This window comes from Schistocerca gregaria, chromosome 1 (assembly GCF_023897955.1).
Source record: "Schistocerca gregaria isolate iqSchGreg1 chromosome 1, iqSchGreg1.2, whole genome shotgun sequence".
Taxonomy (NCBI): domain Eukaryota; kingdom Metazoa; phylum Arthropoda; class Insecta; order Orthoptera; family Acrididae; genus Schistocerca; species Schistocerca gregaria.
Genome location: NC_064920.1, coordinates 879,784,307 through 879,856,395, shown reverse-complemented (window position 1 = coordinate 879,856,395; position 72,089 = coordinate 879,784,307). Strand labels below are relative to the sequence as shown.

Genomic DNA, 72,089 nt, shown 5'->3' with positions numbered 1-72,089 from the left:
CGCAAATTCTTTTACATCCAGTGCAGCATCGGAGGTCACCGACAAACGAAGATGAATATTTCGTATTGTTCAACTCTGTTGCATTTCCCACTAACCTGCAGAGACATATTATACGAACGTGACTGAAATACAACACAGCAGGCACACTACAAGCAGTACCTGTGCTAATTTTTTTTAAGTGGCGTAGTGTGGGATAATTGCAACGTGTTTCGTAATCGTCATCACACACCAGATTCTCATTTTTATTCACTTCAAGTGATTTCGTGGCAGAATTGATTAGCACGATATGAACACAAACAACAAAAGATACACTATGCGATCAAAAGTATCCGGACACATGGCTCAAAATGACTTAAAAGTTCGTGGTGCCCTCCATCGGTAATGCTGGAATTCAATATGGTTTTGACTCACCATTAGCCTTGATGACAGCTTCCACTCTCGCAGACATATGTTCAGTCAGGTGCTGGAAGGTTTCTTGGGGAATGGCAGCCCAGTATTCGTGGAGTGCCGCTCTCAGGAGAGGTATCAATGTCGGACGTTGAGGTGTGGCACGAAGTCAGCGTTCCAGAACATCACAAAGGTGTTCTATACCATTCAGGTCAGGGCTGTGTGCAGGCCAGTCCATTCCACGAATGTTGTCATGTAACCACTCCTCCCTAGGCTGTGCTTTATGAACATGTGCTTGATGTGTTGAAAGATGCAGTCGCCATCCACGAATTGCTCTTCAACAGTGGGAAATAAGAAGGTGCTTAAAACAGCAATTTAGGCCTGTGCTGTGAATGTGCCACGCAAAACAACAAGGGGTGCAAGTCCCCTCTATGAAAAACACGACCACACCATAACACCAACGCCTCCGAATTTTACTGTTGGCACTACACACGCTGGCAGATAACGTTCATCGGGCATTCGCCATACCCACACCCAGCCATCGGATCGCCACATTGTGTACAGTGATTCACCACTCCACACAAGGTTTTTCCACTGTTCAATCGCCTAATGTCTACGCTCCTTTCACCAAGCGAGGCGTCGTTTGGCATTTACCGGGTTGTATTACACATTACGACCTCCTTCAACTGTCGCCGGTCTCTATCAGTCAACAAATGAGGCGGCTTGTACGTTTTTGTGCTGCACGTGTTCCTTCACGTTTCCACTTTACTATCACATCGGGAACAGTTGGAATGTTCATAATGACGAGACATTATTTATGTGTTATAATGTATGTTGATTTTATCTTTACCTGTCTGTATATATTTAAACATGAAACCATTTGTACTTGAAAACCACATACGCTAAATAATAATAATCGGGAACAGTGAACGTGGGATGTTAATGAGTGTGGAACTCTCACGTACGGACGTATGACACGAGTGACACCGTATCACCTGACGACGTTCGAAGTCCGTGAGTTCCGCGGAGTGCTCCATTCTGCTCTCACAATGTCTGACGGCTGCTGAGGTTGCTGATATGTAGTTCCTGGCAGTAGATGGCAGCACAATGCTCCTAATATGAAAAACGTATGTTTGTGGGGATGTCCGGATACTTTTGAGCACATAGTGTATATCTATACAAGAAGCCAAATTACAGTATCACGAAGCAAACTGTGTTGGTTAGCTCGGCTGGCAGTGTTTCCCAAATGTTTACATAGTATTGCAAGTCACCGTAGGATACATAAAATTGATAAAGAGACAAAGGCAAAATATTTAATTTTCTAATTACTGTAATTGGACCTAAAAAAGAGTGATAAGTTATATTGTACAGTGCAAAACTTTCAAATGTATACACTAGAAATTAAAACGTCAACTCAGCAATATTTGATAAAGTACGGAGAAATGTCTTCGTAAAATGAGACAAAATAAAACCTTACATTAAGAACTTTTCACATTTGTCAGGCTCGAATAGTTGTCCTCGGCAAATAAATCTCATTTCAGTGGTAATTTCTGGCGTTTTTTGGTGTAAGTGATGTAAAACAACGGGAAACAGAGTCCTTGACAACGAGGTATATTTGTTTTTCCTTTTATCTTTATATTTTCTGTCGCACTTTAAATATCTCCACGAAAGCGAACCATGTAATGCGTGATCCCAAATTGAAGTCGGCTTTTGCAGTGGCAAATATGAAAACTGGCAGACCGATTTGAAGGGTATGGTTAAATAATGGCGTCGTCTTGGGTAAAATATTCCGGAGGTAAAATAGTTCCCCATTCGGATATCCGGGCGGGGACTATACAGGAGGACGTCGTTATCAGGAGAAAGAAAACTGGCGTTCTACGGATCGGAGCGTGGAATGTCAGATCCCTTAATCGGGCAGGTAGGTTAGAAAATTTAAAAAGGGAAATGGGTAGGTTATAGTTAGATATAGTGGGAATTAGTGAAGTTTGGTGGCAGGAGGAACAAGACTTATTGTGTAGTGAATCTATAGTTACAATTACAAAATCAAATAGGGGTAATGCAGGAGTAGTTCTATAACGAATAAAAAAATAGTGTGGGTAAGCTACTACGAAAAGCATAGTGATCGCATTATTGTAGCCAAGATAGACATGAAGCCCACCACAGTAGAACAAGTTTATAGCCAACTAGCTCCGCAGATGAAGAAGAGATTGATGAAATGTATGATGCGATAAAAGAAATTATTCAGATAGTGAAGGGAGACGAAAATTTAATAATAATGAGTGACTGGAATTCGATAGTAGGAAAAGGGAGAGAAGGAAAAGTAGGTGAATATGGCTTGGGGGTAAGAAATGAAAGAGGAAGCCGCCTAGTAGAACTTTGCACAGAGTATAACTTAATCATAGCTAACACATGGTTAAAGAATCATGAAAGAAGGTTGGATACATAGAAGAGGCGTGGAGACACTGGAAGGTTTCAGACAGATTATATAATGGTAAGACAGATTTGGGAACCAGGTTTTAAATTGTAAGACATTTCCAGGGGCAGATGTGGACGCTGACCCTAAGCTATTGGTTATGAACTATAGATTAAAACTGAAGAAACTGCAAAAAGTTGGGAATCTAAGGAGATGGGATCTGGATAAACTGAAAGAACCAGAGGTTGTAGAGTGTTTCAGAAAGAGCATTAGGGAACGATTGACAAGAATGGGAGAAAGAAATACAGTAGAAGAAGAATGGGTATTTTTGTGAGATGAAATATTGAAGGCAGCAGAGGATAAAGTAGTTAAAAATAAGATGGCAACTAGAGGTCCTTGGGTAACAAGAGAAATATTGAATTTAATTGGTGGAAGGAGAAAATATAAAAATGCAGTTGTGGTGCTACAAAAGAATGCTGAAGATTAGATGGGTAGATCACATAACTAATGAGGATGTACTGAACATAATTGGAGAGAAGAGAAATTTTTGGCACAGCTTGACTAGAAGAATGATCGGTTGGTAGGACACATTCTGAAGCATCAAGGTATCACCAACTTAGTACTGGAGGGCAATATGAAGGGAAAAAATCGTAGAGATGAATGCACTAAGCAGATTCAGAAGGATGTAGGTTGCAGTAGGTACCGGGAGATGAAGCTTGCACAGGATAGAGTAGCATAGAGAGCTGCATCAAACCAGTCTCTGGACTGAAGATCACAACAGCAGCATCAGAGGCAACAACTAAACTGAACAAAGCATGTGTATTTCACAACTCCTTATCGATGAACTCCGTAATATGTGTAATTTCTTAGTTTTCCTTATGACAAAGAAAGAAGAAGTATCACACACCTATTCAAAAATGTAGGGTTCGTTTCTGACAACTAGTAGCGCAAATATGGCACGTTGTGGATTCAAGTAGTTTAGCTGTGACACTTTATTATTCACTAAATTTCTCACTCTCATTTCTTGGTCATTCCCTGACACGTTTTCTGCGTCTGTCTTTGGCGCTTATTTTCGCCTTTATTATTGGATGGCACAATTTTATCCACTTTTCCACAATTTCAAGGTTTTTTTAACGAACTTGGACTAGAATAAATTTAATCTCCAATATAAACTGAAAAAGGCATTTCATTTTCACATTTATTTCTAAAATTTTTATTTGTTAAACCTCTATGTAAGTAAAGTTTTATCACGTATTTGACGTAATATAGTCAGAGCAAGTTGGCACTTCAGTAATGGGCTGCTGCCAGAGATCGGTCTGGTTATTTTTATTAGGTCTATGAGTCATATACTGAACGACTTTTTGTTAATAAATAGTGCAGCAGATTACTCAAAAGTCGTAACAACACATACATGTATTAATACACAACACATCGTGAATTGAGTGCCAACAGTGAACTAGTTTAATTCGGTACCGGGAACAGTCACAGTAAAACCTAGACAAAATATCGTTTCATGTCCTGTAAACTTATAGCGAGACTCGGACAACCTTAGCATATGCTGTTGCGCCTGGCTTTTGTGTTTTGTAAGAGAGACCTTAGTGAATCTTGCGGTTCTTTCGGACGGACCAATCAGAACTTCTTTTAATAACCGGGTGCAGTTTGTTGGCGAAATTTTCACAACATAGCGAAGGGACTGTTTTAAAGAGTGTGACATTCGAAACAAATGAGGTAAAAAATTGAAACTTCCTGGCAGATTAAAACTGTGTGCCCGACCGAGACTCGAACTCGGGACCTTTGCCTTTCGGGGGCAAGTGCTCTACCAACTGAGCTACCGAAGCACGACTCAGGACCGGTACTCACAGCTTTACTTCTGCCAGTACCTCGTCTCCTACCTTCCAAACTTTACAGAAGCTCTCCTGCGGTTCGCAGGCAGGATTCGAACCTGCGATCGTAGCGGTCGCGCGGTTCCAGACTGTAGCGCCTAGAATCGCTCGGCCAGCTTTAATTTACAATTAGAACCAAACATCGCTAATGCTACAGAAGTAGAAATAGGCATCAGAATTTGAATGGATGTAAAACCACATGAGATGTCACGATTGACAACCCGATATTTGTAAAGTTTTGAAGGAATATTGACTTTCAAATACAAGTAATTGATCACGAACTCGACAAATGATTCCAGACGGTAGTTTCTTTTTACGATAGCTTTGGGACAACTGGTACATCGGTTTTTTCTGTGACCGTTTTTATAATTAGGATTTGAAATTCAATCTTCTATTTGTTGATATTAACGCCCAGACGAATTTCAACGGCACATTGCCCTCGTATCGGGGCATACTAGTTAAATTCCCAGATACGTTAAGTAGATGTTGGCATGAGAATTCGAGCACACTAACCACGAAAGGAAAGGGCAAAAGTCGAAACCCCTGTGTGCCTAAAACTGACACTGTTAGTTTTGTTATGACCAAATGTTCTATTTTGAATTTGACGCATTTCATGTGTAAATTACAGCATCCAGAATTTGCGGCGCGCGTTTCAACAAGTACCGAAGCAGAATACTTGTTATGCACACCTGCTCGGGTAGCCGCGCGTGTTTTAACGCCATCGCTTCGGGACAGGAAGATATAGCGACCCGGATCTAACCGTGATCTAACACGGCCGGGCAATTAACGACGAAGGGTCAGTGTATTTCCCACATCGCACTAGGTGAATATCGGACTGGTTCCCATGTTTCACCTCAGATACAGGCTACAATAATAATAATAATAATAATAATAATAATAATAATACCCGTGGAGGCCCGGGAAAAGAATAGGCCTCCGGTATGTTCTGCCAGTCGTAAAATGCGACGAAAAGAACAAACCACTAATAGGGCTAACACCCCTTTTAGTGTTATTAGTTGGTTCAGGACAGAACTAATGAATCCTCTGACAAGCTCTGTCATGGTCGGGGACGGCGCTTGAACCCTATGCCCGTCCACAATGGTAACGACACTGCTAGCCACACGGAAAATGATTTAAATCCAAATAGAGGTGTTTTGCTGGATATGCTTCCTGCAACCACTCTAGAAGGAAAACAGACAGAGGGTGAGATGGTCAGATGAAGTTAACCGACACCTCATGTTCAACAAACAGGAACCAACACAACTGGATATACACTCCTGGAAATTGAAATAAGAACACCGTGAATTCATTGTCCCAGGAAGGGGAAACTTTACTGACACATTCCTGGGGTCAGATACATCACATGATCACACTGACAGAACCACAGGCACATAGACACAGGCGACAGAGCATGCACAGTGTCGGCACTAGTACAGTGTATATCCACCTTTCACAGCAATGCAGGCTGCTATTCTCCCATGGAGACGATCGTAGAGATGCTGGATGTAGTCCTGTGGAACGGCTTACCTTGCCATTTCCACCTGACGCCTCAGTTAGACCAGCATTCGCGCTGGACGTGCAGACCGCGTGAGACGACGCTTCATCCAGTCCCAAACATGCTCAATGGGGGACAGATCCGGAGATCTTGCTGGCCAGGGTAGTTGACTTACACCTTCTAGAGCACGTTGGGTGGCACGGGATACATGCGGACTTGCATTGTCCTGTTGGAACAGCAAGTTCCCTTGCCGGTCTAGGAATGGTAGAACGATGGGTTCGATGACGGTTTGGATGTACCGTGCACTATTCAGTGTCCCCTCGACGATCACCAGAGGTGTACGGCCAGTGTAGGAGATCGCTCCCCACACCATGATGCCGGGTGTTGGCCCTGTGTGCCTCGGTCGTATGCAGTCCTGATTGTGGCTCTCACCTGCACGGCGCCAAACACGCATACGACCATCATTGGCACCAAGGCAGAAGCGACTCTCATCGCTGAAGACGACACGTCTCCATTCGTCCCTCCATTCACGCCTGTCGCGACACCACTGGAGGCGGGCTGCACGATGTTGGGGCGTGAGCGGAATACGGCCTAACGGTGTGCGGGACCGTAGCCCAGCTTCATGGAGACGGTTGCGAATGGTCCTCGCCGATACCCCAGGAGCAACAGTGTCCCTAATTTGCTGGGAAGTGGCGGTGCGGTCCCCTACGGCACTGCGTAGGATCCTACGGTCTTGGCGTGCATCCGTGCGTCGCTGCGGTCCGGTCCCAGGTCGACGGGCACGTGCACCTTCCGCCGATCACTGGCGACAACATCGATGTACTGTGGAGACCTCACGCCCCACGTGTTGAGCAATTCGGCGGTAGGTCCACCCGGCCTCCCGCGTGCCCACTATACGCCCTCGCGCAAAGTCCGTCAACTGCACATACGGTTCACGTCCACGCTGTCGCGGCATGCTATCAGTGTTAAAGACTGCGATGGAGCTCCGTATGCTACGGCAAACTGGCTGACACTGAAGGCGGCGGTGCACAAATGCTGCGCAGCTAGCGCCATTCGACGGCCAACACCGCGGTTCCTGGTGTGTCCGCTGTGCCGTGCGTGTGATCATTGCTTGTACAGCCCTCTCGCAGTGTCCGGAGCAAGTATGGTGGGTCTGACACACCGGTGTCAATGTGTTCTTTTTTCCGTTTCCAGGAGTGTATATCGATGTTTCCGAATACAATTACATGTTCGTACGATTGACTGCTTGAGTGCAGATTCAAAGCTAGAAAGCTGTCCAATTTTAGGTGCATTGTAGGATTGTACATTACACAGATGAAACACTTTATATAGAGATGTTTAATATCAATGTATGTGTATTCGGGTTGTTTGTCCTCGTTTCAGGGTGTGAGCACGACCTTGGGTAACAAATTTGCATGTAAATGTGCTGATAATGTCCCGCTCGTCTGCTGCATCTACGTAGACCGATTGGGTACACTGCTTCTACCCTGGGGAATGAATACAAGACCGACCCTAGCTGTTTGGTTTCCCTACACACTCAGAAGGGACATCTGTCGACTCGAAAAGTAATTTGTTATAAACATTCGTACGCAGACCCATCTCACATTTCTAACCACGCCTTAGATGGCGTGCGATTTTGTTTCTCTTGGTTTGGACATAACGGCGCTTGCAGCCTTGTAGGGGTGGGGGTGTTAACACTTCAGTCAGCTACCTCAGCAAATAGTTGATGTAGTGTACCTGTGTCAGTATTGTCTTACATACACAGCAAAAATTAAAGAAGCCTTTTTCTGCAACTTCCATGCAGATTAAAACTGTGTACCGGACCGAAGGCTCGAACTCGGGACCTTTGCCTTTCGCGGGCAAGTGCTCTACCGACTGAGCTACCCAAGTACGACTGACGCCCCCTCCTCACAGCTTTACTTCTGCCAGTACCTCGTCCCCTACCTTCCAAACATCACAACAGCTCTCCTGCGAACCTTGCAGAACTAGCACTCCTGGAAGAAACTATATTGCGGAGACATGGCTTACCCACAGTCTCGTTCCGGCATACAGTTTTAATCTGCCAGGAAGTTTCATATCAGCGCACACTCCGCTGCAGAGTGATAATCTCATTCTGGAAGCCTTTTCTGTTTGAAATGTTTTAAATATTGTGGCATCCAAACTAAGAAGAGGATATCAAACTGGAGATAGAGTAGGACAGTACGATGACACTTTCGCAGATTTGGTGGATTTGATTAGTGAGAAACATGAATATTCATTTGACTGCTCAACTGAAGTTAATTGGATAGCATACTGGATGAGATGAAAAAAAAACCGACTTTATAGCCCATAACGCGAATAGTAGTTTTCAAAATTGTAGTGCTAGTGGCAGTGTCAGTGGCGGAAACACTATTCCTCAAACATGGGCTAACAAGTATGGTGATACGAACCTACACCAGAAAGGTTCTCTGTGTAAGTTCAATACCCTATGTTAGTCCTCTTTGGTAGGGGTCACACACAGTTAATATATTGGGATGCGCCGCAGCTCTTAGTAGAACTGCATTTCTCCAGTGTTCTAACAATATAACAAAGTTTATCACCTGCGATAACCACGACTGAGCCTGCGCTCATGCCATTTCATATGCCTTGCACAAAGAGTTATTCTCAGGTATGAGCTGGCCAATTCCAGCTGTGGCTCACTAACAGTACATTCATAGGATGCTACGTTTTCTTTTTTGTTCGTTTGACATTCTTACGTTTCTGAACATTTAAAGCAAGTTACCTATCTTTGTACCACTTCGAAATCTTATGAAGGTTTGACTTAATATTTATGCAGCTTCTTTCAGACAGTGCGTCGTTATAGACGACAATCATCTAAAAAAAATTATGATTACGGTCGGCAAGGTCATTATTTCCTTTACGAAATTGGGATGAACTTTTAAATTTCCTGCGCATTTCTTTGTGGAACGCTTCTTGGGAAGGTACTGTGATGTTCCTTTTCCAGGACGTCTTGCACCATCTAGTTTTCAAACGAGAGATCCTGTTCTACTGAAATTTCTCCAATTTTTCCTTAGTCCGATTCATTAGCAGATTGTAGGATCCATTCTCAAAGGGCAGGGATGACCTTATTTACTATTGTCTTTGTAGGTGTTCATCTTGCTTGTTCCAACGAAGGGGGGGGGGGGGGGGGAGGGAAGAGATCTTTCCTATGACCTCGTGGAATTTGGTTTTACTGTTGCAAATAAATGTGTTCCTGTGTTATTATTAAGCGTGCGAGTCAGAGCCTTAGTGGTCCATCCAATAAGGCAGTCTACGTGCTGTTCGTCGTTGCTCCCTCTGCCCCCCAAACAACACTACCTTCTACATCTACATCCATACTCCGCAAGCCACCTGACGGTGTGTGGCGGAGGGTACCCTGAGTACCTCTATCGGTTCTCCCTTCTATTGCAGTCTCGTATTGTTCGTGGAAAAAAGGATTGTCGGTATGCTTCTGTGTGGGCTCTGATCTCTCTGATTTTATCCTCATGGTCTCTTCGCGAGATATACGTACAAGGAAGCAATATACTGCTTGACTACTCGGTGAAGGTATGTTCTCGAAACTTTTAACAAAAGCCCGTACCGAGCTTCTGAGCGTCTCTCCTGCAGAGTCTTCCACTGCAGTTTATCTATCTTCTCCGTAACGCTTTCGCGATTACTAAATGATCCTGTAACGAAGCGCGCTGCTCTCCGTTGGATCTTCTCTCTCTCTTCTATCAACCCTATCTGGTACGGATCCCACACTGCTGAGCAGTATTCGAGCAGTGGGCGAACAAGCGTACTATAACCTACTTCCTTTGTTTTCGGTTTGCATTTCCTTAGGATTCTTCCAATGAATCTCAGTTGGCATGTGCTTTACCGACGATCAATTTTATATGATCATTCCATTTTAAAACACTCCTAATGCATACTCCCAGATATTTTATGGAATTAACTGCTTCCAGTTGCTGACCTGCTATTGTGTAGCTAAATGATAGATCCCTTATCTTTCTAAGTATTCGCAGCACATTACACTTGTCTACATTGAGATTCAATTGCCATTCCCTGCACCATGCGTCAATTCGCTGCAGATCCTCCTGCATTTCAGTACGATTTTCCATTGTTTCAACCTCTCGATACACCACAGCATCATCTGCAAAAAGCCTCAGTGAACTACCGATGTCATTCACAAGGTCATTTATGTATATTGTGAATAGCAACGGTCCTATGACACTCCCCTGCGGCACACCTGAAATCACTCTTACTTCGGATGACTTCTCTCCATTGAGAATGACATGCTGCGTTCTGTTATCTAGGAACTCTTCAATCCAATCACACAATTGGTTTGATAGTCCCTATGCTCTTATTTTGTTCATTAAACGACTGTGGGGAACTGTATCGAACGCCTTGCGGAAGTCAAGAAACACGACATCTACCTGTGAACCCGTGTCTATGGCCCTCTGAGTCTCGTGGACGAATAGCGCGAGCTGGGTTTGACACGACCGTCTTTTTCGAAACCCATGCTGATTCCTGCAGAGTAGATTTCTAGTCTCCAGAAAAGTCATTATACTCGAACATAATACGTGTTCCAAAATTCTACAACTGATCGACATTAGAGATATAGGTCTATAGTTCTGCACATCTGTTCGACGTCCCTTCTTGAAAACGGGGATGACCTGTGCCCTTTTCCAATCCTTTCGAACGCTTCGCTCTTCTAGAGACCTACGGTACACCGCTGCAAAAAGGGGGGCAAGTTCCTTCGCGTACTCTGTGTAAAATCGAACTGGTATCCCATTAGGTCCAGCGGCCTTTCCGCTTTTGAGCGATTTTAATTGTTTCTCTATCCCTCTGTAGTCTATTTCGATATCTACCATTCTGTCATCTGTGCGACAATCTAGAGAAGGAACTACAGTGCAGTCTTCCTCTGTGAAACAGCTTTGGAAAAAGACATTTAGTATTTCGGCCTTTAGTCTGTCATCCTCTGTTTCAGTACCATTTTGGTCACAGAGAGTCTGCACATTTTGTTTTGATCCACCCACCGCTTTGACATAAGGCCAAAATTTCTTAGGATTTTCTGCCAAGTCAGTACACAGAAGTTTACTTTCGAATTCATTGAACGCCTCTCGCATAGCCCTCCTCACACTACATCTCGCTTCGCGTAGTTTTTGTTTGTCTGCAAGGCTTTGGCTATGTTTATGTTTGCTGTGAAGTTCCCTTTGCTTCCGCAGCAGTTTTCTAACTCGGTTGTTGTACCACGGTGGCCCTTTTCCATCTCTTACGATCTTGCTTGGCACATAGTCATCTAACGCATATTGTACGATGGTTTTGAACTTTGTCCACTGATCCTCAACACTATCTGTACTTGAGACAAAACTGTTGTGTTGATCCGTCAGGTACTCTGTAATGTGCTTTTTGTCACTTTTGCTAAACGGGAAAGTCTTCCTACCTTTTTTTTAATATTTATATTTACGGCTGAAATCATCGATGCCGTAACCGCTTTATGATCGCTGATTTCCTGTTCTGCGTTAACTGTTTCAAATAGTTCGGGTGTGTTTGTCACTAGAAGGTCTAATATGTTATCGCCACGAGTCGGTTCTCTGTTTAACTGCTTAAGGTAGTTTTCAGATAAAGCACTTAAAAAAATTTCACTGGATTCTTTGTCCCTGCCACCCGTTATGAACGTTTGAGTCTGCCAGTCTATATCCACCCAGAACTATAACATGGTGGGGAAATCTACTAGAAAAATTTTCTAAATTATCCTTCAGGTGCTCAGCCACAACAGCCGCTGAGCCCGGGGGCCTATAGAGACATCCAATTACCATGTTTGAGCCCGCTTTAACCGTGACCTTCACCCAAATTATTTCCCATTTCGGATCTCCGTGAATTTCCATCGATACTATTGCACTTCTTATCGCTATAAACACGCGTCCCCCTTCGCTTTCCAGCCTGTCTCTGCGGAATACATTCCAATCTGAGTTTAGGATGTCATTACTGTTTACGTCTGGTTTCAGCCAACTTTCTGTCCCTAGTACTATATGGGCGTTGTGACCGTTTATTAATGAGAGCAGTTCTAGGACCTTGCAGGAGCGTCTGCAGAAGTTTACTATTAGCACATTAATATTGTTATTCCCTGTTGCATTTTGCCTACTCCTACCTTGCCGCGTCTCAGGAGGCACCTTGCGGGCCTAGGGAGGGAATTCTCTAACCTAAAGAACCCCCATGTGCACTCCACACGTACTCCGCTACCCTTGTAGCCGTTTCCGTCGTGTAGTGTACGCCTGACCTATTCAGGGGGACCCTACATTTCTCCACCCGATAGCGGAGGTCGAGAAATTTGCACCCCAGCTCTCCGCTGAATCGTCTGAGCCTCTGGTTTAAGCCTTCCACTCGGCTCCAAACCAGAGGACCGCGATCGGTTCTGGGAACGATACTACAAATAGTTAGCTCTGATTCCACCCCGCGAGCGAGGCATTCCGCCTTCACCAATTCCGCCAATCGCCTGTACGAACTGAGGATGACCTCTGAACCCAGACGGCAGGAGTCATTGGTGCCGACATGAGCAACAATTTGCAGTCGGGTGCACCCAGTGCGTTCTACCGCCGCCGGTAGGGCCTCTTCCACATCTCGGATGAGACACCCCCCCCCCCCCCCCCCCCCCCCCGGCAAGCAGACAGAGTGAACACTGGCCTTCTTCCCCGACCTTTCCGCTATTTTCCTAAGGGGCTCCATCACCCGCCTAACGTTGGAGCTCCCAATAACTAATAAATCCTTCCCCCCGTGTGCCTGCTCGGACCTTGCTGAAGGAGCGGCCACATGTCCACTCACAGGCAGAGCGGGCGATGCCACACGGCCAGCCTCCACATTGACCCTCCGGCTCGTGCGCCGCGAACGCCGCTGAACCCGCCACTCCCCTTGGGGAGAGGGTGGCCCAACCGCGCCCCGTACCCGCGAAGATGTCTCGACAGCAGGGACAGTGGGTGAAGCATGTAACACCTGGGGTGTACCTTGCGACGCACCAGACTCCCCACTGCCGCTACACTCCGAGGCAGCAACCTGAAGACGGCTGACCTTGGCCATCAACACGCTCAGCTGTTCGCGAACAGTGGTCAGCTGCTCCTGCGTCCGTACACAGCAGTCACCCATCCTACCTATCCTAAGAAATCAATTTACTGTAGAGAGTTAATCAACTTTTAACTAGACTGCTGATTGACTAAAGCCGACTGATTGTTGACTAAACTGTGATTGCTAGCCACTTCTTGTAGAAAACAATGAAAATAGCACTACCTGTCTCTGGACTGTATTGAAAACAAACACTAGCACTACTGGCACTATGGTTGACTAAAGAGACTCTCTTACTGTATTCAAAACAAACACGAAATCTATGGAACACTATTAATAGCACTCGACAATTAAAGCTTCCTAAAAGCAAAAACACACGGAAGAAGAAGTGACAAGTAAGAAAAATACAGTTAATACTTAAATTAAGGTAGCTCGTTGCACAGCAGACGTGAAGCAGACGGCCGTTAGGACGACACTGACACTTCTGCAACGTTTCAGTTGAAACACCCACAAGTAATGCTTACTGTTAGCCTTGTTTCGGCTAAGTAGATATAGTTAGAAAATATTTATGGCAGGATAATGTCAATGAAGTGAAACAATTTTATTCAAACGGTAAACTACATTCTGCTTGTAGCTGAAGGTTATCCAAAGCTAAATTTGACTTTTTTTAGTGGCACTTTGAAGCAGAAGTTTCTTGTATCACAGATGAAGCTGAAAGTTTCAAGAGTTCTCACGCTGCTGTACCCGTCCATTGGGGTTTTCACACGCGTTAAAGTATTTTGAACAAATCTGTTTCCCGACGTGATGCTTTCCTATTTGACATTCAGATTTAAATTAAACTGCGTAGTCTAAGTTTTTTTTTAATTTTAGCTGGAGTATTAGAAACTAATACAGCCACTTTATCGAATGTTTCAAGAGCAACTGTTTTAACATTGACAGCCTAGACAAAACGTGCAAAGAAATTGTGTAAACGTAGTAGGCGCAAATCTAAACCAAATGTCAGATCGTCGTACGCTAACAAATTGTGTCAACAGAAAATTACTGTCTAAAGTGACAGCTTAACAGCCATCTTCGAGACCCCGTATCTATCGACACTGTCCGCCGAGAACTCCATAGAGCGAGTATTCGTGGACGAGCTGCTATACCGAAACCATAAGCGATGACAACCAACGCAAAGAAGCGTTAAACATGGTGTCCGGAGCATAAATCCTCGGCGGCTGATAAAGAAAATGTTGACCATTTCCAAACATCGAAGCGGGTTTACGTCTGGGGACCGCTAAACGACTCTTACAATACTTATTGTGCTGATACCATTGTCTAAGGCCGTGTTAGAGTCAATGGCTACAGACGTTTTACGTTATGTGCGCCCATATGATGGAACTGTTTCACCAACAATGGTGCCATATTTCAGGACGAGTATGCACCTATTTACACAGCCAGGACAGTACAATCGTATGACGGGCATGCAACTGAATTGCCATTTTCTTTCTTTGCCCAGTACAGTCTCTCGTTTAACATTATTGAATGCTCGTGGGCGGTATTCCAGCGCAAACTCTAGAGATTTCCGCCTCCCTTGTCACTACAGGAGTTAGGGTGACTTGATTGAAGAGTGGCATAACGTTCCATTCGAGGCTGGAATGTTTACACCCGAGTATCTAAGAAGAATCGCAGGTGTAATACTGCGAAATTGAGGATAAATTCTTTAGTAATTAATTATTTCCAAGTACAGGTGTCCATATTTGGCGTAACCTCTGTTGCTTGAAAGTTTCACATAGATTGTCACAACCTCTAACTGCATACTGATGTTTTAGTTCAACACATCTACATTGTTAAGACAAGCTTACAGTATAAAGTACTATCATTAAGCCAATGATAACTTACTGTGCATTTTTAATACGCAAGACTGGTTTGAACAAAACATTTTAAATTATATGGGGTTAAAGTAATGTAAACCCAGATGCGAATGATTTCGTTTATTTCACGAATAAATAAATAGCAGGTATGTAAACTATATACATGTAACAAAAGTTTCGAATTACGGAAAGCAGTCTTGCTGTCAGTGCTCCCGGTGCAGCGAGTCCGTGGACAGTGGGGGCTGCTCCGCCTCCGAGACCGTTAGCTCGGTGACCTCGGCGAGTGGCGCTCCGCTGGAGGACGAAGCGTCCGAAGAGGCAGGCCCTGGCGCGTCGCTGAAGAAGCTGCCCACGAGCGGCGCCCGCGACAGCAGCCAGAAGGCAGCTCCCACCTGGAAGGCTGCCAGCGCCGTGGCGGCGCGAGCGCCCAGCCGCAGAGCCTGCCGCACGCGGCCCGCAGGGGGCGTCGGCGTCGCGCTGGCCGCGGGGGTGGGTGTGGGTGTGGGTGTCTCTGCTGGCGCCTCGGCCGCCGGCTCTGCCACAGCCGTCTGCGCACCTGAACAAGTGGACAGGTCAAGTCACATGATGGCCCACATGCAGCGTTCAACTGCCAGGACGGCTGCCATTTCAATAACTTTGAAAGCCGACATACTGAACGTGAACATGTTCGTTGTGACAAGCTGCAAATTAATGTTAGATCTGAAATTAGATTTTCACTCTGCAGCGGAGTGTACGCTGATATGAAACTTCCTGGCAGATTAAAACTGTGCTCCCGACCGAGACTCGAACTCGGGACCTTTGCCTTTCGCGGGCAAGTGCTCTAGGAGAAGGAGACGAGGTACTGGCAGAAGTAAAGCTGTGAGTACCGGACGTGAGTCGTGCTTCGGTAGCTCAGTTGGTAGAGCACTTGCCCGCTAAAGGCAAAGGTCCCGAGTTCGAGTCTCGGTCGGGCACACAGTTTTAATCTGCCAGAAGTTTCAATGTTAGATCTAGTTACCAGAACATACAACTTACCGTATTCATTACGGTAAGTATACTTTAATTGTAAATTTAGTATGTGGGCAAGACGTTAGGCACTGTTTAACAAAACCTAGTCGCTGACGTCTGATTTGAACAGGGTGACTAATATACGCAAATATTCGAGCATGTTATGCTGGAAGTGAAATTAAAGACAGTTTATATTAACATAGGGTTCACAAATGCTTAGTTACGGTGTTAATAATAGATTTTACCTGAAATCTATCAACTTTGTTCCTATGAAGCCATCGCAAAACTGTAAGAGGTTGAAGTGAAGCACGATTTCTATGTCTTGTCTGGTGAATCTAACGAAATATGTCACAGACATCTTAGATAACTTGTCTTCCGTATCATTCGCAATACTCCAACAATGGTTCATGCATTCGGAATGCGAGTTGCAGAACTTAAGTTACCTTCGTTCACTTAAGTTATCATTAACCTATTTATACAAATAACCTCTGCATTTTGTGTCTTAAATTTGAGAGGCCTCTATTTCGTAAATCAGGACAGATACCATGTTTCACTTACGTACATTTTTGTTCTTATTGAATACAATTAACTGGTTTCAATGTTAGGAAACTGAAACGACTCATGGTTGTTAACAACGACAAACTTCATTGCACTATGTAAAATGAAGAGTTACACGTGCAATGTACTTTCTCTGGATGTTCTGGAAAACTGTGGATACACGTTTGGTATGTGTTAAGTTCGTCTAATCAATAAAAGCAAATTGCGTTACTTTAATCTCAGTTTTGCAATGGCTACATACTAGCCGAGTTGCTAAATTTCAGGCACAATTTATTAGCTGTAACTGAACACTTGCTGATCTATGTTCATATGAACTTTATGAAATTTTATTTCCATAGTAACAAGGAATTTGCTTATCTTCGTTAGTAAGAAAACGTAATGCATGCGTAAATTATGTCGCTAAGGGACGGCATGAGGGCTTCAACTTGATAATTACTGCTCTAACACTTTGTGCGTCAGTCATTTGTTTTAGGAGTGGCTGCACACGCGTGTGTGTATTTGTCATGGAATCCAGTGTAAATGAAATGTCAAGTAACTTGACATTCAACAGATGTTTAGATGAAGTTTTCATAAGTAGCGTTTCCAAGACAATGTCTATTGTTTGCGACTAAAAGACGTCTTGTACAAACTAAAATGAAATTATTTTTCCACCTTTTAACGTGGATGCGAGGTATCTCAACCTCTAGTGGGTTTAGATAAAAAGTTACCCAGGTAAAAAAGTTTCTAATGAATTTCCGCAAAATTAATCCAATGAGTATACGTAAAATCCTCTACAACCTTCTTGAAAGAGAAAGTTTAAATTCTTTTTTTATACATGAAAACTGGGTAAAAATTAGGAAATAACAATGTTGACTTATGTATTTCGGTGACTTACTAATTTAATGTCGATTGAGGAATATTTGTTACTACCTATGCATGATTTACTTACCAGGTGCTACCTGGAAATCTGCCCCATTCAGCTCTTTGTCTAATTTATCCATCCAGCCGTCCACCCTCTTAATTAAATTGTGGTATTTCGTCATCATCGTCTTAGCTACCCTGTCGAGTTTACTCCTGCCAATTTCACTTATACGTTCGGTTGTATCTATTACAGGACGCACAATCTTCGTTAACTGCTGCATTATGGCATCATAGATCTGAAAACAAGTATTTGTTAAACTTGTCTCACGTTACAGCTTAGCTGTCTACGTTTACTAGTAACTACCTTTTCCGGCGACTCCTTAACTGCAGGAAATTTCTTCTCTATTACTACCACACCTTCGCTGACAGCCTTGTCTGCGTACTGAATAACCGGGCGCAAGCTTCTCGCTTTGTTTTCTGCGAATTTGAAAACCGAACAGACAGATTTTTCTGTCCAGTTAAGCGACCAGCTGATGATACTAGACTTCTGCTTCACCGAGCAATAGGCGTCTCTGCTTTTCTGGATGGCGAATACTACTGCTGGCCAGTGTTTCAACAACTCAACTGTCCTGGAGATCTGCTCTGGCGGCTCCACAGTTGCAGAAGGCTGGACTGTAACACTAGCAGGGACTGCCTGCGCAGGGCTGTCAGCTGAGGTTGAATTACTTTCTTCACGTTTGACAACAATTGGTTCCGGCATATTGTCTGCTACAGCTGTTAATTGAAACACAAATCACACTCAGACATTAGAGAATTCAATTGCCAACACTGAAAACTACCTAATCATTCTTCCAGAACTACCTACTTATAATCGCAGAAATATCGAGGAGAAACACAAGACTACCTTCAGGTTTGGCTTAGGCGGGTATTTATAGAATTCAGGCGCACGTCATTGTGCATTCAACGGTAGAGGGCGCGACTTTCTGACGCACCCACCTGCTATTAACTTTACCCGTAGCAGTTTTATCCGCTAATATATATTCAAAGTAATTACCAGCAAAATTTGTTGAACATCTAGATGTATAGAGGTGGATTCATCTACACACAGTACGTACTTTAATAATATGAGTAAACGGGGGTGCTACGGTACAGCTGATTGCTACACCAGCGCCACATTTGTGTGGTTTCCACCGGGAAACATTTACACTAATCAGTCAGTCGAAAAGGGTTAACTCGTATGCATGTACTTTCTTGCCCCTATTCTTCTTGATTAGGGACTTCGTTTTTTCTTTGCTTCTAGGAAGAAATAAGCTATGGAATACATTTCCTTCAATTACATCTCCATATATAAATTGTAGCTTTCGCATTTTTATTCCCTATGCAACAATTTCTTGGAAATAACTTAGCATTTATAGTAATGGTTGTTACTTTAGCAAATTATTGAATGTTGGTGGAGTTATACTTAAAATGAGAGTATATCAAACCTAGATGATTGTTGAAGTTCGTTACTTAAACGACGTTGTGCTTATGTAATAGGGACAGGTCATCATAAAAATGACGGTAGTTTTACTTCTCGTTTCTGACTAACGGTAGTCTACATGGCCGCTTACTACACTTTGTACATTTCTTTCGAATAATGTTTCGTGTAATGTCCGGATGAGGCACTAAATTCTTAATTTTCTCCGTAGACTAGCAGGTTCCTCGAAAATGTTGCGATAAATCAGATACCCACCTGTTTTGTCATGGTTATAGCCGACATTTTCCCTTTTAAGTCTTGCAGATATAATAGTTAAATGCATTCAGGGCGTGTGAGAGAATTGTGGTTCCACACAAAATTCAAAGGCATCGTCACCGACATATTAGCATCTGACAGATGGTGTGTTGGTACGTTCCTATTTTTCTATCTGCTTTTCCTGGCATTACTAACAGCCGCAGACACTGAAAATTAGGCGTCATACACATGAGATTTCATGGACAGTGCTTATGATACTAAAAACTTTCAGCATTGCAGCGCGTCAGCAATCGTAAATATCGAAATAATTATGAAAAATCCGCCTCGATTGCACAAACTACCTGGTGTTTGTGCAATCGAGGCGGATTTTTCATAATTTTCTTATGATACTATATGGTTGTTACAGGCCTTCTCGTGCAACGTGAAATGACGGAGATATTGGGAAACTTTTTTTTTCATGATTGCATAGTTCTAGTGCACGATAGCCACTGCTTCAGGTACGCGTAGGTAGTTATTTTGAAAAACTGGAACGGAATAAGTTTCAACCTGTGGGGAGTCGAATGCAGGTATTTAGTCCTTAGTTTACAGGCGGTATGTCTACAAATTTCTATCGCACAGCATCAATTGACTCTTGTTAAATGGTGGCTGCTGTCTAACAAAAGGGAGAATAGGTTAACTTGAAGAACTGAAATCCGTAAGTACGTAGTGATTTGACCTGGAATTTGAAAATTTTGAATTCCATCATTGCCAGACTTTCGTGTACGGTCGCTTTCATTTCAAAGAGAAATTTGAAATCAATGCACACTGTTCCAAGGACAGTTGCTGACCCTGTGTAGCTTTAGGATTCGCCACTCTAGAACAGTTTTACAAAGGTACTAAGCAGTTCATTCTCAATGTAGTTATCGTATCAGTAGATCGAATGTCTGTAACTAGAATTTAATGGGAGCTAATTTTGATTTGACAAACTTAAATTGAATGGAAACTTGTACACACGTCTTAATAGAATTTGAGAAGCTGTCTTGTTCGAACAAGTATGTTAGATTATCCTAATCGCAGATTTGCTGTATTACCAAAGTTCCCCAGAAAAACAGGTTTTAGGATTAGAAACAGTACACGATCAAATCGCATTATTTGTCTCGCTTGGTTGCTTCTTAAATTACACGTAGAATATCCAGAGAAGGAAGACTTTGCAGATGAAATCTTAAGGTACCTGTAGACCAACAATCTTAAATTCACAATATTCTCGTAAGGGGAAAACAATTCTCACTTTCCTTGTTCTATCCATTTTAGGTACTCATACGTAGTCCAGATTTTCTGACGTTACTCTTCGGAAATTCCGTCTGAGAATGACAGGAAACCTTCCACTGCCGATAAGTTTGCGGTACTTTAATTACAAAATAAGTTTTTCTGTATTTAGATAATCTGTGCGAAAACGAGTTACTGGTGACTGAAATATACATATATGATCGTGCATCTACAGGTCTTGGTTTTGTCATCTGAAAATCGTATAAATAATTAACTATTGGCAAGGAGACTGATTTCAAATCAGTAATGCAAATAACTAAATAATTAATGAAATGTAGTGTGTCCCAGGAGGACTGGTCACCATTCAGGGATGTAACAGGAACGAACATTCGAAGAAAAAATTGTGGTAAACATGAGCTCCAAAATGCATAGCTCACGAGCTATGAGCAATTGTTCATCTTCACTATTCAAATATACGGTTCTATTTAATAAGTGCTCGTATCAGGTATGCACATTAGAGGCCACGTGTAACGCTTTTTTGCTTCTAATGATAGCTTCTGTCATCTCTGAATACTGACCATCCCACGTGGGACATCAGGATATCACACAGATTTTTCATGCCAAGATACTGAGTGTTGATCTGTATCTACATCCTCACTTTACAGTTCACTGAAGCGCATAGGAGAGGGTACTTTCCACTGTCCCAGTTATTAGGGCTTTCTTCCGTCCCATCCACGTATGGCGCGCAGGAAGCCTTAAGTGGCTCTTCTCTGCAATTAAGCTAAGCTTGTCCTCAAGATCCCTACGGGAGCGATGTGTAGAGAGTTGTCGCATCTCCCTAGTATCATTGAAAGCCTATTTTTGAAACTTTATAAGTAGGCATTCTCGGTGTAGTGTGTGTCTATCTTTGTCTATCAGTTTAGTTATATAGCGTAGCGGTAGCATTACCGCCTACTACGCAAGGGGTCCGGGTTCGATTCCCGGCAGGGGACTGGTTGTTGTGTCCATTTTCGTCATCATTGACTCGCAAGTCGCCGAAGTGGCGTCAACTAAAAAGGACTTGGAATACGGGGACGAATTCCCCGAATGGGGCCTCCCGGCCAACAATACCATACGATCATTTCCTATTTACTGGTAACAAGGGATCGATGACCTCTCGGATTGCCCCCCCCCCCTCCTCTTTTAAACAAACCAACCAACCAACCAACCAACCACTTCACTTGGCTAGTGTTCTTATTTTTGTCCTTTTGTCTTTGAAATGCTGAAATGTCTTCCGGATTGAATCAGTTTTAGAACCGTTTCGTAAACTTTCTTCCTGTACTGTAGTTGAAATTTCCATCTATGTTTGGTCGACGTGTCTGTTTAATATTGTTTCACAATCAAAGTGGCAATTCAACTGCAGTTATCTATTACACGAGCGTGCCTGAAAGACGACACAAAAACAGCAGGTACACTCCACCCAATACCAGTAATAATAGTAATTAGCATAGTATGGGATAGCAGTCACTGACAGAGGCCGATTTTTATGTTTATAATTACGGTACGTGAAGTTCAGAACTCAAATATCAGTCGCTAAAAGCATTTCGATGCAACTCTCAATAATTCTTGAGAAATTCATTGTTCTCCTAGAGTGTATAACTTGTTAAAGCTAGAACTGCTTTCTGATATGCCGTATTGCTCAGTGGCAGAATGCTCGGTTGCCAAGTGGGCGGGCCATACTAACATACAATTTTCATTTCTTGCAATAATTACATATTGCAAATAAAAGTTCTTAATTGCCCTATATTACTAAACCCTCGTAAAATTTGGGATTGAAGTTGGTACCAACACGCAGTTCCCGCCAGTTTGGTATCGAAAGTCTAGGGTGTAAAACAGGGCATTTTGTACTTACGTTGAGTGTGACATACCACTGATCTTATAATTGTATTTAACTACCGCATAAACTATAAATTATGACGTCCTTGAATAAAATATAAAGTATTAAAATTTACTATGGTTTAGAATAATGTAACGCATTCCTCCTTTAGTGTCCTAGAGTTAAACTTTGTTTGAAATCAACAGTTTGTAAAGATTTCGTCTTTAAGAAGTTCACAGTCCACGGATATGCTCGAAGAACATGTATCCGGGTTTAAAAATGTCAGCCAGGAGTCGTACGTACCTGGGTCACCCTTGCGGCAGGCGAGCATTCTGACACGGGGCCGAGTGGGCTACGGAAAATCGTTCTAGCTTCAGTGAATTAGACACACTCGGCCGACTTAGAGAATGATTTTCTCTAGCATATTAGAGTGTTGCGGGGAAATGCATTAAGAGTTGATATTTGAGTTCTGAATTAACGAACAATAAATATAAAAAAAATTGCAAAAGTGGATTGCCGTGTGGTCACCAAGAAGTTAATTTAGCTCAGTGTTTCTGAGAATTAACTGTAAAAGTTTAATTCTGTTGTAGCTTCTATGTCTTTGTACGCTGGATACTTCTCGTCGTGGTAGTTTGTAAATAAGTGCCTGTCAACACGCAACTTTGAAATACCGTGTACTGTATTGCTACCGTAACCATGCTGAACTTCTTGAACGTTTGTAATGTGCCCGTAAAGGCCTGTGAAGTGTATCTACCGACTTTATTATAATCTGTCTTTAACGATGGATAATTTTTCAAGAGAATCTCAGTGAAAGTTTCATTTGATGGTCTTTCCTGCATTCTTTCGACCTGTTTTGTAGTCTCCACCGCTCATTATATTTACTCATTGTCGTTCACTGGACGTGATTTCGTGTCAGCATGAAAGAGACATGATCACCGTAAAGTAGTTCTAAGAGACATGAAGCCAAATTTTTTGCATAAATTGAAACAAAATGGGTTGGTTGGCTCCACTGATGATTCCTTCATATTTTTCCGAGTGCTCAAATGTTGTTACAAGCTGACCATCGTAGAACGTATGGAATTGCTAAAGGGACAAAACACATGTGGAGATAAATATAAATATTTAAGTTTACTATCGTGATACAAACTTTTTGCGTCGTTATTATTTATATTGCATTTTGTCACTACTGTGATTGGATAAAAAAAGCTGATGTATTCTACAGTGTGCAAAGTCCAAATTAGCAATCTTTCATAAAGCGTGAATAAATTTATTTCTGAAATAAGACAAAAGAAAAGCGTACATTCAGAACACTTCCCATTTGTCAGGCTTGACCAGTTCAGTACTCGGCAAATTAGTCTTTCTATTCAGCAGTCATTTCTGATATCAATAATTGCAAAATATGATGGTGTATGTGATGTAACAACAGAACATGGAGCCCTCCACCACAACAGGAAATTTTATTTTTCTCTTACCTGTGTATTTTAATTTCAATACCTCCACAAAGCTGAGCCATTTTCAGCCCCTAGGGGTGGGCAAAAACAGTATTTTTCAGTTTATCGATGAATACCACTGATTTATGAACTGCCAATATAAAATATATACCAAAAGTTTCTTTAGTTTTTCTTTAGTTTCTTTCTTTTAACTCGGGACTACAGTTCTTAACGGCAGATGTCATCCCTTTTCCAGCTACTACCGATCTTTGCAATCTAACAGTAAATGTATTCCAATGAGCTTAACTTCATATTCATTACTACCAGATTTGTACACAAAATGTGCACTGCATGTTCATGACAGATTTTTTTTTTTACTTCCATGTCATTTTACCATCCAAAACGAACATATTTGGTGACATCCTGCATGAGAAACGCAAATTAGCACTGCCTGTTCCCAAGCATGATGCAGAATGTGCGCTCTCCTTTACGCTAAATCAAGAAAAGATATACGCACTGTGAAAGTAACACAAAATTGGCGCAAAATCGCATGACTGCACGGTTGGTTAATGGAAAATGGACTCTGGCCTGAATTGTTTGATAAGTACAGTATTTCATGCTCAAAACACACATCAGAAGTGTTTCACTCTCGAGAATTTCTCTCACGCACACGTGGTACAATATCGATAGTTTTGTTTAGGTAATCCTTCCGATATTTTTAGAACTTGTCCGGCATCCTCTACCATCCTATTAGCGGACTGGGTAGGCAACTATTCCCAACACTGGCCTAGTGATTTGGAGGAGACTGAAAAATTAAAATGGGTACTTCAGAACTCCTTAGCGTCGAAATCTCTCTTGAATGTAGTTTCCTAGATATCTGTATGAGCTCTACATCAAAAGACGAAGTTTCAGTTATCTACTCATGAACATAGGTTCGTTTCTGGCAAGTAAAAATGAATTCAAGTTATCGCCACAAGGTAAGTTAGGGCATGAAATTTTTGAAGTAGCAATGAAACTATTTTTCACTAAGTTTCTCACACGTTGTTTCTTCCGATCCGTTCTTTACGCCTTTCTTCGCCGATTTGTTTGTCTCTTGTAACATGTTTATCTACCTTCCTTCCCACAGCTTTAGTCTATTTTTCCTTCAGCTAACTTGGACTTGAATAACTGCAATCTCGTTTATAACTAAGTAGCCATTTTATTTTTACATGTGTTTCTACGTTTTTTGCTTCTGTTAAGTCATAGCAAAAATTTATCGGGTGTTTGACAAAGTTTAATAAATGCAAAATGGCGGCTTCGGTATGTAACACTACACGAGCACCAGTCAGCGGTCTATCAGCCATGTGTGTTCGCAGCTCGTGGTCTAGTGGCTAGTGTTGCTGTCTCTGGATCACGGGGGCCGTGTTCGATTCCCGGCCAGGTTGGTTTTCTGTGCTCTGGGACTGGGTGTTTGTGTTACCATTTCTTCATCATTCATGAAAGTGGCGAGACGCTGTACAGATTAGGAATTTGTAAGGGCGCTGATAATCGCCCCCACAAACTAAATCTTACGTTAGCTACGTACTGATTGTCTACACCAAACAGTACCGCACGTTATCCACAGAGTCGTTACACGTAGATGTATCTACTGACGATGGTTTAAACCTCTGAAACGCGTCGTGAATTAACTAGACACAGAACTTTCATTCGTTATCAGGAACAGTCGTTGTGAAGCCTAACCAAAAATATTCGCATTTAAAGTAACATTTGTTCTTCGGCAATCACTTTTATATCCTGTAAACTTACCTTGACGCTTAGACGACCTCACCACATATTGCTGTGCCTGGTTTGTGTGTTTTGTGAAATAGCTCGTCATGAACTTGACGGCCCTGCCAGACGATCTTAAAACGTTAATAACTAATAATTTGTTTTTTTCTTTTTAATATATTAGATTCTACTACCTTACTGCTCAGTACAATGATAATTTTCATTGGTGATTCGGAAGGCTAATTAGGATCAAAGCTCGCTAAGGCGACTGGACGAAAAGGATACCGAATTGAGTTTATGTAAAGCCACATGAGGTCATGATCAACAACCTTTAGTTTTTTTTTTAAATATTGAAATTCAAATATTTATCACGAAGTCGCAAAAAGATTTCTGTTCACGGTGGAATTAGAACACGTACTTTTTCCTTGTCCACTGTCGGTAATTAAGATTTTGAAATTTCAGGTTTCTATGGATACTCAGTAATTCATCCTCAGACGAACTTAAACGTCAAGCTGCCTCCGTAACAGAACACACTTTGTTAACTGTCCAAATACATTCAGTCGATGTTGGCACGAGAATTTGATCTAAAAAAACACGGAAGAAGACGAAAAAGGCGAAAATTCCTAACCCTTGAGTGTCTAAAATTTCATTTTAGCGCAGTGTCTGAATTTTATGTACATATTTATTACTACCGCAGCTGCAACTTGCAGCGTACGTTCCAACAATCTCCAGATTCAAACTTTTCACATGCAACTATCTTCACATTAAGTGTAGATGTAATTACATAATACTACAAAGAGAATCGACATAAACCTTCCAAAAGCCAAGACCGCATAAACATTTTCAACAAGCGGTCTCTACAGGCTTTGCTGCCAAAAATGGAACACTCCAAGCTAACGTAAACAGATTCGTAACAGTGCATATTTTTCTATTATGACGTAATATCTGTGGTCGCTGCATATACGGACATGGCCATGTGCACAAGGTATTTTTTATTGCAAATGTTTTATTTCTAACAACCCTTAGTATAAAGTATTGCGTTTTACCCACTAACAGTATGGCACGAGATTACAACCCATAACGAACAAGATTTTTAATACATTTTGAAGACAAAATGACAGCAAAGTCTGTCGAAATCGGTTGTTTAAAAGAATGTATAAGCGACCTTGCCTTTAGAAAGTTTGACGAAATAAAACATCTCTCCATTTCTCAACACGAGAGAATTCAATCAAGAACCGATACACTACAATAGCGACGATGTTTTCCTGTTTAACCTCAGAAAATTAACATACTGTCCATCATAACGACACTATTAGTCTACAAATTAGAGGTACCAGTTAATGCCGACTTTAATTATACTGTTTAACACATCAATAACAGCCTCGAGGCTGGTGTCGGCCACAGTAGCGCCGTAACACCTGACGCACTGGCCTGGCCGTGAAACATCACTGTGGGTCAACTTGGTAAAAGGCGAATCATGCCCATTGTAAACCTAACGACAAAATCACGAGAGTGGTTCCAGAATGAGATTTTCACTCTGCAGCGGAGTGTGCGCTGATATGAAACTTCCTGGCAGATTAAAACTGTGTGCCCGACCGAGACTCGAACTCGGGACCTTTGCCTTTCGCGGCCAAGTTGCCCGCTGCAGAGTGAAAATCTCATTCTGGAAACATCCCCAGGCTGTGGCTAAGCCATGTCTCTGCAATCTCCTTTCTTTCAGGAGTGCTGGTTCTGCAAGGTTCGCAGGAGAGCTTCTGTAAAGTATGGAAGGTAGGAGACGGATGCTGGCAGAAGTAAAGCTGTGAGTACCGGGCGTGAGTCGTGCTTCGGTAGCTCAGATGGTATAGCACTTGCCCGCGAAAGGCAAAGGTCCCGAGTTCGAGTCTCGGTCGGGCACACAGTTTTAATCTGCCAGGAAGTTTCACGAGAGTGGTTATTGAAAATGTACCAGGTATGACGTCCTAATGTCGGGGCTACCCTGGGCGTATGGCGCGTGCGTACACACAGCAGCAATTAATCCGTTATAAATAGGCAAGTGTGAGAGGCGAGCCCGCCACGAGTTAACTGACCTTCCGGTGATGGGCGCACGACGCTAGAGTCGCAGCATGTACGACTACACTAGACTTCATGTTTCCAACGTGTAACCTTAATACCGCGGAGAATGTTCCGATAATTGTAAATAGCCGCACAAGACAAAGATGACGTCACATCGCCTACACAAAGCCATATGGGACCAATCGACTTTAGTGTGAGCCAAGGTCACCGCCTATTTGTACGGCGCCAATCTTTCTTCAAGGACGGCACTGAGAAAAATCCACTGCATATGCTTCAACAGCCTACTGCTGATTTCCCATTGCTTTTGGCCACAGTTTAGACACACTGGGATGAAACATTTAACTTTCTTCTGGGACATCCAAGAAATTTTCTCATGTCTGCCATCAGTGTACACAAATATTGTACATATATTTTGTAGTCGCACCAAATAAAAAAGATGGTATTTGCCTCGTATTGGGCGTTACAGGTAGACCAGATTGCACATATGCTATTAACTGAACCTGCTATTAGGAATCATCTTATTAACCCAGCCCGTAAAAGTTTGACCCTTTTGCCCGCAGACAGTGCCTGGGAAGCATTAAGTCACAAGCGTGCTTCAGATTCCGACAGTCTTGAAATACTTAATGAAAAACACGTATAACTTCCCTAGACACGCCCTTGTTTAATTTTCCGAACATACGGTTAACGCTTCCACGTTCACAGCGGATGTCACTGTCAGGTCTGGGGGCTCCACCAGCGTTATCGTGGCAATCCACGTGTTAAGACAAATGGTATGGGTGTCTTGTTCAGATTACTGTGGACCCCTGTTTAATGTACGAGAACAGTTTTAGTGAAGGAAGGAAGAGCATTTCATCAGGAGGAAGAGAACCACAATTCCAAGACAAAGACTATATTGCAGTGCCTGTGTTATTTTGATGAAAATTCACTGCGGCGACCACAGCTGTTGCGAAACACATAAGCCACACACCCAGATCTCAACACACATGATACTCTACTCAATCCCACATGTCAAACTTTTACAGAACTGCAGGCATCATTTGTGCCTTAGTTCCACATTGTCTTTACATTACTGTACTCTGCCTTTTTTTAAAGTCTTGTTTTGGATGAATTGTTCCTTCATAATACTGTATAAAGGATAGTGCCATAGTTACCGTTGTTACTGCAAAGAAAGTTGATGTAAGTTGTTTGGTTGTGTGTGGCGCTCAACTGCGCGGTGATCAGCGTCCGTACACAGGCCCAATTTTGTTTCACACACTAATTTGTTTTACGCAGTTCAATCTAGCCACTCTCACGAATGATATGAAATAACAAACACCCAGTCTCAGGGCAGGGAAAATCCCCAACCGGGCCGGGAATCTAATCAGGGACCACCTGGTTCAGCGGCAGCAACGCTAGCCACTACACCACGAGCTGCAGATCTGATGCAAGTTTTTGTGTCTCGTGCAAAAATGTTCCCAATAAATCAGGGCTATAACCTTTACAAGATTCAGTTTGTCTTTTTCTGAAATTATGAATGCGAGGCGATACATCATGTAATTTAAGGCAACATGATTGAGTTTGTGTATGATGTGTAACCTAACAACGAATTTGACAGTGCACGAACACTATACTACCTGCAGAACATCTCTGGCCCACAACATCTAATAATCACCTTAAGTGTGAACTGCTATCAGCGGTAAATCACAAAAATTTGAGTACTAGCTTTTCATTGAACTGCCATAACCTAGGCTGTCTCAAGCCTTTTGGGTCAAATTTTAACAAGTGGTAGTGGATCCACAACCAAGTATATTGACAGGGGACCAGTTGCCGCAAATGCGTGTGTGTTGCGGACATACATAGCGCACAGCACGTAACATGGCTCATAGCAATTGGTCAAAGCTGCGACCGCCATTCTCGAGGCTTGCATGGCAACGGCGCATGCAGTCCTGCCCCACTCCAAAAAGCCCGTGTCTGTTCCAGGAGGCAGGTAACTGACCCTAGCAGACAGATCTTGACCCGTTTCTACGGGGTTTTCTATACACCATGGTATTGACTTAACTGAGGCCTTGGCCACTGGGCGGGATCTCTCCTTCCAATCCAATGATGAGGGTACGTATTCATGTGCTCTCAGAAAATATCGAAGTGATTCACTCGAGGGTAATTAAAAAAGTAATTCTGGGTCGTGAACACTGTACGTCAGCTATCTGTACTGTTTCCGACGTTTTCCCTCTCCTGTTAAGGACCGAGTTCGTGAATAATTTCATCAGCCGATGACTTCAATTTCTCTTGCTAATACCTCGCAGTATTCGTGGCCTTCGAAATCGCTACCAGGTTCCACAGCCGAGTCTTAGCTTGACAGTTCTTTGACTTTAGCGCCACTGAAATCTTTCAAACATGTCACTCAACCAGGAAAACAAGTGGAAGTATCTAGAAGAACCGCGTGGATCGAATATATTTAAGGCCTCCTGCAACGCAAGTTCATCCAATTGTCCGCAACGTGTTTCAGCACCACTCCTTAAAAAACTACCGATACAGCAGATATGAAAAGTAAAAACCTGTCCTGTCGCGATAGTATGTCTGCCGCCGTACCGATACAGTTTGTGCAAAATTTTATATATATATTATATTATATTATATATATATATATATATATATATATATATATATATATATATATATATATATAACAATAATGGGTACACAAAGAAAATATAACTTATTTCCAATTAATGCCCAAATTGTGATTTTTTTTATCAGTTTTTTCCAGTAAGTCCGTTGAAAGTGAACTTCTGATGTCCGTGGTTATATTCATCTCAATCGGATTACTTCTGAACGCAGGCCACTTTGGGACGTGGCATTGAGATGATGCGCATAAGAAGAAAACTTTCGTTGTTTTGGACAAATTATTACACACACACACACACACACACACACACACACACACACACACACACACACACACACACACACACACACACCCTTACAAAAAGACTTCACTTGAGAACTAAAGACAGTTTACTTAAAAAAATAGAATGAAATTTATCGTTTGTTGTTCGCCTTCCGGCGTAGCAAGATACATCGGCGATTACGGCGGCCGCGCTAATGTTTATCATTGGTTTTAAATTTTTGTCGTAGCTTGTTGAGGCTTTTCGTTAGGTTATTTCGAAACTGATACCGACATTCACAGGATGACTAGGAAATTAATGTTATTTCACTCATTGGTTTTCTTGTCATGCAGTAGAAATCAAATTAGACATCCAAAACTAAGTACGTGGAATGAAGTATCCACGCAGGTGCCTCTTGTCTAAGGCTTCAGTTACAATCTTACGAATAAAATTTACGAATAAAATTTACGAATAAAATTTACGAATAAAATTTACGAATAAAATTTACGAATAAAATTTACGAATAAAATTTACGAATAAAATTTACGAATAAAATTTACGAATAAAATTTACGAATAAAATTTACGAATAAAATTTACGAATAAAATTTACGAATAAAATTTACGAATAAAATTTACGAATAAAATTTACGAATAAAATTTACGAATAAAATTTACGAATAAAATTTACGAATAAAATTTACGAATAAAATTTACGAATAAAATTTACGAATAAAATTTACGAATAAAATTTACGAATAAAATTTACGAATGAACTGCGGAAGTAATTTAGCTAAACCTTACTATTTGCAATTGCATCTACCTCCGAAGCGGTAAAGAGTTTTGCTAACACGGACATGGTATCTGAAATGCGTTGCCTGTCAAATTTAGGTTGCTCCTCAGGTAACTACCAACATGTCTTCTCCCTCAGACCATTCAGAGTTCAGGAAATAAGCTGCAGTTAGTGCTATGTGTATACAGACATTTGAAATATACGCGTGTACGCGTACTCACGTATCTTTCAAATATCAGTGCTAACTTAAGTTATAGTTAATTTAAGTAGCGTGCGAGTCTAGGGAAGTTATACACATTTGAAGATTCCACAATTTTAATAAATTAGTTTTTTTTACAGATACACAAGGTCTTAGATTGCAGAATTTGTAGGTTATTTCAAGGAAGTTTTTATGGTTACGTGTGGATCTGATTTTTAGTGTTTTACTGATCTGATTCACACGCTGTTTGGTTACATGACAACCTAAGCCCAGAAATAACTGTACTGCATATACCAACGTAACTAAAACATGCCGAACGGTACTGATAACCATCTGCTCAGCCTGTAATTCGAAGCTTCGAGACCAGAGTTCACAGGTAGTACATAGACCACTAATTATCACCTCTGACGTGTGCGTTGCCATCTATCAATTTTTTCTGACCGCTGGCCAATTACCTCATATGACACTTTCCTTACTTTAAACTGACTAGCTCTAGTTTCCACTTCCCATTCCAACCACACTGAGAAGCACACTGAGAAGCACACGTTCTCTAATAGTGAACGTTTTTAAAAAAGCAAGACATTTTCCAGTTGTCCTGTTAAACTTTTCTGGAAAGTTATTCATAGTAATGAATAACTTATTGAACAGTATTTGTTGGCTCGAGTTCATTAAATAACTAACGGCAATAAAATAGAGCTGAGGCAGCCGTTTCATTCTTATCCGTCTACAGTCGGTGACCGCATGGACGTGCGAGAGCTGGGCGCGGGCGACGCTCGTGGAGACATCTGGCGGCTCCCCGCCTCTGGCTGTTGCGGCCCGCCGCTGTCCCGTAGCGCCTCGGCAAAGCGACCCACAACGGGGACGGCAGAAAGCGCGCAGACGGCGCCGCCCACGCAGAGGTAGAGCCCGCTCTCCAGGGCCCTCCCCACCAGCCCCGTCACTGGTGGCCTCGTAGCTGCAGGCACTGAGGCTTCGGACGTCCGAGAAGAATGCCCTGTGGAAAATAAACCGACCATGTTAAGAGACATCGGAAGAGCCATGGTATTGATCAGATGACTCAGTTGCTAAAAAAGTAGCTGGCTACCGTCGTGAGGCCTTTCATTGTATCAAGGAGCAGGAACTGGCAGGTGACCATGTATATAAGTAAATGGAACGTACTGCGCACAATGACACCATTACAGTAAGATTTCATTACTGTCGGCGTATCACCGAAAAGTACGATAAAATATCCGAGTAACCATCCTGAGCAGACACTGATCACAAAAAAGTTTAAGCGGACGCAAGGCTGAGATCCTCTGAAATACTCAAGGAAATTTAAGTCATCCTGGAAAGAAATGGGTCGTAAGACTTGTTCGACCGATTCTTGAGTACTGCTGGAGTGTTTCTAGATTAGAGCAAGAAGATGCTAGCAAGGGAACCTCCCCATCTCCCCCCCCCCCCCCTCAGATTTAGTTGTAAGTTGGAACAGTGAATAGGCCTTGAAAAACTGAACACATATCAATCGAGAAAACAGGTAGAAGTTTGTGGAACTATGAAAAAATAAGCAAAATATACAAATAGCACTCCATGCGCAAGATAGGCAACATCAAGGATAGCGTTATCTCAGGAGCGCCGTGGTCCTGTGGTTAGCGTGAGCAGCTGTGGAAGGAGAAGTCCGTGGTTCAAGTCTTCCCTAAACTGAAAAGTCCGCTCTATTTTCGAAAAGGCGTGCGTGCGTGCGACCGCACCGCAAAACCGTGCGATTACTAGAAGAAAGGACGTGACTCTCCAATAGGAACCGGAAACATTTGATCGCATGGTCATAGGTCAACCGATTCCTCCACAGGAAAAAAAAAAAAAAAACTTCTCATATTCTATACGACACTGGTGACTGCATGTGCGTCACATGGCAGGAATATATTGTCGATCCACCTAATTTGTAAACTTGGCGAATGGGTAAAATGATTCTTCCACTTTGCCCGATTTAGCTTTTCTTGTGGATGTCAATCACTCCCAAAAAAAAAGGGATGAAAACATGAGTGTCAAATTGCAACAAATGAATGCAACAGTTTCACAGTCGCACCGTTTTCCCTGTGCTCTGTCAAAACATATGTTTTTAACGTTTTCAAACTTTTCCGTGTGTACACGGTCAAATCTCGCATATGTCCAAGCAAATCTGAACATGTCCTGGAATTTTGGAGAGCGAAGTTCATTATGTGTGAGTGCCTGAACTTTGATAAGTGACATCATCACGTAAACAATACTGCTCTGTGTACCTCGCACCGGACGGACGTTCGGACAGATAGTAATTGAAAATAAAAATTTTAACTTCACTTGAGGGAATACTTGAACCAAGGACCTTTTGTGCCGCAGCTGCTCACTAACCAAGGGACCAACCACAGCGCTCCCGAGCTCACATTATCCTTTGTGTTGCCTATCTTGCACATGCATTACCCAGTTTGTATATTTTGCTATTTTTTCATAGTTCCATACAACTTCCTGTTTTCTCGATTTATCTGTGTTCAGCTTTTCAAGGCCTATCCACAGTGCCAACTTTCAACTAAATGTGAGTGGGGCGCGATGGGGAGGTTCCCTTTTAAGCAGAGCGGCACGATTAGTCTCTGAAGAGCCTAGTCCACCCTAGACTTCAGATCAAAATGTGACATGCTAAGAAAGAGGCGTTTTTCGTTGACTTACTATTTAGATTCCCAAAGAATGCGTTCCGGGCTGAATTCGTCGACACATTGCTAGGGCTGTCCGGAAAATAAGTTGCCACCGGTCGCGAAATGAAAACCAGTGAAAATCTGATGCTTTGCACAGATGTGGTTTTGTAGTTTCTCCAGTATACGCGTCGACCGCCTCATTCTGTATTTTGAAAGACATTTCTGAGCGCACACCTGAGCACTAGACGACTCCCAGGAAACAATGTCTCCTGCCTCGTATCCATTTGGCGAGATACTTAGTCTTATTACATGCAACCCCACATGAGGTCTCTTCATGAGAAGCCTCGGCCGCATACTGCAGGGACAATGAAGACACTCCCGCAGCGTTTTCCTGTGGGAATCGTGATCACCCACCATAGAGACCGGATGTGGTTCCGATTTTCATCTCTTTGCTTGCATGAACCGCTAGCTACGAAGACAATTTTTTGGCACAATATGTAGACCAGCGTAGATAATTTGCGGAATGCTCAGGCGACTGTCTTCCATGACAGTCCTGAAAGCTACGACAAATGTCTAAATCGGAGCGGCGACTACATAAAGAAGTAGCTCTGAGGTGTAGATAACTGTTGCAAATAAAACTTTTCACTGTTTCCATTTCGCGCCCGATCTGAGCTTACTTTTGGATAATCTTCTTCCCACACTCGTCCCGCCCCAGAGTGTGAATCCTAGAAATTTGAGTAATATTGATATTTACCGACAATCCTACATCTGAACTGCTCCATCGTGAAATTAAGTTTAAAAAGTACTTTCCTCCACAGTCTATTCTGTAGACTAAACTAATTTACTTTTCGAGCTCGAGATTTCTTTCCGCTTTCATTTTGAGTAATCTAAATTTGACAAGGCAATATTAAGATTTTTAAATTTCTTTGACAAACTAGATTGTAATAGTCTTAATACTGAATAATCACTACAGTATTTTTTTTAATTCACCACATTCTGAAACTGGATCCCTGTAAGAAAAATTTGTCAAAGCGCATAAATACCTGGACACGAAATGGCATGTTCAAATAGGCTGCATCGCTGATAAAGGAGACGGTAGACTGGTTCATTGGTAGGATGCTAGGAAAATTTAGCCCAAAAGGTGGCAACACTAGTGCTTTCCGGCTTAATATTGCTCAAGAGTGTGGGACCGATTAACACAGTACTGGGAATATTTAGGATATACAACGGCAGGACGAGTGTTTATACGTTTTACCCAAATAACCTTTCGTTCTTCACCGGATACATCCTGATAAAGTGAAACTGTTTGCCAGACCAGCAAGGTATCGCGCTTGTGTCCTGGTCAGGCACAGTTTTGATCCGCCAAGAAGTTTCGCTCACATGTTTGATTCGAGGGAACATCGCCGAACTTCAGAAATTCTCCTGGCAGATGCTTTGTGATGCGACAAGTACACGGGAAAGCATATCTCTCTCTCTCTCTCTCTCTCTCTCTCTCTCTCTCTCTCTCTCTCTCTCTCTCTCTCTCGTAGGGACTGCGAATAGAAAGGCGCACGGCCATTTAACCGTTTAATCCTGCGCTGGGGACACTCCCCACATTGAAAACAGCTCTCAAGTTTTAAACGAGTATGAAAATTTAATCATCTTTAACAAGGAAGCCTGTGAGCGTAAATTAGAATACAATAAATTTCAGTTATCTTTGTTCAATTGCCAAGAACACAGATTGGAGTTCAGGACACGCGCCAGTCCTAATGTAACAAATCAATTACAGTATGTGCCAGTTTTTTTGCGTTTTACAGCTTTTTCACTCTGCATTTCATGTTGACGTTTAGTTTTTTATATTTCCGGAAGTAATTTTTGGGATGTGCCTGAAACTTTTACATAATCTTACCAATACAAGGTCTTAGAATTTAAAAGTTTCAGTCTTGCTGCTATCTAAAAGCTTACAAATTGAGGGCAAAGTATTTCGCTGGAAAGGCCAAAACTAGCTATTTTATGGCCCACTTTTACAAGCTCTCTTGCAAACAATCCGTTTTCATTAGGAAGATGTTCTAAACCACCTATAAACGGTATTTTGTTTTGCAATGTGAGCATTCAAGGCCCTAAAAAACTTGAGGTGCATTGAAAACGGGTCCATATACCGTTGGTATTCTAACGTCTTATGTTCAACTGTTTATTACTATTTGTCGAAGGAAATATCTAAAGTCCTGATCACTACGAAGTGAATCAGAAAAACTTACAGGAAGTTTAAGAAGACAGCATTCAGCTCTACATAATTTATGAAAAAATGGGAGAAGGAATTCCATAAAAATCGTTTTGTTGCTTTAATAATTTGAGTTTATCATGTCCAAAACAATTTTTCGGGCTCTGTCTTGCCAAAATTTCTTACTAAACAATTCCACCTGCGATATCTGCTAGGAATATAGCATTCCTCGTGACATTTTACAGCAGATTTTAATAAAAATTGTAAAAAAATCAAGTAGCTTGAATTAAATTCAAGATCCTAAAAGAAATCGTTTTGTAATTAACCTCCTCAGCTTAGAATCCTGTACAATGACAGTTGCCAGGTTTGGGAACATGCAAGGAAACAGTGGCTGCTGTGGATTTCTCATTTAAAAAAGGGACCAGCGGTGGTTAAGCCACCATGGACCGTACCAACACATTTATACACTTATGCTAACACACAGTACACTATACCTTAAACCAGAATTTAAGAAGCATCCATTCCCATTACACAGAAAGGCGCACTAATAATTCATTGTAACGCGAATCTTAACAAAAAGAAAAAAAAATCAAGAAGACTGCTGCGAACCAGACCAATAGTTACAAAATTTGACAAGTGTAAGACCAGCAGGGTATTTATATGATGCCGCAGCTCTTACGCGATATTTTTTTATTACCATGATCTCTTTTGCCTTGGAAATACAGTTTGTCATGGCAGGAAGACAAATATGCTAGCATGAGTAGTGACAAAAGGACACCCTTCGAGCTTTTAGAGTTATTGAGTACCAGCGGAATACGTGCCCCATTTTCAGGACACTGTCAGGGCCTTATATGCTTGCATTGCAAAACCACAGTTTTTAAGTTTATTTAGGACATGGTCTTCCTAGTAGAACTAAGAGTTTGCTGAAGACTTGAAAAAAATGGGTCAAAAAGCCATCTCTGGCTTCTTTAGTCAAATCAACTTCGGCCTGAATTTGTGAGCTACTGGAAAGCAGGAGTAAGACCCCGCGTAAGTTACTATGTGCCAAGTTTCAGATGTATCCCACAATTCCTTCCAAAAACATGAAAGCTAAACTTTACATTCTTGGATCATTTTTTTCTGCCGGCTTTGCCTCAAGTCATCCATACGCAAATCGCTCACGAAATCTTATTTCGCCTAAGAGTCCAAAAAGTGGTACACGATTGCCCAGTTTTGTTTCTATCAAGAACATGACTATCTACGGAATTATTGACTTAATAATTATGAAACTTTACTAATTTTCAGTAGGATCATGTGCGCCAGATTGCTTTGTCACTGTAACAGAACGTGTCGGTCTTCGTAGTTTCCTACTTACGTTATATAGCGCGCTAGTCTATGAGAGTTGAGGCGTAATCCTTTCCGCTCTCCATGTGCCAACGAATAGATAAGATATGCCGATGATATAGCTGTCCTGGCTGAAAGTGAAAATCTTTTAGTGATACTGAATAGAATGGATAAAGTTATGGGGAAAGAATGAGAATAAAGCAAAAACAAAAGTAATGGCATGCGACAAAAAAGATCAAGTGAAAGTCAGGCAGGCAATGAACCGCCTGAACAAGTTGATAAATTTACTTATCTGGGCAGTAATATTACAAGGGATGGAAGGAGCAAGGCAGAAGTGAAGTAGAATTGCTCAAGCAAAGGCTGTTTTTAACAAGAAAAACATCTAAGAGCGCAGCCTTGAAATCAGGAAAAGATTTTTGAAATCATGTGTTGAGTGTGGCATGCTATGGGTGTGAAACATGGACTGTCGGGACAGAGGAAGACCAGAAGCTAAATTCTTTTGAAATGTGGTGCTATAGACGCATGCTCAAAATAAAATGTATGGACAAGGTCATAAACGAAGTGGTTCTGGAAGGAGCAGGTGAGAAGCTTCTGGAGTTTCATTGTTAAAAGAAGAGTGCAATTTACAGGCCATCTAAGAAATAAAGGACTCCTGAACACAGAGGGATATGTCGAGGGAAAAGACCAAGATTAACACCACGACTGAGGTACATGGATCAAATCGTGAAAGATGTGGGATGTGACACACAAAGAAATGAAGAGAGAAGCTGAAAGACGCACAGAATGGAGACAAGCTGCCATTGTAGCTGTTGCAAACCAATTCTTGGATTGACCACTAAAGAAGAAGATCCCGTAATAGAACTCCTAAGTATGAGTAAATAATGGACCACGTTATAGCTTGAAGAGCGGGAAATTAAGGGAATATCAGGACTGTAGCGTTTCGTATCAAGAAGAAAATCGTGACCCAAATTACGTTAACTTATCACTGTAGTGAGATCGATTTTCGAGAAGCCTCTGTAAAATTAATTCCATATGTTCCATACAAGTTCGGGAATTGCTGTTTCAGAACTCAATGCCGCAGGACCGAAGATCAGATGGTGCAGGGATGCCCTTTAGCTATATATTGGATTAGTCTTTTAGCGTTTGCTAAAAAGGCACCCAAACAGCTAGTCCGCCGAGTGAATTAATGAAAGCCTGGCCATGAAGCCGTTGGCGCGTATAGTATCAGGAAGTTCTTAATATTTTATCATAGGATTCAGTATACATTTCTGTTTATAACTGCCAAACTACTTGAAAGTAGCAATGGCTAACTCATGACAGTGAAAAAGCTTGTCTTCATGTGAGATTTTAGATCTAAGTACAGAAAATTTTTGTGGCCTGAAGACAAACTCATTACTTACGGACTAATTCCAAGAGCTTTATGCATCAGAATATGTATAGTGAGAAAGGTTTATTGAAGAGAGGAAGTCAGATGTCATGGCAGACGTGATCAGGACCACTATGGTACCACTGGAGTGGGGTAACGCTGAATAAACAGACCAGGCGAAAGACTACAAAGAGCTATCTTCAAACTTTTGAGAGAGAGAGAGAGAGAGAGAGAGAGAGAGAGAGAGAGAGATCTGCATTAGATCCATTCGTACAGACATCCAGTCAGTTGACTAACTTTTCCTTCCAATCGCAATCTCCCGTCCACTGTAGCTTTTACCCAAGAGTAAAATTCTTAAAGCCTGGATCTACCAATTTTCAAGGAAGTTTTATTTAGTTTTTGTACCTTTACGATGGTTTTCAGAAGATGTTCTTGCTTCACTGGCAGTTACGCTGATCATGCTAATCTTAAGCAAATAAGTCAGCGGAATCCAATAACGCCCAACTTTCATGCACTGTCAATACCATACATTGCATGACTATGTAAGGAAAGCTACAATAAGACACGCTGAGAAAGCCAGAGTCACTCTTAGAGACCTGCATCACCTCAGAAAGAAATAATGCCCAATCTTATGGAGAGCGAGTTTCAACTTTTTACTTACCTTCCACAACTCGCGATTCACCTGCAGGCCTCGCTGCCATCTCGTCCACGAGATCTTCGAAGTTCTCGAGAGACCGTTGTAGTGAAGTCTGCACAGAGCTCACCACATTTCGTGTCAAGGCCGCTAAAGCTGTGACCGCACGTTTCCCGTCTGCGGCGACGACCCCAGAGGCAGTGTAACAAGACCACAGTCGACCTCTTAATATTTCCATTGTGACTTCGACAACCTGCGAATAGAAGTATTTATGTATCTCGTAAATCACCAAGAATCTTAGACATCAGTACGTGATTTTCAGAGGCTGTCAACCATTGTGTTTTAACTTTGATAATAACGTAACTTCTACTGTTCTTGCCAAACATGAATCATGAAAAATCCTGCACTAAAAAAAAAGTCTTAACATCATGGAAAGTTAATTTTTCTGATTAGAAGACAGATTTGTTAAAGGAATAAACTGTTTGGAAAAGCCAATTATCTGTTGAACAGTACATAGAACCACTTTGTTTTGAATATCCTTTCTTGTGTGAGCAGTACTATTGTATTCATACAAAACCCAATGCAGATTTGAGAAATGTCCTCAATGAACTGTAAAATACCTGAAATTATGACGGCTTGATTGAGGGTAAGTTGCGCTTCGGGTCTTCTAGAGTAACCGAGTTTATTACCCCACTTCTGCTAGAAACATACCACAGACTAATGATGCTGAGGAAAGCGGAAATAAACGGCATTGACATAGCATATCCACAGACAACCACTTTATTGAAGTATTCGAGAACTGAATATAGCTGGCCACCAGTACACTCGCCAGATACGAGATTGGTGGAATCTCAGTAGGAAATCTTTAATCCCTGTACAGAAGGATTTATCTGAAGAAAGGGTAACAGCGCAGACTGATTAAGTTTTAACTTTTCGAGATACAGACTGCAGTTTCAAATTTTTAGTCGCTAGCGTCCAATCCTAAGGCTGCCTTTAAGTATAACTAAATGGAGGGAAGTACTTCCAGTGACATACTTCTCCGCTAATACGCTGTACAGTGCACAGGGCCATCGAGAATCAATGAAAATACTATAAAGGCGTCAAATGAGGCTAATAAGGAAATAACTGTATAAACTTTTCAGTACGTCGCTTAAGTAATTGCCCTGTCACGAACTGCAAGATGCTCGTGCCTACATGAAGATACATCTTATAACATTGTTGCTTCTGTTGCAGATATCTGTGACAATGAACGAAAATATTAGAAATTAGATTAGATAGATATTAAATCCGATGGAAATTACTTAAACTTTTCAAAATAAGATCTAATTTCCTACAAATAAATACGATGAGATCCTTACTTTGTTCGGTGATTCCTTCAAAATCGGCCACCTCCTCTCTGCTTCTATAATGCGTCCACTTATAGCGCGATCTGCGATGCCGATCGGAATCCTGAAAAGCCATCCTAAGATACGACCGGGTTTGGCAGCACTTCTTGCTGTAAGTTCGACAGCACTTAGCGACCACTTAGCTGCAGAACTTCCCTCCTTTACTCTTCGCCAGGCGAGCTTAGATTTCTCTAATGTCGCTTTAATAACAGGAATATCAATTAACAGGCATACAGTGAGAAGCGAGGGAACCTTCCCTTGCTCGCTATCATATAGCAATTCGGAAGCAGGAGGCGTAGGTGTTGCCATTGAGTTATCTGATTGCGAGTCTGGAGTCATTTCAATCACAGTAGTTCCAAATTAGCCCAGATCACAAACACTGAAATAAAGGTAAGCAGTGTAGTTATAACGTGACTGCTGTACTTCAAACTCAATCTTCCTACTTCGTCTTAAGTTATTACCTGTTACAGACAGAAAGAGCTTCACTTATAGGTAGCCACCGCAACACTTCATTCACTAGTTGCGGTGCACACAATTTTGTATGAACAGAACTTCCTAAATGTCTCTCACGGCCGCTGCAGCGCTAGTGTCGATTTGCAGTCCACAAGAAACTTTGAAAAATTAACAAATGCATCCGTTAAAAGCGAAGTCTTAGTCACAAATCACTCTGTTGATCTGCTACTTTCTGAATTCCGTTTTTTCTTTCAGTATTATTTTTTTTTAGAATAGTAAAGGCCCCTATACATACGCAAAAACACCGACAGACACGTTGGGCGTGTGCAGCCGTTAATACCGACCGACCGACAAACTTCCCTTGTCCGGATGTTGGGCGGTAAGGACCACCCGTCATCCGATTCCACACCACTTCTCCCAATAAATTGTGACGAGTGCACCGCTGTAGTGCAAAGCGCCCGACGATAGTTCGCCTTTAGTCACAGTTTGTGCGAGAAATGCAGCAACACAGATGCATTTTTTTCTTTTTTTTTAATGTTTCGTGTGACACATAGAGAATATGAAAGTACGTTGACCTCCTGTATTTCAGTTCTTGCGTTGTATTTCCGATACTTTGTTGTTGTTGTGGTCTTCAGTCCAAAGAGAGCTTTGAAGCAGCTCTCCATACTACTCTATCCTGTGTCAGCCCTTTCATCTCCGAGTACCCTCTGAATCTGTTTACTGTATTCATCTCTTGGTGTCCCCTTCCCCCACGCTTCCCTCCAGTACTCAATTGGTGATCCCTTCATGCCTCAGAACGTGTGCTTGCAACTGATCCCTTCTTTTAGTCAGGTTGTATCACAAATTTCTTTTCTCTCCAATTCTATTCAGTACCCACTCATCTTCAGCATTCTTCTGTAGCCCCACACTTCAAAAATTGTTTATCGAAAGCCTCTATTCTCTTCTTGTCCAAACTATTTATTGTCCATGTTTCACTTCCATACATGGCTACACTCCATACAAATACTTTCAGAAAGGACTTCCTGACACTTAAATCTATACTAGATGTTAACAAATTTCTCCTCTTTAGAAACGCCTTCCTTGCCATTGCAGTTCTACACTTTATATCCTCCCAACTTCGACCATCATCAGTTATTTTGCTTGCCAAATAGCAAAACTCATTTACTACTTTCGGTGTCCCATTTTCTAATCTAATCCCGTCAGCATCACCGGATTTAATTCGACTACATTCCATTATCGTCGTTTTGCTTTTGTTGATGTTCATCTTATATCCTCCTTTCAAAATACTGTCCATTCCGTTCAACTGCTCTTCCAAGTCCCTTACTTCTGATACTTATAGGAAATGAGAACTAAACATAGACATGTCAACATTCAATGGGCGTTGATTCATAATATATACTTCCTTCATGTCTTAAAAAAGTCCTGCCTGTATTCAAGCCCTCTGCTATGAGGAGCAAAATGTGAAATAATTTTTAAAGTTCTAACAGGGGCTATATGCTTTATTTCTTATGGATCTGTTGATGCATTTATCAGAAGATGTACACCACAGCCATGTGTAGTCTTTCTTCTTCGAATCTGAAATGAGTTTCTTAAACTTACAGGTCATCTTTTATGCTACATACATTAATTAATTAATAACCTTTACATGAACGTCTTTTGTATTTTATTTTGCTTTACCATGGCGTATTTCCTCAGTCAACTATAAATCACATAGAAACTCTTATGGATCATTTTATTTAATAGCTGTGTGGATACAGCAGCAATGATTCTAAGGTCCCATTAATTTCTGCCAATGGCTAGACATCATGATGTAGCTAACAGTGTCTTCTCGCAGCTTACAGCTTCTCCCATTACCATTCTTCTCCATTAAAATGGTTTGATGAGATGTTCAACAGCTCCGAAATGAATGTGCACCCATTTTTAAATAATTACGAAAATCATCGACTCCCAGCTCCTTCAGCAATACAATGTGAGTGAATTTCTTTCCTTGCGTTGTAGCCCACTCAATTGGTTTTAAAAACAGCAATTTTTCTAACAATTTTGCCTAAGTATTTTTCTCAGAGTTTCTGTATGTTTCTTTTCTCAGTTTTTCACTTTTATATTGAAAACTGTGCGTTCTTCGTAGGTAATCACTCAGCACAAAACTAAAGTAGATAAAATTTCCTACAAAACCCACGAATCAGGTTTTATTTTCTGACGAGCTGAAAAGCAGCGATTTTTTTGGCCTTCTGTGGAAACGCCGGTCGCTGTAGGCGAGCGCTTCTAGGCGCTTCAGTCTGGGACCGCGCTGCTGCTGCGGTCGCAGGTTCGAATCCTGCCTCGGGCATGGATGTGTGTGCTGTCCTTAGGTTAGTTAGGTTTAAGTACTTCTAAGTTCTAGGGGACTGATGACCTCAGATGTTAAGTCCCATAGTGGTTAGAGACTTTTTTGCTGCGGAAACGACGATAACACCTACTCCCACCCGCCATAATTCATAAAATATACATTTTATAAACTAAGCCTCTAGACCACGTGAAAGTGCATTAAATTTCCTACAAGAGTCATCGGTAACATTAAATTTTCTCATCAGCAAAGCAAAAATCAGGATAAATACTTTCTTTTCACTACAGCCGAAAGTCCCACTAACTATCTACACTCCTGGAAATGAAAAAAAGAACACATTGACACCGGTGTGTCAGACCCACCGTACTTGCTCCGGACACTGCGAGAGGGCTGTACAAGCAATGATCACACACACGGCACAGCGGACACACCAGGAACCGCGGTGTTGGCCGTCGAATGGCGCTAGCTGCGCAGCATTTGTGCACCGCCGCCGTCAGTGTCAGCCAGTTTGCCGTGGCATACGGAGCTCCATCGCAGTCTTTAACACTGGTAGCATGCCGCGACAGCGTGGACGTGAACCGTATGTGCAGCTGACGGACTTTGAGCGAGGGCGTATAGTGGGCATGCGGGAGGCCGGATGGACCTACCGCCGAATTGCTCAACACGTGGGGCGTCAGGTCTCCACAGTACATCGATGTTGTCGCCAGTGGTCGGCGGAAGGTGCACGTGGCCGTCGACCTGGGACCGGACCGCAGCGACGCACGGATGCACGCCAAGACCGTAGGATCCTACGCAGTGCCGTAGGGGACCGCACCGCCACTTCCCAGCAAATTAGGGACACTGTTGCTCCTGGGATATCGGCGAGGACCATTCGCAACCGTCTCCATGAAGCTGGGCTACGGTCCCGCACACCGTTAGGCCGTCTTCCGCTCACGCCACAACATCGTGCAGCCCGCCTCCAGTGGTGTCGCGACAGGCGTGAATGGAGGCACGAATGGAGACGTGTCGTCTTCAGCGATGAGAGTCGCTTCTGCCTTGGTGCCAATGATGGTCGTATGCGTGTTTGGCGCCGTGCAGGTGAGCGCCACAATCAGGACTGCATACGACCGAGGCACACAGGCCAACACCCGGCATCATGGTGTGGGGAGCGATCTCCTACACTGGCCGTACACCTCTGGCGATCGTCGAGGGGACACTGAACCGTGCACGGTACATCCAAACCGTCATCGAACCCATCGTTCTACCATTCCTAGACCGGCAAGGGAACTTGCTGTTCCAACAGGACAATGCACGTCCGCATGTATCCCGTGCCACCCAACGTGCTCTAGAAGGTGCAAGTCAACTATCCTGGGCAGCAAGATCTCCGGATCTGTCCCCCATTGAGCATGTTTGGGACTGGATGAAGCGTCGTCTCATGTGGTCTGCACGTCCAGCACGAACGCTGGTCCAACTGAGGCGCCAGGTGGAAATGGCATGGCAAGCCGTTCCACAGGACTACATCCAGCATCTCTACGATCGTCTCCATGGGAGAATAGCAGCCTGCATTGCTGCGAAAGGTGGATATACACTGTACTAGTGCCGACATTGTGCATGCTCTGTTGCCTGTGTCTATGTGTCTGTGGTTCTGTCAGTGTGATCATGTGATGTATCTGACCCCAGGAGTGTGTTAATAAAGTTTCCCCTTCCTGGGACAATGAATTCACGGTGTTCTTATTTCAATTTCCAGGAGTGTATCTCTCATCGACGCTTTACTTTTGATATACAACGATTTAAAAGAGGTAGTTTTGAGTAAATTATGGGAAAGCATGTTTGATGAAAACATTTAAAAATTGTATTTACAGCATATTAGTTAAATGACACGGAACACAAAGATGAATATGAAATCAGTATGTAGCCATGTTCATGAGTCATGAAATGAGTGAATGACGAGCCCAGTATTGGGTCATCACTTCGAGTAGATTCTCCGTCTGGAAAAGAAAGAAGGCATTTAGTGACAGAATATGGATACAAAAGACGGATGAGTTGCTTAGTGAACTTTCGATGTATGAAGGAAAGCCTGCGCTGATGCCACGTGCGCAGTCTTTTTAGACGTCTTCGCTTGGCTGTTGGTGGCCCAGGCAATGTTTCCTGGGCAGCAGAAGGTCCAGGTGAAGGGTCCTGAGCAACGGAAAAACATCAGTGGCTGTGGAATGTCCGGACTAAACAGTGAGTTGTTGCTGTTCTTCAGCTGGAAAAACTATAATCGAATGATTAAGGTTGTGACAGAGAAAAATTGATTAGTCGAGATGCTGCAAAATATTACATGAATTAATACCACCTGTCGCCTCAGCAGATTGAGATAGTTGTAGTGCAAGGACTCGTCCACGTCATCTGCGTCTTCTCTATGAAAATTGTCGTAGATGATAGAACATTATCTTTAACATTTCTAGCACAATTTCACGGAGAGCAGTCTTGCTTACTTATAACCACACCGATGTGGCAACCTGTCTTGCATTTGCAATACATAAGCTTGAGAATCCTCTTCGGAGCTCGGGGTTTCTGTGAGGTAATGCGACAAAAAGTCTCCGTCAATCACGTACTGCCTGCACCTTCCGTTTCTCAAGAGCCTTCACCTGGACCTTCTGCTGCCCAATAAACATTGCCCGGGCCACCAACAGCCAAGCGGAGACGACTAAAAAGACAGCGCTCGTGGCATCAGAGCAGGCATTCCTTCATACATCGATAGTTCACTGTTCAACTCATCCGTCTTTTGTATCCATATTATGTCACTAAATTCCTTCTTTCTTTTAATGATTTCCAGCCCAAATCCTGTGTCATTTCTGTGACACTCTCTTCCGTATTTCGCGGTAATACAAAACGTGCTGCCTTCCTTTGAACTTTTTCGATGTACTCCGTCAGTCCCATCTGATAAGGATCCCACACCGACTTCACAAAAGAAGACGAAGTAAATATTCCAGAATTCGAATCGAGAACAGCTACCAACATGAGTAACGTAAAAGTAAATATCCTCGGAGTAGTGAAGCAATTCAAATCATTTAACAAAAGCAAGTCTTCTGGTCCAGACTGTATACCAATTAAGTTGCTTTCGGAGTATGCTGATGCATTAGCTCAATACTTAACAATCGCATACAACCGTTCGCTCGACGAAATATCCGTACCCAAAGACTGGAAAGTGGCACAGGTCACACCAATATTCAAGAAAGGTAGTAGGATTAATCCTCTAAATTACAGGCCCATATCGTTAACGTCGATATGCAGCACGATTTTAGAACATATATTGTGTTGGAGCATCATGAATTACCTTGAAGGAAACGGTCTATTGACATACAGTCAGCATGGGTTTAGAAAACATCGTTCCTGTGAAACACAACTAGCTCTTTATTCACATGAATTGTTGAGTGCTATTGGCAAGGGATTTCAGATCGATTCCGTATTCCTGGGCCCACATCTCGTGGTCGTGCGGTAGCGTTCTCGCTTCCCGCGCCCGGGTTCGATTCCCGGCGGGGTCAGGGATTTTCTCTGCCTCGTGATGGCTGGGTGTTGTGTGTTGTCCTTAGGTTAGTTAGGTTTAAGTAGTTCTAAGTTCTAGGGGACTGATGACCATAGATGTTTAGTCCCATAGTGCTCAGAGCCATTTGAACGTATTCCTGGATTTCCGGAAGGCTTTTGACGCTGTACCACACAAGCGGTTGGTAGTAAAATTGTGTGCTTATGGAATATCGTCTCAGTTATGTGACTGGATTTGCGATTTCCTGTCAGAGAGGCCACAGTTCGTAGTAATTGTCGGAAAGTCATCGACTAAAACATAAGTGATTTCAGGCGTTCGCCAAGGTAGTGTTATAGGCCCTTTGCTGTTCCTTATCTACATAAACGATTTGGGAGACAATCTGAGCAACCGTCTTCAGTTGTTTGCAGATGACGCTGTCGTTTATCGACTAATAGAGTCATCAGAAGATCAAAACAAACTGCAAAACGTTTTAGAAAAAATATCTGAATGGTGCGAAAATTGGCAGTTGACCGTAAATAACGAAAAAGAGATGGCCAGCTGGGAGGAGTCGTTTGACTGTAGCGCACAGAACGAATTTTTAGTAATTTTTGCTTTGCTGATGAGAAATTGAATGTTTCCGCCTGCCGGAGAAGCCAAGCGGTTCTAGGCGCTACAGTCTGGAAACGCGTGACCGCTACGGTCTCAGGTTCCAATCTTGCCTTGGGCATGGATGTGTGTGATGTCCTTAGGTTAGTTAAGTTTAAGTAGTTCTAAGTTTTAGAGGACTGATGACCTCAGAAGTTAAGTCCCATAGTGCTCAGAGCCAAATTGAATGTTTCCGATGACTCCCGTAGAAAATTTAATGCACATTTACGTGGTGTAGAGGCTTTGTTGATAATATGTACATTTGTCGAATAGTGGCAGTGGGAGTGGGTGCTTTTTGTCGTTTCTGCACCACTACTTTTTAGCACACTGTAGCGCCCATAACGCTCCTCAGAAAATAGTACCTGACTGTGCATTTTGTGCTGATTGCTCATCTTCGATAAACGCATAGTTTTCGAGATAAAAGCAAAAAAGTTAAAGAAATACGAAAATTTTGAGTTTTTTTGCGTTTTTCGTTGTGAAGTGCCTCTCCTATACGGGAACAAATTTAAAATTTGGAATCAGCATTATTAGGAGAACTGATCATATTAACAAATGAAATGAAGTGCACACACACTGTATAAGTCTTTACCATTTTTTACAAAAACTGAATACATTAACAAATGAAATAAAGTGCACACGCACTGTAAAAATTTAGCATTTTACAAGAATTTAGACGCACTGTATAAGTCTTTACCATTTTACAAGAACTAGGAAAGGAATGGGAAGGATTGCATCAGGGTTGTAGCTATAATCTTAGCAGGGCTTGGGAACCAGCGATTGGATTAATCAAGAGTAAATCGAGCAAACGCATAGTTCTGACGACCACGGCGGACAGAGCCATCACACCGATGTCATCTCAGACGCCGTCGCAATCTCTTCCACCGCGCTACCGTGGCGCGGGGCGCGGACGGCAGAGGGAGCGCGCCGCGGGCGGAGGGTATTTAAATCGGCCGCCGCCGCGACCGAACCCAGTTCCCCCTGAGCAGCCATAGCGTACGGATCTCCATGCCGGCACGTTCACAGGAGCTCAGTCCGTCAGTTCACCTGATGATGGCGACATGTTTGATCGCCGAAATATTGTGCCCGTTGGACACTATAGACCGGCAGTACACCCGTGGATATTTTGATTATCAAATACGCCGGGAGAAACTCAAGAATTACATTATTCAGTGTTATTCAAAAGTCATCATTTAAAACAGGAGCTATTGAGTGTAGCATCATGCTATTGGTGTTTATATATGATATCATGTAAGTGACATAAGACATGTTTAAAATGTAAGACATTGGAACTATTAATCAAGGTCGGTAGTCCAATAATACATAGACCTAATGGAATCAATACTTCAGAAAAAATTGAATTTTATTTAAGACTAAAAATATATCTTAAACTGGTAGCATTATTTAGTTGTATACTGGTAATAGTTGGGACTGGTTTTTTTTTTGTGCTAGCAATGCATTGCATTAGGATCGATAATTGCTGGGGCACGAAAATATTTGCTTTTGACTTATTGCTGGAAATAGGGATTATTAACGTCATTCGTCATGAGTCAGCTGTAGCAAGCTTATGAAACAAGTAGAGTATATGTGATCACATTCATAAATGATAGACACAACTGGGTAAAAAAAAGGTGCAAGTATTAGAATAGGTTTCACAACTAAGTGCTTATAGCGTATAAATATCATGAAAAATTACAAAATGGATTATTGAGCTGAAGGAAAAAAAGTATATTATGCTGAAAAGTAGTAAACTTCGAATTAACAGGTAATGAAACGTGTGCTTAATATGTGTGTACTCTAGCTGTCTTTCCCAAAACATTCTGTCATTATACAATGCGACATAAGACATACTGTCAAAGGACACTGCAACAAATACTTAAATAACTACATAAGATTTCTTAACTAACAGTAAATATAAAAACGTTATCATTATCATCATCTGCAAAGAAAAACTTCATTATTCATATTCTTCATATAACTATTCATCATTTATTATCATCTGCAAAAGATAAGACACTTCATTATGCATATTCATATTACCATTTACTTCATACAACTATTCATTATCATTCATTACTTCATATAGTATAGAGTTTCTTACTTCTAGCATATTTCATCACTAAAATTAACATCTGTAGTTCTGTCTGACAGTCTGCATCAATCGCCTTGTATTCTGAAATAAAAATAATTAGTCAAGACTGCTATCATACGATGTGTACAGTATATTCTGGTTAATGCTTGTTAATTCTGATCCATTTACTCTTCATGACAAGATATTGCATTTTCTTTCCTTCATTCTGATGGTAAAATTTCCATTTCATAGTAAACCACTGTGATTGTTTAATTCATTTCTTTTACATGGTATTGCTTTCTGAAAAATGATGAATAAGGATTAATATCTTGCATTTAATCACATACTCATTAAATGAAAACTTGTTTCTAGTGATATAATTAAGCATACAGCATAGCATGACATAAAACATATTAGGTCAAAAACATAGACAGTTTTTAAGTGCATAAAATATACACACAGTATCATAATGTAGTAGCAAAAAATGTAGAATAGTCAAGATGTTGAAATATCATAATGCAAAATGTCAATGTCAACTGGCGTTTGTTACATCTTAAACATTTCATAGTGCATACAGACAAAAATTCTACTTTCGATAGGAAAACAATCATACATACACAACAAATCGAAAATGTACACGGTCTGATATATAACGACAAGAAAAGCGACCTGCAAACCTTACCTTGCCGGGCACTTGCCAAGAAAATATACACTCCTGGAAATGGAAAAAAAAGAACACATTGACACCGGTGTGTCAGACCCACCATACTTGCTCCGGACACTGCGAGAGGGCTGTACAAGCAATGCTCACACGCACGGCACAGCGGACACACCAGGAACCGCGGTGTTGGCCGTCGAATGGCGCTAGCTACGCAGCATTTGTGCACCGCCGCCGTCAGTGTCAGCCAGTTTGCCGTGGCATACGGAGCTCCATCGCAGTCTTTAACACTGGTAGCATGCCGCGACAGCGTGGACGTGAACCGTATGTGCAGTTGACGGACTTTGAGCGAGGGCGTATAGTGGGCATGCGGGAGGCCGGGTGGACGTACCGCCGAATTGCTCAACACGTGGGGCGTCAGGTCTCCACAGTACATCGATGTTGTCGCCAGAGGTCGGCGGAAGGTGCACGTGCCCGTCGACCTAGGACCGGACCGCAGCGACTCACGGATGCACGCCAAGACCGTAGGATCTTACGCAGTGCCGTAGGGGACCGCACCGCCACTTCCCAGCAAATTAGGGACACTGTTGCTCCTGGGGTATTGGCGAGGACCATTCGCTACCGTCTCCATGAAGCTGGGCTACGGTCCCGCACACCGTTAGGCCGTCTTCCGCTCACGCCACAACATCGTGCAGCCGGGCTCCAGTGGTGTCGCGACAGATGTGAATGGAGGGACGAATGGAGATGTGTCGTCTTCAGCGATGAAAGTCGCTTCTGCCTTGGTGCCAATAATGGTCGTATGCGTGTTTGGCGCCGTGCAGGTGAGCGCCACCATCAGGACTGCATACGACCGAGGCACACAGGGCCAACACCCGGCATCATGGTGTGGGGAGCGATCTCCTACACTGGCCGTACACCTCTGGTGATCGTCGAGGGGACACTGAACCGTGCACGGTACATCCAAACCGTCATCGAACCCATCGTTCTACCATTCCTAGACCGGCAAGGGAACTTGCTGTTCCAACAGGACAATGCACGTCCGCATGTATCCCGTGCCACCCAACGTGCTCTAGAAGGTGTAAGTCAACTACCCTGGCCAGCAAGATCTCCGGATCTGTCCCCCATTGAGCATGTTTGGGACTGGATGAAGCGTCGTCTCATGCGGTCTGCACGTCCAGCACGAACGCTGGTCCAACTGAGGCGCCAGGTGGAAATGGCATGGCAAGCCGTTCCACAGGACTACATCCAGCATCTCTACGATCGTCTCCATGGGAGAATAGCAGCCTGCATTGCTGCGAAAGGTGGATATACACTGTACTAGTGCCGACATTGTGCATGCTCTGTTGCCTGTGTCTATGTGTCTGTGGTTCTGTCAGTGTGATCATGTGATGTATCTGACCCCAGGAATGTGTCAATAAAGTTTCCCCTTCCTGGGACAATGAATTCACGGTGTTCTTATTTCAATTTCCAGGAGTGTACATGACGCTAGGATTTGCTTGGCAGAAGTTGGTTACGATGTCTTGCTGATTGTTGCCGAGAGAACGGGATAGTGCGTCTGCTACAATATTTTGTGTACCGGGAGTGTGAACAATTGTAAAATTAAATTCCTGTAAATAAAGTTTCCATCTGCTTAATCTGTCATGTGTAAATTTTGCGGAAAGTAAAAACTGTAGAGCTCTATGATCTGTGTAAACGGTAGTATGTCTTCCATAAAGAAAATGCCTGAATCTCGTAAATGCCCATGCAACACATAATGTTTCAAGTTCTGTAACAGAGTAATTGCGTTCAGCAGGTGACAGAATGCGACTTGCAAAGGCGATGTTTTTAATTACTGTATTACCGTCTTCTTCAATTTCCTGAAAAATGTGTACGCCTAAAGCTGTGTTAGAACTGTCGGTGGCAATGGAAAAATTTCTAGTGAGATCTGGGTGTGATAAAAGTGGTGCGTTCAACAAAGCTTGTTTCAGATTGACAAATTCAGACTGCGCTTGGCTATCCCAGGACCAAATAGTGTTTTTACCCGTCAGTTGGCATAATCCAGGGGTGTCTAAAGCAGAGTAATGAATAAATTTACTGAAAAAGTTAATTAAACCCAGAAAGCTGCGTAGTTGTTTCTTCGTCGTTGGAACAGTAATGTCACGTAAAGTTTGAAGTTTTTCCGGCCCAGGCGCAATGCCTTCTGCTGAAATTACATGTCCAAGAAATTTTATGGACGTTCTGCCAAAGTGCGATTTGTTAAGATTAACTGTGAGTCCTTGTGCACGAAAAGTTTGCAACAGTTGTTCCAGAATCAGATTATGTCCAGACCAGTTATCTTCTGCAATAAGAATGTCGTCTACATACGTTGTGATTCTGTCTTTTAATTCTGTCGGAAGTATAGTATTCAAACCGCGAATAAATGCTGCTGAAGAAATTGTTAAACCAAACGGTGCCGGCCGCGATGGTCTAGCGGTTCAGGCGCTCAGTCCGGAACCGCGCGAATGCAACGGTCGCAGGTTCGAATCCTGTGAGGAACTTGGGTGTAAGATTGGATGAGCATCCCAACTGGGTAGGAAATACTGTCACCTTATGTAGAATGACTTCTGCTTACCTCGCTGCCCTTAAAAGTTTCGGAATATATTTCCACAGGATGTGAAAAGGCCAGCCGGAGTGGCCGAGCGGTTGTAGGCGCTACAGTCTGGAACAGCGCGACAGCTACGGTCGCAGGTTCGAATCCTGCCTCGGGCATGGATGTGTGTGATGTCCTTAGGTTAGTTAGGTTTAAGTAGTTCTAAGTTCTAGGGGACTGATGACCACAGATGTTGAGTCCCATACTGCTCAGAGCCATTTTTTGAAACCGAACGGTAATTTGCAAAATTGATAACAGTCACCAAAACAGAGAAATGCTGTGTACTTTCTGCAGTTCGGATGGAGCTGAATTTGCCAAAGTCCCGATCTCAAATCTAATGTGGAATAAACAGCAGTATCATGAAATTTCTGTAGAAGTTCTTCTAGTGTCTGTGGGCGATCCGTTTCATTAATAATAATGTCATTGACGTGATGCGAATCAAATACGAGGCGAAGTGATCCATCCTTTTTCTTAACAATATGGAGCGGGTTTATGTACGGACTAGCTGCCGGTTCAATAATTCCTTGGTCTATTATAGCTTGTAATTCTTTCTTAACTTGTTCTCTGTGAATATACGGAATGGGATAATTTTTGGCTTTAAACGTGCCGTGCTGTTTAACTTGAAATTCATACATGAAACCAGACATAGTACCAGGGATGTTGTCAAAAACTGGAGCTTGCTGTAAAAGAATTTTGCGTAGTTGCGTATGTTCAACGTCTGTATTTGCACTGCTCTGTTTAACTTTATCAGAAATCATTTGCATAGCGTCATAGTCGGCTTCGTCTGGTGTATTGTAGTTGTGTACGAACGTATCTGTGAACAATGTGGAATGACAGTCTATGTTACGTGATGCAGAAATTACCTCTGTCCGATTAATTGTTTGTTCTTCTGCAGATAGACAGTGCTGAAATTCTAATGCCAGTTGTACATTTTCATCCTTTAACATTAAATAGGAATTTTGAAAGTCAATAATTGCGTCGTGTTGTACCAAAAAATTCGTACCTAAAATAACGTCTGTTGTCAATAAGGGAACAATCCAAAAATATGAGTGGAACGTATGACCTGCAATACAAAACGATAAGTGTGTCTGTAATTTTACATCTACTCCTTTACCAGATACTGCTCCTTTTACTTTACTTTTGCCTAATGGTAACGTAGGATAAGTATTCTCTTCGTTACATTCGTTGAAAGTTTCCTCATTTATAACTGACATAGGTGATCCAGAGTCGATTACTGCTGAAAATGTGGATGATCCAATCTTTACTTCAATGACAGGGTGGGAAATGGTTTTTTGAATAACTGGTTTTTCCTGCAAAAGAGTGTCTCGGATGTCGTCAAAAGTAATAACATTCTCGTGAATAACATTCTGCGTCTCAAAAGTAGTGCTTACGTTGTTGGAAGATGCAACCTGTACTTGTTGGTTGGTTGGTTGGTTTGGGGAAGGAGACCAGACAGCGAGATCATCGGTCTCATCGGATTAGGGAAGGGCGGGGAAGGAAGTCGGCCGTGCCCTTTGAAAGGAACCATCCCGGCATTTGCCTGGAGCGATTTAGGGAAATCACGGAAAACCTAAATCGCAACCTGTACTGTATCTAGTCAAATTCTTTCTGACGTGCTGTTATTTGCGGGAGGATGCTGTGGCATCTCGACCATTTGTACTCTTGTTATTTCTTCCTGAAGTATTAGGTTCGGGATGATATCTACTGTCTGGTTCATTCATGATAATTTGTTGTTGCGGATGATTATGCTGTTGGTAAGACCGACTGTTACGCTGAAAACTGTACTCATTACTTTTACGTCTGTCATAATAATCATTGCTATACGGCGTGTTGCGAAAGGAGTTGAAATGATGTGTTTTCTGTATGTACTGATTTCCTTGTTGCGGTGCGTTACTATTTGGTGGAGCCGACGCTATATGTGTAGGCGGCGAAACATTAAAGCTTGGTTGGCCTTGCACACTACATTGTTGGTTAGGTATGCTAACCGACTGGTTTTGTAGATGTTGTAGGGAAAAGCCTCTATTGTTACCAAAATATGTCTGCGATTGCTGAAAATTTCGTACATACTGATGATTAAAATTTTGTTTGTTATAAAAATTTGCTGGTAGTTCTTATCACTTCAGGAGTGTCTAATGAAAACTGTCACTTTCCGTAAAACTTGTCATATCAGGTTTTCTTTACCCTTTCTTAATCCTAGATAGATCGATAGTTGAAGAGCTGTTTTGATAGATGTAAAGGATAGTGAAAGAGTAGGCAGCAGTGCATAAAACTAAAGACGAAACAGCAATACTACGGCTCGGGGCCCTGTGCACGCTACGGCACATATTCATCGAAGTGTAATGAATCCCCTGAGGTCAATTACGCGCTGCAAATAATTTTTAGTTTCTGCATTACAGGTAATGCCGGAGAAAATTCAAAAGCAAATTGTTGTACCCAGTGCAATTGTAGTTTCTGCATTACAGGCCAAGTTGATGAAAATACAAAAGCAAATTGTCGTATCCAGTACAAAGGATGTATTTGTGTTCTGTCATTTTTAAATACCTTAGATTTTTTCACGGATAAAAATTGCTTATAATCAACGTTATCGTCTCTGAATGTGTGAACTGGTTCAGGACTGTATGATAATCCGATTGTCTGTGACTGTTCGGAATCTAAGTCACGTAATCTCTGTAAATTACCGAAATTATACTGGCTGTGTGAGTGTGGCAAATGTTCGGAAAGTGGCGTATGCTGTGATATGTTAAAGGCTGAAATATTTTTCATCTCCGTCAACTTGTGCTGTAAGGATGACAATTTTCTTCGTAATGTATTATTGGACGAACCTATCTCACTGATCGTCTGCTGTAAATTTTGGAATTCGTGTGTTTGATTAAACGAAACTGGTGACGTATCGTCTGATTTGATATCATTATTATTTTCGATAACGTCAATACGACTGGCCAATTCATCAAATTTTTCAGGGGGCGCTTTTACCTGATCGTCATTTCTAGTGTCACAAACATTAATTTGTTTTTGGATTTTACGGGTGGTTTTGTTCAATTTCTTAACGTCTGCTTTAATAGCATCGGGATCCTGTATTAATTCCAACTGTTCAAGTCTGCTTGTCATTGTCTGAAAGTCTACTGTATGAGTGTCTGCTTTTGTTTTAAGAGTGGAGATTTCACCATGCAATTCAGTGTTGAGCTGTTTGATTTCATCTGATACTGTCGCAATGTTGGTGTCTACGTATGTTTCTGCTTTCGTAAATAACTTACGCTTGTCTTCCTGTCTTTGTGCCGTAATTGTTTCCATGACTTGTTTCTTTACTTTGTTCTGTTCCTGTATGAATTTACGGTAACGCGTTTCACTGATTAAAACGTTCGTCAATTAGGCTGTTCTGTTGTTCGAATTTCTTACCTACTTTCGCATCCAGTGTGCGTGAAAGTTCTGCTGACATTAATTTAAACTCGTCGCGTAACTGTGTTGCGTTTTCAGAACATTGTTTAGCGACTGCACTAATTTCATCTCTAAGTAATTTGGTTGTGGCTGCATGTGTATTACTTAATTCTTGTGCAACGGATCTAATTTCTTCACTACTGTTCCTAGCATAAGCCTCAATTTCCTCACGTAATTGTTCTTTAGTATCATGACATTGCACGGCAACGGCTTTAATCTGTTCACTAAGCTGTTTGAAATTGTTGTCTTGTTTTTCATTAAGTTGTTTGTTCGATTCATTAAGTTGGTTTGATATTTTCATTAAGTTGTTTATTTGATTCAGTAACTTGTAGCAATAATGCCATAACTTGACCCAAGCCAAAATTTGCGACTCTATTTTCTGTGCTGCGTGATGGTGTATCTGCATTTGTCACGTTTTGTGTAACCATTTGGTCATTCTCTGATTCTTGAAAAATTTTGCCAATTGGCTGTGCGCTGTTGGCCTCTACACCGGAATCAAATAAATCTGACATATTTTGAGTACATTGTTCATTTTCGTTAGAAACGTTTGTCTGTTCACTATGTAAATTATGCAAATCAGGTGTATTAAACTGGGCAGCGTTCATTGTAACGGAAAGTCCCGCGTCATCAATTGTTAAATTTACAGTGGACACAATTGAATTTGTTTGCTCATCATTTAGATTAGAATCATTACTAGTAATCGGCACGCACTGATTATCTGTAATTAGAGGATTATCACTATTACACTGAGTGTCGCTAGTATTATAGGTCAAATTATTTGAATCGGCTTTTTCACTCATTGCACATCGCGATGAACTGTTAGCAGTTTTTTGCGGCATTTTCACAGATCAAAGCTAAGCACAAAATCAAACAGACAAAGCAAAATAGAACAAATACAATTACAACAAAGAGCAATAAATTGCCGATGATGTGTGAAAGAAAGAGTGACACATTAGTAAATGCGTTGCGCCAGATGCAAACTGCTTTTAATATTAAGTAAATAAGAGCAGATATATAACTGAGTACTTCTCAGAAATTCACAAAAATACGATCCTGGCCGGTTGTCGCCAAGTGTAACCTCCCCACAAAATAACTTCCGTAATCTCCCAACAGTAAGAAATATAATTATTTATAGCATTCAGCGTAACCTCCCTCAGAAAATTTCTGTAACCTACCAATAATACAATGCGACTAATCTCTCAATAAAATTGCGACTCACTTATAACCTTTCAATAATTGACTGTCAATTTAACTTGGTAAATTTTGGACGTCGGCAGTGCTGCGTCATGGCCCTGATACATCATTCTGAATAAACTGAAAAATCTTACCTTAATTAGGTCGCGGGATAACGCGTATATATCAGCTCCTATAAGAAATTTTTCTGGCGCAGCTAAGTGCAATGCTGGCCGATAGATTTGTCTTATATAAAAGGAAAGAACTGATTTTTCTTTTCAATAATCGGGATGACCAAGGATCGGAGAAATTAGTAACCTCTTTAAATTGAAGTGAATGATTGTCAAAAGTTACTTTTTGTGAGAAAGATTCTTATTAAGCTATTTTTTTAAAAACATTTACATGGGACTTGATATAATAATACTACATATGCTCGAGCCTGCTTTTACCTTATACTACAACGCTAAGGCTCCGCCATCGCTGCACACGACCGGCCCAGCCAACACGATACACCAGACTGCTAGCAACTACTTACTGCTACTGCCACACAGTTCCTACTGCAGTCAACACCGCTCTTTGGTCTCAGATTCTCTTCTAGCTTACATATAGCAGGCAGCGCGTGATCAATACATCGAAATTACATCTGCTCCAGTGTGCTAGCAACATATTCTTTAATCATGGACCTCTTACAGGCTTTATAGTGGGAAGAGGACGGACACGTATGAAAGTGAATCGTAAGGAGATCGGTATACGATTGTGCTGAGTAACAGTTCCGTACTACGTGTCTTAACCTGGTACAGTGATACTTGCTTTTCTTTCAGTTACTAGCTGGAGTACTTTTGTTTTGTTTTGTTGTTACCGCTTTTAAGTGAGTTGTACTGAAACGTAGCAAAAAGAATCATGTTGTTGCAAACAATGCGACTATGGAATGTGCGTTGTTTAATGTTTTGAACTATGCCGTACAGAAAAGAACTATTGAACGCTACAAAATCTCCGTTCAATGCAATGGCCTTACGGGGGGGGGGGGGGGGGGGGGGCTTTATGTGTGTGTGGTACAACTATACTGATTGACGTCGGAGCCAACGCCCTGCTGCATCAATAACCTCCCCACCATCCACGTATTGCTTCTCGCGACTTGCACCTTTCATTGGGTCAAAAAGACGAAAGTCGTAAGGTGCGAGATCCAGGCTATAGGTCTGATGAGGAAGAACAGCCCAATGAAGTTTTGAGAGCTACCCCAACTGGTGGACTACTGTGTCAGTACTACCAACAGGAACGTCAAGTTGTGCAGCGAAGTGTTTGTCTGTGACCCGTCGACCACCTAGAATGAGAGTCCGCACTTTCCAACACTGCAAGAGTCACAGCTGTGTACTGCCGTCCAGCACGCGGGAGATCCGACAGAGTTGTGCGAAATACTGCGATGATTAACGACAACTCGTCCAACGACCCACCGTGCTTTTGTTCTCTGTCAGGTGTGCGTAGACTTTCTACAAGCGTTCTGTGAACATTTGCGAAGCTCTAGTATTCTGTCAAAAGAAACTCAATGACAGCTCTCGGCTTGGAATGCATCTCAGTTACAGACACCATTTTGAAGGCTATACACATAGCGCCTCCACCTATCGGAACTTCATGAAACTATAGGCGTTGAAGTACGAATATTTCACAATATCCTACGACAAATTGAGTCATGTTTAGTGTTGCCATACCAGCAAAAGCTAACAATATGATCATCACGAAAACCTGCAAAGCGTTTATATCATAATGCAATAATGTTTTTAGTTAATTAAATAAAAGCAAAGAAATCATTTTTGTGTTTCGCGACTGTTATGTCGTATGGCACGAAGAGAAATGCTACTAAAGAGCAACATGCGTATGTGAAAAAATAGGGGTAAATATCGTAAATATATAGATATACGTGGTGTCTGCTCTCTCAGAGGGTAATCCGTGCAGTCACCACTGTGTCACGATGGCTCAGTGGTCAGAGCCTCTGCCACGTCAGCGACCTGAGTTCAGATCCCGATCCAATACAAATTTTCAACTTCCCATTGGTTTCAGTCAGTGCCCACTCCCCGCCAATGCCTGTAATTGTATTGCTACAGCTGGATGCCCAGATTCTCTATTCATTTGTGATTTGTGTCGTGCTCTTTAAAGACTGCCAGTTATTGAATAAATATTCGAAGTGGAAGCCGTTACCTGCGGTTGCAATGTGCAATACAGCTGTGATTTAATATGATAAGGTAAAACTGTGTTTTAATATTTAAAATGAAAGCAGTATCTCAGAGAATCATTTGTAAACCCCATTCCAAAGAGATAATGTTATTACTACTGCTTACACTTGGCCTGCCTAAGAATATTGCATTAAAATACTATTTAAGAAATTTCATCTGAGGAACTGGGGGACACTACAGGAGCCTCCACGAAGATTGCTTTCACCACACGAACAACAAACAATCGGGCGTCCCCTGGAAGCGACCTAGTCGGCCAATCCTGCAAACACAGGAGCACCAAAACCAAAGATGCCAAAACAGCACTCCGAAGAGCCCCCAAAAAAGGCCTTTATCAAGACCATCACTAGTGACAACTTCCTGCAGTGTTGAAGGCATATCTGTAAATAAAGAAATTTTATTATCTGATATGTGCAAACGAAACAACTGTGATGTTTTAGTGTTACAAGAAACACACAGAGCACCAAATAGCCATCATCATCATCATCATTCAAGACTGATTATGCCTTTCAGCGTTCAGTCTGGAGCATAGTCCCCCTTATAAAATTCCCCCATGATCCCCTATTCAGTGCTAACATTGGTGCCTCTTCTGATGTTAATCCTATTACTTCAAAATCATTCTTAACCGAATCCAGGTACCTTCTCCTTGGTCTGCCCCGACCAGCTAGCCATAGACCAAAAATACAGGGCATGAAATTAGTTCTTGAGAGACCACACGAAAGGTACGGAAGTGCTATATTTGTGAAACCGAACTTAGACGTATGCTCCTGTGCTTTGAACTGTGAAGTGCTTGGTTCAAATTTACGGAGCCTGGAAATTTCCATTCAAAACACATTAAAGTTGTACTACGAGATTTTAACTGTCACGGTCTCGCATGGGATTATGAGGAGACAAATGACGATGGTGAAATGCTGGAGATCTGGGCAGACCAGACTAAACTGAAATTGATACAAGACCCAAAGTTTCCTGCATCATTTAACAGCAGAAGATGGAAACGAGGATATAATCCAGATAACATCTTTGTCTTCGAGAAGGTATCCCTACAAACTGCAAAACAAATCGAGGACCCAATTCCAAGATCGCAACACAGAGCAATAACTTGCTGCATTACGGCAGTAATCAAATCAGATGTAAGCCCTTCAAGATACGCCTCAACTTCAAAAAAGCTCATTGGGAACTCTTCACAGAGGACCTTGATAAGGAGATCTTGGAAATTACACCAGAAGTACAATCATATGAAACTTTTATAGACCTCGTCAAGAAAATCTCTCGACGGCGCATACCTAGAGTATGCCGCACTCAGTATATCGCTGGACTCAATGGTAGCAGCAAGGAAGCTCTGCAAAAGTATGCAGAACTTTACAATATGGACCCCTTCTCAGAGGAAAGGATCCAGGAAGGTGAGGTACTGATGTCTGGTATCTCCAAAGCGAGAAAGGAAAAGTGGTGCAACCTCCTACAAGAGACGGACATGAAGCACAGCAGTAGGAAGGCATGGAAACTACTCAAAAGTCTCAGCAACGACCCAACAGAACCACAACCAAATTACAGTGGGGTTACACCCGATTAGATAGTTCACCAACTGCTCATGAACGGAAAAACTAAAAGTGAGATCAGGAATGGCAAAATCAAAAGAAAATTGAACGAGGAGATTAGCTTCCTAGCTCGCCCGTTCTTTATTCAGGAGCTACAAGACGCCACCAACGATTTAAAAAACAATAAGGCCGCTGGCCTCGATGATCTAAGATCTGAGCAAATTAAACATTTTAGACCGAGAGTACAAGCATGGATCCTAGAGCTAATGAATAACTGCATTATAACAATGCAAATTCCTAAACTGTAGAAGAAAGCTCGGATTGCTGCGTGGCTAAAACCAGGGAAAGACCCAGATGAAGTTAAAAATTTCCGGCCTGTCTCACTGCTTTGTCATCTATTTAAAGCTGTGGAGCGAATGATACTTGAACGCATAGCTGATTATGTGGATAAAGCCCTCATTAACGAACAAGCTGGGTTTCGACCAGGAGAATCATGCTGTGGCCAAATCCTTAATCTCACACCGTACATCGAAGACGGCTATCAGAGAGGAGAAGTAACTGGGGTCGCATTCCTGGATCTCAGTGCCTCATATGACACAGTTAACAAGAAGTTGCTTACCGAGATAGTGTATAATGCCACTAAGGACTACACCCTTTCTATGTTCGTGCAATGCATGCTATAGAACAGACGCTACTATGTAACCTTACAATCTAAAAACAGTCGATGGAGGACTCAGAAAAACGGACTTGCACAGGGTGGTGTCTTGGCTCCAATATTATTTAACATCTATACGAATGACCTTCCCATCAGTCACCAGACACGAATGTTCATTTATGCCGATGATGCAGCAATGGCCACACAGGATAAAACCTGTGGAGGAGAATCTCACAGGAGCCTTAACAGAACTTGATACCTATTACGAAAGCAATAATCTCAAACCAATCCCTAGTAAATCTCAAGTATCCGCCTTCCATCTTAGGAACAAACAAGCTAAACGGAAACTCCGAGTCATGTGACAAGGGGAAGAGCTGTAGCATACAAACAGCCCAAAATACCTGAGAGTAACATTGCACAGAGCGCTTACTTTTAAACTGCACTGTCACACCACTAAAAAAAAGGTCTATGCCAAGAACAACATACTGCCGAAACTAACAGGTTCATCGTGGGGAGCTCAACCACACGTTTTGCGCACCACGGATCTGGCGCTGAGTATCTCAGCAGCGGAATACAAGGCGCCAGTTTGGAGGAACTCTGCTCACACTAAGCAAGTTGACGTCACCGTAAACGAAACTGGACGTATTGCCACACGATGCCTCAAACCAACTCTGAAAGACAACATTTATCCCATCATAGGCATAACACCACCCACTATCCGGCAGACAAGTAGCCGCCGAGATAGAAAGATCAATATAAAAGAATGATCTTCGACACACGATGCAAATGCACCGAAATAACGTGTCCAGCTGAAATCCCGCAGGAGTTTCATTGAAGCTACTGAAGAGCTCGCCACCAAGCCCGTGGCAAGGTGACTATCGCTTTGGGAAGAAATGGTGCCACACCCCACAATGAAACTACTTGAGGAGGGAGCTGCAGGACTTCAACTACCTTTTACAGCTTGAAAGTCATTAAACCGGCTGCGCACTGGAATAACTGGGTGCAAATCAAACTTATTGAAATGGGGCGATAGTGATATGTTCAAAAATGGTTCAAATGACTCTGAGCACTATGGGACTTAACTTCTGAAGTCATCAATCCCCTAGAACTTAGAACTACTTAAACCTAACTAACCTAAGGACATTACACACATTCATGCCCGAGGCAGGATTCGAACCTGCAATCGTAGCGGTCGCGCGGTTCCAGGCTGTAGCGCCTAGAACCGCTTGGCCACCCCGGCCGGCAGCGATAGGTGTGAATGCGACGCAATACAGGACTTGGACTACGTACTGATTTGCCCACATATATCTATAACATGCACTAAAGATGATATTTTGAAAGTCAATGACAAAGCAACCTACGTTGCTAATTAATGGGAAGGGAAGATATAATTGGTGCTTCCGGATACAGAAGAAGAAGAATCAGAGGAAACAGGTTTTTGTTTTCTTTTAAAAGTGTAGTAAAAACTCTTGCATGGATACACACAATGTTCATTGAAAAGTGTGATGACACTAGCCGCATTTGAACACTGAACTGTATCAATGGTAACAAGTAAAAATTTGTGTCAGACCAGGATTCGAATCCGCGTGTATACTGATGAGTCAAAACAATATGACCACCTGCTTAATAGCTTGTTCGTTCGCCTTTGGAACGAAATACAGCACTGATTCTGCTTAACAGCGATCTGACAATTTGTTGGTAGGTTTGTGGAATTATGTGGCTTTAGAGGTCTACGTACAGGTCATATAATTCGCGTAAACAACGGGCTGCTGATTTACGTACCGGTGATAACACCCGATTGCGACCCAGATGGATTCCGTTGGATTTAGATCAGGCGAATTTGGTCGCCGAAACATCAGCATGAGTTCACAATAATGCTCCTCAAACCAGTGTAGCACGATTTTGCCTCCGAGACACGGACAATTATGCACCCGAAAGATGACATCGCCGTCGGTCAAGACATCAAATGGTTCAAATGGCTCTGAGCACTATGGGACTTAACATCTGAGGTCATCAGTCCCCTAGAGTTAGAACTACTTAAACCTAACTAACCTAAGGACATCACACACATTCATGCCCGAGGCAGGATTCGAACCTGCGACCGTAGCGGCAAGACATCAAGCATGAAGGGATGCAAGTGGTTCGCAGCTGTTAGCATGTCTTCAAGTACTACCACACGTCCCATGCAAGGGCAGGAGAATATCTTCTATAGCATAATACTGCTTCCACCAGCCTGAGTCCGTGGCGCGTTGCACGTTTCGAGCTGCCGTTCATCTCGATGACGGCGTTTGTGGAGACGACCATCGACCCAGTGCAGCAAAAATGTGACTCGCCCGAAGAGCTGACACGTGTCCATTGATCGGCGGTCGAATCCCCATGGTCCCGTGTCCACTGCAATCGTAACTGACGACGTGGTTTGGTTCAACATGTGAAAACGTACGAGTGATCTGCTCCGGTGCTCTTTCGTCAGAGATGCCACAAATAACCATCTATCCTACTTGACAGTGTAGACAAGCCTCAGAACCCCACGTTCTGTGATTAGTTGCGGACGTCCAACCATTTAGCGCCTATAGGTAGTTTCACTGTCCTACCTCATTCCGTAGATGCTCATGACATTGACACTTGAACGTTCAACCAGCTTCACCGTTTCCGAGACAGTCCTTCACAGGACCTATGTAATAATATTCTGCCCTTTGCCAAAGTTGCTTATCTCAAAGGATTCCCCGATTTGGTGCCCGTACCTTCGTTAGGGTCATCCCCCATCCAGGTTTGCTTCGCTGATGTACCTCCACTGTCGGAGTGGGCAGTGGTCATAACAATGATTCTGTCTTTCAGTGTGCAGGCACCCCATACCCAGAGTCTAAAGGGAACCAGGAACTGCAAGTAACGGGTTCATGGGTAGGTGTCGTTACGTCAGTAGAGAGTAACAAGTTGGAAATTTGATTCGCAAGGGGAGCGTGCTCGAATGGACGAGGCCGTTACGGCGACCGTTCTCGTAAAGCGGGAAATCTGGTTTCGAATTGCGGCCCGGTGTAAATTTACACCTGTTACCATTGATACATTTCAGTGCCCCAACGCAGCTAACGCCATTAAAGCCTTGAATGATTTGTTATATGGCCGCTGGATCGGACGACAATGCATTGTGCTTGTATACATAGTAGAAAACAAGGGTTATTTTGTGACAATTTCTCTTTTCATGTTAAACGCCACCTTTTGCTGTTCTTATGTCTGTGTAGGTATATGATGAAAGACCCCCAGGATATCGTAAAGTTAATATTTATTAAAAAACAAAAAATGAAACACCGATCGAACGTAAGAGTTGGCAAAGACGTTAATTATGAATGAGCGGTAAGGCCTAGACAAACAAAAAAACATTCATTCAATTTTTTGTACGGGTTTTTGTTTTTACTCATTCTCTCTCGTATGTAGAAGGACGATGAAGATGTGCGATTTTAAATATGAGGTATTACTAGTTCTATGTATCATATGTGTGCATGAATAATAGTGTATTGAACAAAAGTATCAAGTATTTTTTAGCTATTGATGTGAAGTGAAAGTCATATAAGGAGGATTTTCGTGATTATGACAAGCGCCGGTGTTCTCGGAGTCCGCTGCCAGCAACTTCAATTGAAATGTTAGCAATATCCGATAGCCAAAAAAAATTGACATAAGCACAGACATTTCTAAAAACTCAGTGGTATTATATGCTACAAAATGTGTTTTCATATGCATATTCAATAATACTTCGTAGAAGTTAAGCGCTGTAGGGCTTGGCTAGCACATGAATTGGTGACCGTTGGTTCTGTTGAGCACTGTTGGCAAGTGAGAACTCAGCCCTTTTGATGTCAACGACGCTTACAAAACTGTTCAAGGAGTGGGGGTGTGTGCAAAGTACAGGCCGAGAGTCAAGGGACCAATCCTTTCATGAACTAGTTGTGTTCGTAAATCTCCGTGTCCGGGTATCTCCCCATACCGACTCCAGCCGCTGCATCATCACGGAGCGAACTGTGGGGACTCTGTCCATCAAAATCGTGCTACTGTTGCTGTAGGTGGAGGGGGGGGACACATCCCCCACCCACAGTAACAGTAGAACAGCATTGCTGGCCGAGTTCCCACAGAATACTTACAAGAAGAGAAGCTAGCTACAGATACTCAAAGATTTGCCCTTCAAGAGCGTACTCAGGAACTGGTCTCATGGGGGAGGGAGGGAGGGACGAGGGGGAGCTCATGTTAATTTAGCAGTGACTGATGAAATAGTTCTGAGATCTCTCAATAAATGCTTTCAGGTGCAATTGCTACTGCTCAATATGCATTAAAGATATCATTTAATATTCTTGAAAGTGATATGGGATTGATACATCAGTATTTGGTGGGGGGGGGGGGGGGGGTTAGTGATGGGTGGGACAGCAGCCCAGCCCGAGTAGTCGTGGGATAAGGGAACACTTTTGCTATCAAATTGATAAACAAATTAATTAAATTGCACAATTAAATACCCCCACAACTCCGCCCCCACCTGTATAACGTATCACGTCCTTACGTTAGTTAGGTTTAATTAGTTCTATATTCTAGGAGACTGATGACCTTAGATGTTAATTCGAATAGCCCTCAGAGTCATTTGAACCATTTTTTCCTCAGCTGGCACATGGGTCCCTCTCCCCACCCATTTAATTATTTTGGTTGGGAAACTGAAGTAAAGATCAGTCCTGATTACGTAATTAATCATAAAGTTCGTTTCTAATTATACAACTGTATGTGTAGTGATACACAAGGAGTGTCTAAAATCGCAATACAGCTAGAAAATTGATGATGCCATACAACCGGTGTTATCCTGCTGGGAAAAATCTCACAATAACACTCGAAATAGTGGCAGACGTACTCAAACTCTATCTTTCATCTACAAGCTGGTGGTAAAACTGATGGAGTAGAATGCACTATCTTTCTTTCTGGCAGGAGTTGTGTTCAACTTGTGTTGGGCAGCGAAGAGTTTAATAAGTGTATTACTTGGAAGCATACAGCTGAGGACTGTGTCTATCGATGTTTCATCTCAGAGTTCGTTATAGACCGCTCCTACTGCACTCCTCGACAATCACCCCACAAGTCAGGTGTCGAAATTCAGCAAGGTCAATACACACTACCACAGCTGATGGAAAATGCTCCACAGTTCTAATTACACATCGAAATTGTTGTGGAAAACAATAGCACTTGTAAACAATGTGCCACAATGCGACAAATGTACTGGGGATTGGTAAAAATCTTCGTAATAACACATCTACCGCAAAAACCGATCCCAGGAAATTGCATCAGGAGTGAGGGTCGGCACTTGCAGCTGCGTCCTCCTCGACGGGCGGTCACCAATTAACCAACTTAGAGACAGTCTTACCCTTCCTCCTAACTCCTCTCATCGCTCCCTCTCCTCATCATAGGTAGGGATAGAGGCCTGTTCTATCTTGTCGCTGATGGTCCACAGAGAGATCTTTCCCGTGGCACTGATATGCCGTCTCCAGTATGCAGAAATCAGTCGCAGATAGACAAAAGACAAGAACAGGACGCTTCACACAATATGTTAAACATATAGAAAGTTTACCGTCTAACCTCCTTGCCTAGAGACGCCAGATGAAAGTTGATGTCGTCAAGCCCTGAATGAAAATTAAGCAACGGATAACTGAGGAGAGGAGCTTGAGAGCGCTACCTAGAGAGCGTGCCCTTTTTGTACGATATTAGGCAAGGGGCTGGAGGGCTACACGCTGATGTGTGGGTCCCTGCATTCTATAGCTTTTATTTTAAATAAATTCCTTTAACTTGACTTCTTTGTGATTTTTAAGGTATGTTAAAGATTGATGACCTATTTATTTTAAACATTATCACTCGAATTTTCAGCGATTGCAGCAATTGTTTCGGTTTACAGATATTACAATTTTACAACTTATAGCTCGGGTATATTATATACTAATCTGCACGGGTAAGACGGAATTGCATTGGCCAAATGTTTACCACCAAAGTCTCCCAATATTTTACATAGGACATTCACTATGTGATGAGGATAACGGGCAAACTGAGGACCAGATACTTAAACACAGGGGGTCAAATTTCCGGAATTAAACGAGCACATTCATTTCCTTACAAAATCCGGAGCTGTAAATAAAAGAATTAGTACAAATATTCAAATACCTCTCTCCCATGCGTGAACATTGAGACAGATGCACTGAGGGCACGTCTGCTCACTTACCCGTCTTCTGTAACCTTCCGAATATGGCGGGCACCCGGAGGTATTCCTGGGGCCCGGTGGAGAGGGTGGTCGAACCACTTGGCCGTGACCAAACTCTCAACCCCAAATCTTGTGACACTGGAAAGTCTTTGACTTGTACCTGCCTGTGCTGTCTCTCTGATCCCCTACCCAGGAGTAAGGCTGCCGCTACTATACTATAGAACTACTTCCCAACGAAGACTTGGCCACGCTTTACGGAAAGGTGTGAGGAGGATTAGGAAAGTTCATGTGCAGATTCACATTCACGTACAACAACGACACATACAAATACGTATTATGTAACCTGACACATTTCTTTCCACCCGTCCACATGGGATCTGTTACACCCGCGGCCGGCCGCGTCGTGTAATAAAATTGGCTGCGGAGCCGCTTCTGTTTCTATTTCCCGGTGTGAGCGAGCAGCGAATCTTGCTGCTTATAAAGCAGAAACTATTGTACCGTTTCAATATTTCCCAGACAGATTGAATCTCCCTGGAATAGCAACGAAATTCCAGAGAACTCTCCAGGTCAGTTTTCAAATGCCTGCTGCTTGGCGAACAGGCTGACTGCAGCCCCTGGAACTGCCTCTTGCCGATCTGGTGGTGGAGTCTTCAGTACAGTGCACCCCGAAGAGCATGTGGCTAGGTGGTAAGCTCTACCTATGCCGACAAAAGACACACATAGATAATAGGCCGCGACGCCGGCGTCCCTCACAACAAAAGCGAGATAAATGATAGTTATCCTGACCGTGGCTTGTTTGTCTATAAGGACAGCTGTGACCTCCTATGGAATACACCCACACGACTCCAGTAGGTCCTTTGTTCTGTAAGGAAAACACTTCACTGTAACAATTGTGTATAAACAAGCATCTATTAGAAAGGGAACCAGAATCGCGATGGTAATAAATAAACTCTTTCCATAAAAACAGCCGAAGTCAGTTTTCTTTTATTTAATAAGCAAAATCAGTATAGTTTTTACGTTCGACTGCAGGATGCAGTTCGTATCTTTCTCCTTCCCCCTGCCTTTATTTTGCGACATCCAACGCAGTGAAAAAAAAACTACAGCACCACCACTGACTACAGATCAAACTACAGAGGTCGGGCTACACACCCCAATACAAGACCACCCTGGTTAAAATCGAAAAGAAAGTTCCACTATTATGCTGCGAAAACTACCGATCACTGCAGAATGTCCTCGTTATTTCGAAACCGTCACTGGAGTAAACAAAATGAGAGTTTAAACTCTCATGAAAAATCATCTGTGTTCAGCAATTTCTTTGAGCTTGATGGACAAATCACACGACCTGAGAGCGTCTCTCACGTTCAAATCATCTGTAAATAAATTGTGATGCATGTATATATTAAAACATTTCAGACATGTAAATAACATTACCGAATACAGACTTTCACGCCATTTGCTTAAGTCAGAGAAAACGCAATCACTTTGTGTTGGACAACAAGAAGCTATAATTCAAGACGACATTGCTGTTTTGTACATTACGCAGGTCCCGTTTTATGAATGCAATGCTATATCACACTGGCCTTTACGAAACAAATCAAGACAGCCTGCCTTGTAATTGAACCTCCTATACGATTTTACCGCGTCTCTTTCTCCCGATACCTCGAAAAGAAATACCATCTGCATGCTCACATTTGACATTTCTGCATCATAACTCCCCTCTGCTGACCTCCTGTAAAGTTTCTGTCATCCAGAAATCAATTGCAATAGCAGCAGATTCTTGAATTCTACGTTTGTAATCAATTTGATCATCATAGCCTGCTTCATGCAATCTACTCATATGTTGGAAAAAACACTGTTATTTGTAGGTTCCACAATGAGCTATTATTCAAGTAGTGTCTACTTAACAATTAGAGGTTATGAAGTATGAAATTAAGCAGGACTCGGGGCAATACCTATTTTTAAACACACAATCGAGTAGACAATAATAAAAACAGTCATGATTCCACGAGAATAGATACAGCCGATTTCTATTAATTTTACGGGCAAAATCGGTGTAGTTTTGAGACAACTATCTGCATCCAGACTTAACCAGTTTTGCCACTCCTTGTAACAGAACTTCCTATAAGATTTTACCACATCTCTCTCTTCCGATATATCGAAAAAAAAATACTATCTGCATGTTGACATCAAGTGTATTACTTACACACGTATCGCTCCATTGGAGCAGGTGGCCAGTGCTCAAAGTCACTTGCACTGACATACGTAAAGTTTTGTTGCAGATAGTGGAGGAAGACCATATCTAACAGACTATTAATCACAAGAGAGGGTTCTTGCATTGCTCTTTCATAAGCATTTTAATACATTGATTTTTTTTCTGTAACTCATGCAAGCAGTGTATGACAACAACTTTGTACACCGCCATATACTTTGTTTTTCTACCGTGACTTCAAGATCTGTGTCAGGTGTTAAACTAATCACTCAGACATATAGATGCATTGGCTCTCACAGAAAGCTGAACATCGCATGGTGTAAACTATGCAACCCCCACAACACATAGGATGGTAGAAAAAATAAACAGGCGATGTTTCTCATTGACAAAAATGTGAAAGACATCACAACAGGAGGAAACTGGAGGAGTTTGCGATATTGTAAAGCATTTTAAAACAGGTCGAAGGTATCTCATCTTTCACAGAGATGGTGTAGCAGATGTCTCAGTGTTCTGTTTTGAAGAGCAATGTTTTCTCATTTTGCAGTCACGTAATTGATTACTGTTCTGGTGTTGACCATCGCCTGAAGGTGCTGTTCACAATACACATGAGGTAGTAGAAATGAGAAGAAGATGTACTGTTATCATATTGGTGAAAAAGAAATGTGGAGGGTATTGCAGCATATGGAAATAGGACGAGTCTGCAGCACTGAGGAATTCTTCCAAACAACTGTCTGAAGGTGGTGACCTCTACATTTAACCCCATGTTCCACAATGACAAGTAGCAGATACCCAATATTCTGCCAAGGTGCTCCCCATCTCAAAGAACTGGTGCTAATCAATCACTATGTGGTAAACAAATCATACCAGTGGACGGATGGGATCGGAGAGACACTGTTAATATGGGATGATGTACTGTAATACGTATGCACCACAGTTGATAGAGCAATCTGTTTTAGCAATTTTACCAGTTGTTCCGTAATTTCAGCACCAGTCAAAGAAAAAGCAGAATGCTCCCCACTTTGCCGCGCGGATTATCCGAGCGGTCTCAGGTGCTGTGCTAGACCCGGTGGAGGTTCGAGTCCTCCTTCGGGCATGGGCGTGTGTCTGTCCTTAGGATAATTTAAGTTAAGTAGTGTGTAAGCTTAGGGGCTGATGACCTTAGCAGTTTAGTCCCATAAGATTTCACACTTCTTTTTTTTTTTTTTTTTGCTTCCCACCAGTTTCTGTATCACTGCTAAATCATATTTCCACAACTTTGCAAGTACCATATACTAGATTGCGAATGTAGATATATAACTGCGCGGTACATCCAAATGGTCATATCCACCAAAATATACCAGGCAGCTTCCTATACTGATAGAATTAGGTTATCTACAAATTTCCAGAAATTTTATCATAACGCAGAATTTACGATTACAGCTCTTTGCCTGCATGGGTGGGTCTCACAGAGCATTCTTGCATTCATAGGATAAA

At 42.3% G+C, this 72,089-nt stretch overlaps 2 protein-coding genes and 1 non-coding gene across 3 annotated transcripts; all 3 read right to left on the bottom strand.

Moving 5' to 3' along the window:
• Positions 1–4,564: 4,564 nt before the first annotated feature.
• Trnas-cga (transfer RNA serine (anticodon CGA)) lies at positions 4,565–4,639 on the bottom strand. Its single transcript has one exon. It is a non-coding gene; the product is annotated as a tRNA-Ser (tRNA).
• A 10,550-nt stretch (positions 4,640–15,189) lies between these two features.
• LOC126308568 (uncharacterized) lies at positions 15,190–18,367 on the bottom strand. Its single transcript, XM_049992090.1, has 4 exons — positions 18,335–18,367; positions 17,834–18,243; positions 17,558–17,765; positions 15,190–15,640 (listed from the first exon to the last, which is right to left on the bottom strand). Exons 2-4 carry the CDS (start codon positions 18,227–18,229, stop codon positions 15,288–15,290), a joined length of 957 nt encoding a protein of 318 aa, XP_049848047.1. The 5' UTR covers positions 18,230–18,243; positions 18,335–18,367; the 3' UTR covers positions 15,190–15,287.
• A 13,174-nt stretch (positions 18,368–31,541) lies between these two features.
• LOC126308402 (uncharacterized) lies at positions 31,542–41,742 on the bottom strand. The gene is made up of 4 exons (XM_049992089.1): positions 41,399–41,742; positions 40,911–41,316; positions 39,580–39,805; positions 31,542–32,381 (listed from the first exon to the last, which is right to left on the bottom strand). The coding sequence occupies exons 2-4, from the start codon at positions 41,274–41,276 to the stop codon at positions 32,104–32,106; spliced, it is 870 nt and encodes a 289-aa protein (XP_049848046.1). The 5' UTR covers positions 41,277–41,316; positions 41,399–41,742; the 3' UTR covers positions 31,542–32,103.
• Positions 41,743–72,089: the final 30,347 nt, after the last annotated feature.

Bases quoted from the DNA above. Each gene is read 5' to 3' on its own strand.
- LOC126308402 (XM_049992089.1), bottom strand. From the start codon at position 41,276: ATGACTCCAGACTCGCAATCAGATAACTCAATGGCAACACCTACGCCT. The intron at 39,806-40,910 runs GTAAGGATCTCA...TTCTATTCGCAG, and splicing joins TGAAGGAATCACCGAACAAA to GTTGTCGAAGTCACAATGGA. The intron at 32,382-39,579 runs GTAAGTAAAAAG...TATTTTCCACAG, and splicing joins TGAATCGCGAGTTGTGGAAG to GGCATTCTTCTCGGACGTCC.
- LOC126308568 (XM_049992090.1), bottom strand. From the start codon at position 18,229: ATGCCGGAACCAATTGTTGTCAAACGTGAAGAAAGTAATTCAACCTCA. The intron at 17,766-17,833 runs GTAGTTACTAGT...ACTTGTTTTCAG, and splicing joins TTAAGGAGTCGCCGGAAAAG to ATCTATGATGCCATAATGCA. The intron at 15,641-17,557 runs GTAAGTAAATCA...CCACTTGTTCAG, and splicing joins AGATTTCCAGGTAGCACCTG to GTGCGCAGACGGCTGTGGCA.